This window comes from Lacerta agilis, chromosome 1 (assembly GCF_009819535.1).
Source record: "Lacerta agilis isolate rLacAgi1 chromosome 1, rLacAgi1.pri, whole genome shotgun sequence".
Classification (NCBI taxonomy): Eukaryota; Metazoa; Chordata; class Lepidosauria; order Squamata; family Lacertidae; genus Lacerta; species Lacerta agilis.
This window is the reverse complement of record NC_046312.1, coordinates 13,973,318-14,045,406: the sequence shown is the minus strand read 5'-3', so window position 1 is coordinate 14,045,406 and position 72,089 is coordinate 13,973,318. Positions and strand designations below refer to the sequence as shown.

Genomic DNA, 72,089 nt, shown 5'->3' with positions numbered 1-72,089 from the left:
GACATGGCCAAAATTTGACAGCCCTACGGCCTCTCGCCTTCTGTTCTGCTCAATTCAGTAACTACGCCATAGTTGCAATGCCCACAGCGCCCTCTTGGGTTGGCGCCCAGTGCAGTGGAACCAGTTGCACTGCCCTGAATCCGCATCTGCCTTAATAGTAATTCAGTGCCAGCTTTAAAAGAAAACTAAGGACCTTTGTAGGGACATGGGTGGCGCTGTGGTTTAAACCACTGAGCCTCTTGGGCTTGCTGATCAGAAGGTCGGTGGTTTGAATCCCCACAATGGGGTGAGCTCCCCTTGTTCGGTCCCAGCTCCTGCCAACCTAGCAGTTCGAAAGCACGCCAAAAAAAGGTGCAAGTAGATAAATAGGTACCACTCCAGTGGGAAGGTAAATGGCGTTTCTGTGTGCTGCTCTGGTTCTGTTGTTCCATTGCACCAGAAGCGTTTTAGTCATACTGGCCACATGACCTGGAAAAACTGTCTGTGGACAAACGCCGGCTCTCTCGGCCTGTAAAGCAAGATGAGCGCCGCAACCCCAGAGTCATCTGCGACTGGATTTAACTGTCAGGGGTCCTTTACCTTTTTTTAAAAAAATGACCTTTAGGAACACCACAGCTCTGACTTCCCCATCCTTGGTGACTTCTGATATTACCTTTATTTAAAACACAAAAACGAAACAGAAAGAGAGGAAAAGAGGATGCTGCCAACTTAGGTGCGCCAACTCTGTGGGGCTGAGGCCTCTACAGTCCCCACAATGTCTGCTGGGATGGGGCTCAACCTCTTCCTCCAACCTTGAGGAGGCCTGGCGGGATGCTGTCGTGTGCTGCGCAGCATCAGGAGAAGCTGTGCGGACCAGCATGGCCTGGTGCATGAATGTCGCATCAGGAGGAGGCCTGGTCAGCATCCCACCCCACCCCCCCGAAAAAAATGTTGGGTGTAACTCAACACCAGTGAGCTGCCTTACACCATATCGGATCATTGTCCACGCTAGCCTAGTAACATAGACCAGGACAGGCAGCAGTTGTGCAGGTTTCAGGCTGGGGACAATCCCAGCTCTACTGGAAGATGCCAAGAATTGAACCTGGGACGTTCTGCATGCAAGGCAGTTGCCTTTTCACCGAGCTACAGCATCATGCATTTTCTGTATCACACCTAATTGCACCCTAAGCTATTAACAGCTTCAGTCAAGCAAAGTGGCCCAGATTTTTTAAACACACATGACAGAGAGAGAGAGAGAGAGTGGGAGAGAGAGAGTGAGAGAGAGCGAGAGAGAGAGCGCGACAGAGCGAGAAACAACCCTCTGAATCCAGAGCGTTTTGTGAACATTGTTTCAGAACAGACAAGAATAGCTGCAGCAGCAACAAGAACAGGCCTTGCATGCAGATAACATCAGATGCCATCTAGATTTGTCAAAATTTGGCATCTCTTGCTGTACACATGCCTGCAAAAAGTGCATATGAGTACATGGCGGTCGGGAGGGAGAACCGGGCGGTTTAACGAGGTCGCTTCTAATTTTTCCAGGAGTTACCGCATAAACCTTGTACAGTATTCGCTGTAAAAAGGCAAGACCCTTGCCACAATAAACCAGATAAGCCCAGCCTGCACATTCAAAAGCTTGTTCTTAACTACCACCATCAGTCGGTAGAGCACAAGACAGCTAATCTCAAAGTCATGGGTCCAAACCCCACACTGGGCAAAAGATTCCTGCACTGCAGGGGGTTGGACTATATGACCCTTGTGGTCCCTTCCAACTCTACAATTATCTCAGGCTTCTATTATCTCAGGCTGCAGGCATTACGGTGCATGTTAGAATGCTCTCCGGTTTAAAGCAAGCAAGCAAACAAACTACTGCATATAAATTCTGGCATTTCAAGCAACAGGAATCAGCTTTTCCCTTCTCCCTGCCATGCTAAATTTCTGCATGTGAGGCAGAGAGTTCTTTTCCCACAGGAGTGAAAAGATGCAGTGTTTCCTTGCATCCTGTTACTCAGGGGAAACTTCACTGCTTGATCCTGCCAGCTATATAAACTGGTCCTTGAAGTCATTGGTAAGGCTTGTCATCTGATCATCACCAGTGGTCCGCAAGCTTCTATTCATGTGGTTCATGCAGAGCTGCCAATCTTCCATTTTTTATTTTTTTTGCATTGGGAAACGGCCATAGCTGTCAACTTTCCTTTCTTTTGCAATGGGAAACGGCGCTGGAGTAAGGGAATTTCCCGCAAAAAAAGGAAAAGTTGACAGCTATGGGTTCACGACGTGTCGGCGAAGAGTAATTTATAATCTGGGTTCTCTGGAATTCAAACGGCAGTACAATAGATTGCATGATAAGAATGCAAATATAATCTCAATATAAAGAAGCGATGCAAATATAATTGGAGATGGCACAGCATTTAGCACAGTGCATTGCAATTGCTATTAACGAGCAGGGGGGGGGGGAATAAAAATTAAGTGGTCCGCAAAAACCTTCAGCGATTTCCAAGTGATCCATGGGGGGGGGGGAGTTTGGGAACTGCTGATCTATATGTTCCAGTTACAGGTGGGTAGCCATGTTGGTCTGCCATAGTCGAAACAAAATAGAATATTCTTTCCAGTAGCACCTTAGAGACCAACTGAGTTTGTTCTTGGTATGAGCTTTCGTGTGCATGCACACGAAAGCTCATACCAAGAACAAACTCAGTTGGTCTCTAAGGTGCTACTGGAAAGAATTTTCTATTTTGTTTTTGATCTAGATGTGTGTGTGTTCTGGGTGTGTGCCCCCCTCCTGCCCCCCCTAGTATTTGCATGCTAGAAGAAAAGGTCAACGGGCTCTTGTGTATTTGCCAGCATTGAATTACAAGCTGTTGGGATACAGTGTGAAAGCAAGCATGTTATTCCTAGCTTTCCACCACCACCACCTACAAAGAAACGGGCTGGCAGCGAGAGCGGTACAGATTGCTTACAGAGCCATGCAGCTCTGAAAGTCACATCGATTTGCTGCGAGCTACGAGGGGACACCCACATCCGTTGCCAGAGTAAGCTCAGTTTGTGTGCCGGAAGGCCGAAACAATGCAGCCCTGCCTCCTCCTTTCCCCACTTCTCCCTTGCACAACAAACTCAGATGCAGCCTCATTGAAGGCTTTGAACCCGGAGAGGGGCCAAATCTTAAAGCGTCCTCAGAGCTGAAGCGAACAACGCCGTTTTGCTCCAGGGAGGAAAAGGAGTATGTGGGGAAACTTGCAAGCAGGACCAGCTCAAGCGGCACACCTTAGAATAGAGAGGTTGCATATGTGCCATTCCTTTAAATCTCATCTGCCTCCCGAAAGAATCTTGGGAACTGTAGTTGTTTGCCCCTCGCAGAGCTACGATTCCCGGCACCCTTAACAAACTACAAGTTGCCAGGAGTCTGGAGTGCTTTCAAGACTTGGTGTGTACGTAGCACAAGTTAAACCATTGATCTATCCATCTCAGTATTGATTACACAAGGGTTCGCTGACCTTTCAGAGCCAGTGTGGTGCAGTGGTTAAGAGCGGTAGACTCCTAATCTGGTGAACCGGGTTCGCGTCTCCGCTCCTCCACATGCAGCTGCTGGGTGGCCTTGGGCTAGTCACACCTCTTTGAAGTCTCTCAGCCCCACTCACCTCACAGAGTGTTTGTTGTGGGGGAGGAAGGGAAAGGAGAATGTTAAACACTTTGAGACTCCTTCGGGTAGTGATAAAGCGGGATATCAAAATCCAAACTCTTCTTCTCTTCTTCTTTCTGAGTCCTGGGACATATGGGCAGCTTCCGTTCTGACTTGAAATGTCCATCTTGGGCTACTCAGAAGCACACAATGGCAAGAAGCAGTTGAGGGGAGCGCCAGCCTGCAATGGTGCCCACCTGAGAGGTGTCGGAACTGTGCTCAGGTGTGCTCTGGCTGGGAAAAAGAAGAAGCCCTGCTTGGAATCCAGGTGTGGATCTGTAACATACAAAGATGTCCTAGGAGGCACACTCAAGTCTAAGGTCATACCTTGTCTTCCAGATGCACAAACAACACCATTCCTGCAACAGGCTCATTCTTAGTTGGTTTCCAGGCTTTTTTGACTTCCATTTACTTTGGCCCACAACATTTGCACTTCTAGAAAGTGACGCTTTTATACAGTGGCTAATTTGCCTGCTGGATTTCCTGTTTGTAGTTTAAGGCCTGAACTACTCGACATTTATTGTGCTCCAGTGATGGGCCAGCTTCTAGGAAAATGGAATTATTATTTGTCATGTTTGTATTTAAAATTTATCAAGTTACCTTTTTATTATTCTCTTGAGGTGTATGGTTTTTTTTCTTCTCTTTTAATGTCACTCACATAAAATGAGCAATAAAATGTTAAAGGTGTGTAGACTAGCAGCACATTAACCTATGATCTGGTGCTTAAAGCTATTTTTGTATTTATTGTTAAATGTACCGGTATGTCCTACCCTCCCCCCCCCAAGACTCTAGGGTGGCATTATAGAGCAGCACAAAATCACACAAAGAAGATTTCACAGGCAGATACACTCTAGGGATAACCGTTGTAATGTACGGTTACTGACTCACACTTGTGTGCATGAAAGTGTTAACCTGAGCCCTGCGCTCAAGTTGCCAATGTGGGTGTGGCTTAGCAGGTTCTCAGCAGCCTCTGCTGCCACCCCCTTTCTCTCTCTCTTTGTGCTTCCTGGAACAAGCAAGGAAGGAGCCATGCAGCCATAGTTCCCTGGCAAGTGAACTGAATATCTCTAAATAAGATTTTAAAGCCTGTATCTTTGCTAACTCAAAGATTGTATTATCCTTTTTGTAAGGAAAACAAGTTTTTTTTTCTTTTTAAAGTTCTTTGGAACTGTTTTCTTCTTTATTTTTCTGCCAGAGGATGGAAACTTGTTAGCTGTAACTTGTTTGCTGGAAACTTGGTGAGTAAAACATTCACTTATATGCAAGGCTAAATAAGTGTCTGTGATTTATTCTAGCCTAAGTATTTTCATGGCAGACATTTGTTTAAAGATTAGGGAATATATAAATCTAACAAAGTTTTAACGTGCTTCAATCGATCATCATTGTGCTTAACTCTGCAACTGAAGAGTAGGCTCTCTCTTCCAAATCTCTAAATCTAGCCCCTATGGACTAACGTGGCCATGTGTCCTATTTTACAGAGGACAGGCTTAAATTTTGAGAAGTTCTCTATTGACAGTCTAGGTCTGGTTTAAAGATCAATAATCCGAAAATGGGAGATCAAGTGGGTCTTGAAATCACATCAACTGTCAGCAGCTGGACAGCAGACTGGGGTGGGATTCAGTCACATTCTATTTTGGGGTGGGATTCAGTCACATTCTGGCAAATTCAGGTTGCACAGTTATAATTGCCTGGGAAGTCTTTCACAACAAACTCACTTCTCCAACAGATCAGGTTTTGTGTTTGCTTTGCAAAAAGCGAGTGAGGGGAAAATGCACCAATAACACTTGCTTTGACACAGCATCATCTAACCTCTCCACAAACAATTCAGGATGATGAATCTTCATTAAACAGTCAACATCGCCCAATCTCCCTGAGAGCAAATGATGATGAAAGCTCAATACTCAGATTGTCTGGAAATGCCCCTGGTCATGGTCTTTCCCACTTTCTAATCACACTATGGTAGTTATTTTTCAGCTGCATCTGGACATATAAATTACCATGTGCATTTTTTAATGGAAACCCGTGACCCTCTTTTTTGATTATGGGTAAGGGGCCACTTTACTATTTTAATCAGTTTCAAATGCATGGAAAAGGGGTGACTGGGTAAACTCATTAAAAGTTGCAAGAGATGGAGTCCACAATGTTATATCCAGGGCTTTTTTTTCAGCTGGAACTCGCCGAAGCTCATTTCCGTCACCTCTCAGGTGGGCACCATTGCCATTATATGAGAATGAGGGAGGTCTTCATGATGAGTTCAGGCACCTTTTATTCTGGAAAAATAGCACTGGTTATGGCTGAATGCACCCAGACCATTGTCTGGAAAACAGAGCAACCTATGATAGTGCAGAATCTATATTTACAAAGGGATAATGCCCCTATAGCTTAGCAACCACCTTGTGAAACAGGTTCAGCTGAGACACAGCTGAAGAGGAGTCATAGAATCGTAGAATCATAGAGTTTAATGGCTGAGCAGGGATTTGAACCTGCGTCCCCCCAGTCCCACATTCTCCACTCTGCCACACTGGCTGTTGCCAAAGAGGAGGCAGAATGCCCATTTCAACATACGGTTGGGCAGCTTTCTTTACAGCAGAGATTGCCGGCACACAGCAACCTGCCGGTACCTCCCGTGGCACCTGTGAAAAGTCTCAGTAAATGTCGCCCCAAATATTCACAATGCACAAGAGACTTATTGCTTTCCCTGCTCACTTCCTGTTTGCACTGGCTCAGCCTCTCTCCTTTAAATATGCCACATTTCATTGAATGCCACAACTGGACACCATAGAATCATAGAGTTGGAAGAGACCACAAGGGCCATCCAGTCCCACCTTCCCATCTGTTCTGAGCAAAGAAGAGGCACAAAGATCTTCTCTGTGTGAGCAAGTACAGCAGAGGCCGATATAGGTGCCTTTTCCCCATTGCTGTGGTGGGGGAGCAACACATGCCTGCACTGTTTTGTGCCCCTGTCATTTCTTTTGCTGTTTTAGATGTGGCAGCCATTTGTGTTATGCCACACCCCCCAAAGGCAGCCATCTTGTGACTGGCGCTTACAGCTCTTTCTCAAAATTCCAAATGTGCTCCAAAAGGTTGACAACCCCTTTCTAAAGAGTATGTTTTTAGGTACGGAGTACACCTCACATAACAGTTACCGTTTTATTTAGAATATTTATTGATTGCTTTTCAACATAGTATCCATAAACAGGTTTCCCCTTGTGGGAATGAAAATAATGTATAGATCATCCGTGTGGGATCATTAATAAAAGAACTGGCTGGATAGCTAGATCCAAAGTGCAGGCCTAAACCTACTCTCCAGTAAGAGAGCCCTAGCAGAGCTTGTAAGTCACAGAAGTGCAGTGACAGTGAAGCATTAGCAATATAAATTCTTGAATGCTTTTAATATCCTGTTTAGTTCGCTTACAGTGCTTCCCTGTTTCTACCTCTTTTGCAATGAACAGACCACACTGTTAGTAATTTTAAATGCTTTACTTACAAACTCCAAAGGTCAGGTTCATGAGTTATTCCATGCAACAGCGAAAACACAAGCAGAAAATTCCTGAGTTACAAAACACAGAATGATACTTTTGGACATGTGGTTTCTACTTGTAGTGGTCAAGTCCAAACGTGTTCCTTGGTCAGCTTCTAGGGTTGCCAGGTGTCCACTATTTGAGTGGACAGTCCACTTTTTCACATTATGTTCACTATTTTTCCCCCACAAAATAGTGGACATTTTTTTTTATTCAAAAGCTTTATGATGAAATGGTATTTTAATACGTGTTAAAATGTTTGTAAGAAAATATATAATTTAATTTAATTTTTAGCACCCCCCCCCCGATTGTCCGCTATTTTTTGGAAGCAGACCAGGCAACCCTATCAGCTTCACATGGTGGAAGAGAGTGAAGAAAGAAGCTTCACTTCCTTCTTCACTGGAAGTGAGGGGGCACGATCTAAATGAATATAGGAATACATTTCTGTGGGCTTAACCCCTTCATGCATTAACTAGTCCTAAGCTAGTTACATTTGACTACAATTTCCCACACCCCTTAGCAAGAGGTGGCTTATAAACACGTTTCAGTAAGATTGCTTACTGTTTCTTCAGGGTCAGGCTTTCACACACCAACCTCCCACCTTTGAACGAAAGGACAGGCTCTCTTTCTTCAACAGCTGGCTGTCTACGCTGTCTCTGGCTGTCTTGAAAAGCATCTCTTCCTTGGAAGCAACTGCCTTCCCACCTAAATTCAGGAACAGATCACATCACATCACGTCAGTCCTTTCCTCAGACTTGATGAAGACTGAAATCTTGATGGGATGGGTTTTGAAGGAGTTGCTGTCCTCTCGCCAGTACTCTAGGGCTGGAGTAAATGATTTGTTAAGTTCCCTTCCATACTGTGATCCTAAATAAATGACAATTAATAATATTATTTTCACAATGCTGTCAATGAACACCAGGAAACTATCCAGTTGGTAATTCCAGAGAATGTTATTGCAGTCTTGTACTTAGGACAGTGTTCTCGAAGCTACTAACATGAGTTTGGCCAAACTGCGAGAGGCAGTGAAGGATAGGCGTGCCTGGCGTGCTCTGGTCCATGGGGTCACGAAGAGTCGGACACGACTGAACGACAACAACAACAACTTAGGACCCTGCCATATACCAAGTAAGACTGTTGGCCCATCTAGCTCATGATTGTCTACATAGATTGGCAGCGTGTCCTTTGGGTTCCAAACAGTAGACATTCCCAGCCCTACCTGCAGATGGCAGGATTAGAACCCAGGACCCTCTGCACTTAAAGCAGATGCTCTATGATAGAGCCACAGCCCTTTCTGTAGGAACGGCATTGGCATTCCCACAGGAACTCCCCTTTACAACACCTGCCATTTCTGACTGTCACCTCACACTTTTCCCCATCACTTTCCTTCCTGCAGAGAGTCTGGTTGCTTTTGGAAGTGGGTTTGTTGGGCAATAGCTCCCAATCCACTTGACTTAGGTAACTTGAATTTGAGCTTCATTAATGTGTAATCTTGACATTTTTCGATCCCCTCCATACCTTGGCTCTCTAGGATTTCAGGCAAGGAACATTCCCAGTCCTTCCTGGACGTGCCAGGAACTGAACCTGGGATTTTATTTTATTTTTGCATGAAAAGCCGATATTTTACCAGCCCTTTCCTGTACCTACAAACTGAACGTTGACTGTCAGTTCTGAAGCTGACTTATTCTTCTTGCATGAAGGCAGCAGACTTGATTCGTAATACATGGGTTTGTTTGGATGTCTTTAAGTAATATCATCCTCTGTGTGATGGTGATAGGTAGTTTTATTTATTTTTTAAGAAAGAAAAATATGCAAATATCTTAGACTTGAATAAATAGGAAGGCAATCCACCAGATGTGCTGGAAATGTCATGGTATTCTAGCAAAATGTCTCCAAAATCCATCTAGTCTGTTAGAATCCTCACTCAGGTTGAGTCTTGTCCTCAGAGGTTCCTTTTTCAAATGACATCTCGGTTATTTCTAATACTGGAGGTTTAAATCTAAAGAAGTTGTTTTCAAACTTTCTCGCTTCAACTCAGGAAACCATTCCCACGTCTAATTATCTGACAAGTACCTCTGCAATAGAACTGCCACATCCTGCAGATGAGCCTGGGAAGTTTTAAAGACCAGAGTTCTTCAATCCTGGGTCCTGTGCTGTGGGATGTTGTTTACTCAGAAGCAAGCTTTGCTGGGTTGATGGGTGGCTTACTCCGAAGTAAACATACACAGGATCGGAACTCTAGACCTGCAGATCCAAATGCATATAGGAGGTACATTTAAAGAAGATTGGAAAATGTTTATTGAACATATGGGGGAAATTGTGTACATTTTAAAAAGGCGGGCAGCATTAAGATAAATTCAACAGTGTAAATAAGTTTTGATGGATGTAATAATGGAATACGGAATGGTTTAGTTTGTATAAAACATGCAGGGATTTACGTTATGCAAAATGAACAATGCAAAGAGAAGAAGGGAAGTCACTGATATTTTAAGGTTGTTTAAATGAATATTCTAAAATGTAAATCAGAAAATTTAATAAAAATTATTGAAAAACACACACAAATGCATATAGGAGGGAGGGTTGCTTTAGCTCTTTGCCCCCCCCCCCGTTGTCCTGTTGCACACCGCCAATTTGCAACGGGAGGGACGTTCCCACTGACATAAATGGGGAGGATTCTTACTGGGGTCATGATGGGACAAACAGTTACACACACACACACACACACACACACACACACTGCACCTATGAATGGTTAAACAACGATAACAAAAATGCCAAGCTGTGTGACAACCTTACAAGCACTGAGTGCTTAGGAGTGTGCTGCTTGTCCTGGAATTCAGCAAGGATCCTGGCACCCGCCCTGACTTCAATTTAGACCACTTTAGCCCCAGTCATTATTAATATTACTAATTTCTCTGCTTAGTGTGTCGCAAAGTGCTTTCAGATTAACTCTCTCCCTAATCAAAACAGTTCTGTGAAAAGAGGTCCTTAATATAGACTTTGAACAAATGCTTCTGCAGGGGGGGCGTAGTGGCGCTCACGGCAATCGCCTTGAGAACGCGGAATGGATCCCACCGAGAAGATCCGGACCGATCCCTCTTTTCTGGCCTTTTGGAGAGGGAGGAGGAAAGACTGGCTCCCTCCTGGTAGGATTCAACTGCTGAGGATTTGACTTAGAATCATAGAATCATAGAGTTGGAAGAGACCACAAGGGCCATCCAGTCCAACCCCATGCCAAGCAGGAAACACCATCAAAGCATTCCTGACAGATGGCTGTCAAGCCTCTGCTTAAAGACCTCCAAAGAAGGAGACTCCACCACACTCCTTGGTAGCAAATTCCACTGTCGAACAGCTCTCACTGTCAGGAAGTTCTTCCTAATGTTTAGGTGGAATCTTCTTTCTTGTAGTTTGAATCCATTGCCCCGTGTCCGCTTCTCTGGAGCAGCAGAAAACAACCTTTCTCCCTCCTCCATAGGACATCCTTTGATATATTTGAACATGGCTATCATATCACCCCTTAACCTTCTCTTCTCCAGGCTAAACATACCCAGCTCCCTAAGCCGTTCCTCATAAGGCATCGTTTCCAGGCCTTGGACCATTTTGGTTGCCCTCTTCTGGACACGTTCCAGCTTGTCAGTATCCTTCTTGAACTGTGGTGCCCAGAACTGGAGTCAGTATTCCAGGTGAGGTCTTGTTTTCTAATATTTGCAACAGGCAGATTTTAAAAAATGCACAAAATAACACAGCCGTTAAAAACACATATCAAATCATGAAAGAACAATTACTAATAGCAGCAGGTCTATCCTGCTCCAAACACTTGCTGATAAAGTTGTGTCTTAAAACTATAAAATGATGGTGACAAACATAGCTCAGTAGGGAGGAGCCACTACCAAAAAGGCCCGTTCCTGGGGTCGCACACCACATAACTCACAATGAGGAGGGACCACCAGCACATATTGATAGCACATGCAAGTCAACATGGACAAAGGTCTTCTTGCAGACATTTGGGTCCCAGGTATGTTTTGAATTCTTGTTGAGAGCCAACTCTGGCAGCTGGAGAGAGAGAGTAGAAATGTTTTAAATGAACAATTTCCCCAGGTTTATTTTCCTGATGAAGACATGGGCAGCTGAGATAGTTGTTTGCCCCAGCCAGAGCCAGTGCAAGAATGGCAGGGGGTGGGGTTTTTTTTTTTTGACACACTGCCACCCATGACCCACCCACCCCCCAATCTCAGCTGCCGCCACATTTCTCTGTGGTCATTGCTGCTTTGGCAGTGGCACCACCCACCACAGGGCTTCTGGGCATACTTCCGCACTGGACAGGCAATCACGTTTTTGAACGGGGGCTCGACTTGGGTCTCATTTGTGGCGGCCACCCAGAATGCAATGCCCCACCTCATAGCCCATAGATCTGTGATACCAATACATTCCATTGATCCTTGGGCAGGGGCATTAGATTCCAAGTAGCTTAAAATGACTGGTGGCCACCACGAGCGGGCACTAAATTTGGTTCCTGTTTAACAGCAGCGCTGCCTTCCAACACTGAAAAGCATGCAGGGGCTGAGTATAGAAGGGGGTTGATGGTGCTGAGGTTGGGTTGGGTTGGTGAGTGGTTCTTCCAAGACCCTGAGGCCCAAGTCCAGATCATGAATTTGCCGTCCAGATTCTAGACAAATCCATGACATAGCAGCAGCAGCAGCTGGCCAGAGCCAGAGGTGGAGCCCCCAAATGTACTAGGCCAGGCCTGCTGTGCTCAGGTGATCTCTGCTGAGCAGGACCCTGGATTCGTACCCCAAAGCTCCACAGGGCCAGCCCCACACTGCAAACAAGAGAAGAGCCCTGCTGAATCAGGCCAAGGGCCCATCAAGGCCAGCATCCTTTACAGCCCTATGAGGCCTAAGACCCTCGTACCTACAGGACCGCCTCCGGAGGTCCCGAGCCGCAAGGTGGTTAGATTGGTCTCAACTAGGGCCAGGGCCTTTTCAGTACTGGCCCCGATTTGGTGGAACACTCTGTCACAAGAAACCAGGGCCCTGCGGGATTTGACATCTTTCTGCAGGGCCTGCAAGACGGAGCTGTTCCGCCTGGCTTTTGGTTTGGACTCAGTCTGACCCTAATGTTAACCCGTATTTTAATTAACTTTTTTATTTTTATTTTATGTTTTATTTTAATTTTATTGGTGTTAGCCGTCCTGAGCCTGGTTCTGGCCGGGGAAGGATGGGTAAAAATAAAAAATTATTATTACTATTATTATTATTATTATTATTATTATTATTATTATTATCCTGGTCTCACAGCAGCCGAACAGTTGCCCATGGGAAATGAGCAAGCAGGATTCAACCACAAGCGCAGCACTCTCATCAACACTGGATTTAGGGTGGTGTGGGTCATCGGAGCCAACTCCTAGGAGCCAATAACATATTTGAGGGGGCACTGCCATTAAAATGGTATGAGTGTGCCATGTCTTTTATGCAGGGCGGGGCTTACCCGGGCCCCCCCATATATTTTATTCAAGTTGGCACCCCTGTTGTGGGTGGTCCCCTTCCCCCACGTGGCGCTGGGTCGAGGGGGTTCAAAATTAAGAAAACCCATAATTGAGAAGATCCATTTGCGGGCGCCAAATTTTGGCCATATTACCGAACTCCAGCCCTGCTCTCCCCTTCTGTGGTTTCCAGCCACTGGTATTCATAGAAACACAGACAGGGATGCCAACTTGAATAAAATATGGGGGGGGGGCACATAATCCATCACGGCACACGCACCCCATTTGAATGCCAATGCCCATCAACTTTGAGGGGGTGGACGAAGGGACCTCGGCCCCTAGGAATCGTCTATGATCACAGAAATGAACAGTTGGAAGGGACCCCCAGAGTCATCTAGTCCACCCCCGCACTACAGGCACCTGCACTAGGTCGTCCATGGCAGATGGCCACCCAACCCCTGCTTAGAAACCTCAAAGGAAGGAGAGCCCACACGGCACCTCTCCAGGGAGCCTGCTCCACGGTGAAGCGGCCGAGTCGTCGGGGCTAGCAGTATTATTATTGTAATTATAATTATTTATTGAGTTTATATCCCGCCTTATACCCGGAGGTCTCAGGACAGTAGCCGTCGAGAGCCCTCTGCTCCCGGAGAGAGAGGGTCGTGGGTGCCTCCTTCCAGTCTCCAGCGTCGGGGAACTTCTCCAACCCTCGCCACGAAGCGCCCTGCAAGAGACGGCGTCGGGTGGAGAGGGAGAGGGCGCGCCACGATCGCCAAGGAAGGAACCCAACCCCCGGCCCGACGTGGGGCTGTCGCTCGCCAGAGGGCCCGCCGCCGCGCAAAGCTCTCTCTCCCCCACCCCCCACAGCCCGAGGGGGTGGGGTTTGCTCGTCTCTCCTCCGCCCCAGCTCTCCACTCCGCCCCCTTTCCTGGAAGTCTCCGCGCTGCTTCGCGTGCCACGATCGAGGCGCAGCGGCTGCAGTTTTGCGCGGTGCCTGGTGTTCCGCGTGCTGAGTCGTCGTCTCCCGCTGGCTTCTCTGCTCCGGAAGGCTGCGCGCTCCGCGCTTGGATCGCCTCTTCGTGCCTCCTAAGCTGCCTCGCCGATTCTTTCCGCCTCAGCTGCGCGCGCGCGGAGGAGAAGCAGCAGCAGCAGCAGCAGCAGCAGCTGCGGCGGCGGCGGCGGCGCCTCGGATCTTTGCGCCGCGGACAGGTAAGCGCAAGAGCCGCGTGGATTGCGCCGGACTTGAGAGGGCAGCGGAGACGTGCTGGTTTTCCGTTTCTCCCCGCCCCAGGAAAAGGGGATCGCGGTGGCCGGGTACCAAGGCAAGCAGGATGCAGTCCCGGCTCCCGAGGGCGCAGGAAGAAGGGGGAGCGGTGGGGAGGGGCAAGGGACGGGGACAAGGGGGGACGGGAGGGAAAGGGTGCTGGGACCCGAGGCAGGGAGAGGCAGGGAGGGATCCGGAGGCACGACGAGCGGGGCAGGAAGAAGCGGGTTAGAGTTGAGGCGCTGGAAAGGATGTAGGAAAAGAGGCATTCATGGAATTCATAGAGTGGGAAGGGACCCTGAGGATCATCTAGTCCAACCCACTGCAGTGCAAGAATATGCAGCTGTCCCATATGGGGATCGAACCTGCAACCTTGGCATTATCAGCACCATGCTGTAACCAACTGAGCTATGCAGACATAGCTGGAGGGCAAAGCAGTAGCTGTGCCTGGCAGTGCTTATTTTTCCTCTAAAAAGAGGTGACGGAACTCACCATGAATACCACCCTTGTTCTGTTAGAATGGCCATGGTGCCCACCTGAGAGGTAAAACCGGCACTGAGTTCCTCCTGAAGAAAAGCCCTGGTGCTTGGTATGCAGAAGGTCCCAGGTTCATTCCTCAGCATCTCCAGGTGGGGCTTGGAGAGAAGCCTGCCTGAGACCCTGGAGAACTGCTGCCAGTCAGTGTAGGCGATATTGAGCTAGTTGTGACTCGCTACAAGGCAGGTATGGTATATTGATCCCACTGCCTGACATTTGCTCCTGGGAAGCTCCTAGGCAGGACACAGGGGCAAGAGCTGCAGCCGCCCCTCACCAGAGCCATCCTTTGTCTAGATAGGGATATTCTGGTTCATCTGTCTCTGATAATGTTACCTGCAGGTGTTTGTCTGGCCCTTTAAAAACAGCCGCAGCAACAACAACCCTGCGCTGTTGGCCCTCTCCGGCAGTGGCCTTTGGAGCAGGGGTGTGTGAAGTGTCACAGTGCAGAAGGAAAAGCAGAGGTGGGGAGCAAAAAGAGTCATGTTTACTCCAAAGTAAGCCCTGTTGATTCTACCGGGACTATCTTCCAAGAAAGCCTGCTTTGGATGGCAGCTTGAGGGGTGGAAGGAACAGAGGTGAGGTGGTGGAAAGGATGAGGTAAAAGCACAAGAATTTTAGAATTGTAGAGTTGGAAGGGACCCCTGAGGGACATCTAGTCCAACCCCCTGCAATGCAGGAATCTCAACTGTAGCGTTCAGGACCGGGGGGGGGGGGGGTCGACATCCAAACCTCTGCTTCAGAGCAAGCACGGGGGCAGGTGACTGGGGAGCAAAAGGGAGAGAGCTGAGGCTGGGCTGATGGAAGGAAAGTGTGCAGAAATTTGAAGGAACTGTGTAGAAAACTGTGCATAGGTTCAGGAGGACTAACCTGGAGGTTGCCAGGAGCTTTCTCAGCAAATGCCTTTAAACCCAAGCAAGCCTCCCCCCCCACTTCCAGTAGCCCCTACTCCAGGGATGGGTAGAAGGTAGATTGGGTTGTACTGGTAGGTCTCTGGGTGTTTTGCAGTAGATTGGCAAGGGCTTCTGACTTTCGACTGATTAACATCGGCAACAGCAGGAAAAAGAAGGTGCCCTTTTCCCCTTTAAAGAAACAAAGAGCGCTTCTGGACCGGTTGCTATTTTTGGGTGGGATTCAGCCACATGCTGGCCAATCCAGGTCTTACCATGGGCGATGATTAGGAAGTCTTGTGCAACAGACCTGCTTTCCTGAACAGATCAGGCTTCTTGCGATAAGGAAAGTGATGGGAACATTTACTGGCACGTGAGAGGGAACTTTGACGCAACGGGTCCTCTTAACTCCGCACAAACAAATCAGAATGAATGCTCCTTAAATAGCCACCCTTTGCCCGGAAGTGCTCAGAGGAGCAAACTGGAGTGGGATTGTGACTTTTGTGCAAAAGGACGAGTGAGCCCTCTTCAGTTCTTGTTCCAAAAACTTGTTCCTAGGCTCAGGAAGGTGTTCAGAGGCAGTTGGGACATCCATTCATTCATTTGTTTATTATGGTTATAAACCAGCTCAGTTGGAACATTCTTTTTCTTAATTTGGATTAGAGCTGGTTTGAAGGGCGGGGTGGGGAGTGTGTCAAAACACAATATTTCATCAGCATCAGCAGGATAGATATGGATTGAGTCATAGAATTCTAGAAGGGACCCCAAGGGTCATCTTGCCCAACCCCCTGCAATGCAGGAATCTTTTGCCCGGCGTTTGAACCCACAACCCTGGAATTATGAGTCTCATAATGACTGAGCTATGCTTCCCAAACCAGCATTGGGTTGCAGAGTAAACAGGGGGTTTGTATGCTAACCTATATATCTTTTGCACCTGGCTTGAGTTGGTGAATGGAAGAATAAGGAATAAGGGGAGGGGGAAAGGTAGATCCAAAAAGTCATGGAATTGGAAGGGACCCCGAGGATCATCTAGTCCAACCCTCCGCAATGCAGGAATATGCAGTTGTCCCACATGGGGATCAAACCTGCAACCTTGGCGTTATCAGCACCACGCTCTAACCAACCGAGCTATGCCCAGGGAAGTCAAACGCTTACCGTTTGGCACTTATTGGTGGCAGAGGGAAAAGGTGCAGCCTGAGAATGCAGAATGCCAAGACTGAGGCTGGGGGGGGGGGGAGAGAGAGAGATAAGTGGAGAGGATATGAAGGAAATTGGTAAAGAACCAAGGTTACATATCAGCAGCAGAACCAGCACCACACATGCATGATGGAATCAGAACAACAGTAGCTGTTAAACCTGTGAGTTAGGACCATTTTTGTGGTCGAGGATTTTCTTTGGGGACTTAAATCGGAGGGTCTGGTAATTTTCCTTCTCTTTTTTTCTGGTAATTTTCTCCTAGCTCTTACTTTCCCAGAAGTTAAACCAGGGCGATCCCTTCTTCTGGTCTATCGTAGGGGTTTGTGTCTTATGCAGAGCAGTGGTCAAAGGTTTTAGGAGGAGGTTAAGATTTTAGCGTCAGTTTGCTAACAAGAATTCATTGGCACATGGCATTGCCAGCCGGGAACTGGCAGTGCTGTCCAATCCATGTCTATTCAGAAGCAAATAGAATTTAGCTCAACAGGGCTTAGTCCCAGGAAAGCATGTTTAGGATTGCAGCCTGCAGCACAGAGGAGCAAACAGGGCAGTTGAAAATGGGAAATAAAGAGAGGAAGAAATGAAAACACTTGTGGCTCCCAGCTCCAGTTTTTGAGTGCAACCTTTCGTTTGTGGAAATAAGATGGGTATACGGAATCGTAGTCTAATCTACAATCTGCAGCTTTTCGCCCTCAGTCACGAAACATCCTGTGTGTTGCATGAAGCGGAAAGAGAGAAATGGTAAAGATTTGCAACAGACAACCCAAAAGGGAACAAAATGACGGTGACAGCAAACTGGCTTCTGTAAGTGCAGGAGCGAGCAACCGCTGTCTGCGTGAACGCCAGTGAAATAATTGCATGTCTCCAATTGGCCATTATTGATAGTTTGCGTAGTACTTGTAAACTGAGCACAGAGAAAGTTGTAACTATAGTTATCAGCTTGTCTTGCATGTCCCAGCTCAGGAGCAGCCCCCAGAAGGCGAACCAAGCCTCAAAGCGAAGGATTTGCCTACAGAACTATTGGGACGCATTCTGCAATTGCAAAGCTAGGCTGGCTGCTGAACATACCCAAAAGGGACCCTCCCATTCCAATTCTGATTCTCTGTATTTGTGTGAGGTATGGGTTTGTAAGCAGGTGTTTCGCTCTCAGGCACGTTCGGTTTCAGTGCAAGCACCTAAAAATGCATGTGGGTGAAATAGTCCACAGTGTGATGTGGCAGATCCTAGTATAATAATAATAATAATAATAATAATAATAATAATAATAATAATAATAATTTATTTGTACCCCGTCCATCTGGCTGGGTTTTCCCAGCCACTCTGGGCGCCTCCCGACAGAATATTAAAAACACGATAAAAAATCAAACGTTAAAAGCTTCCCTAAACAGGGCTGCCTTCAGATGTCTTCTAAAAGTCAGATAGCTGTTTATTTCCTTGACATCTGATAGGAAGGCGTTCCACAGGGTGGGCGCTGCCACCGAGAAGGCCCTCTGCCTGCTTCCCTGTAACCTCGCTTCTTGCAGGGAGGGAACCGCCAAAAGGCCCTCAGAGCTGAACCTCCGTGTCCTTAGGGAGCCTTATGGACTCCACTCCAGATTTGCGTAGCGTTTTCTCCTTAGCCTTTTCTTCTCCTGAAGATGCTCTGCAAGGCTGTGGAGATTTAGGATCAGAGTTTTCCTTCTCCTAGATGGGCTACCTTCCCAGAGCCAGTGTGTTGTAGTGGTTAAGAGCGGTAGACTTGTAATCTGGTGAACCGGGTTCGCGTCGCCGCTCCTCCACATGCATCTGCTGGGTGACCTTGGGCTAGTCACACTTCTCTGAAGTCTCTCAGCCCCACTCACCTCACAGAGTGTTTGTTGTAGGGGAGGAAGGGAAAGGAGAATGTGAGCCGCTTTGAGACTCCTTCGGGTAGTGATAAAGCGGGATATCAAATCCAAACTCTTACCACGTCTTTCAGGTTTCAAGGCCAATGCTTTGGTCACCAGGATGGTGATGGGGGAACATGTAAAACGGACTTCAGCAACCCTGTAGGGCATTTGGCTTCAACTCCAGGCTGTATAAATCTTTCAGCCCCAACCAGCACAGCCACAGCGTAGCCTAAAAAAAAATCTGGAGAACACCTGGCTTGTGAAGTCTGATGTAAAAGTTAGGGATGCTGCTAGTAACATCCTTGCAGCCACATCTTTTTTGAGCCATTGCTTAGCATTGGTACTTTGCAAATTGCACACCCGCCTCTTCCTTAGCCTTGTGAAAGCAGAAAAAGAGTGGGCGCAGATTCCTGTACATTGTATTACGGCTGCTTGGAAAAGGCATTGTGCTCCTTCCTGTAAGTGGTTGGGTACCTTGAGCACATAATATCTGAAAGAACAAATACAAGCAACATAAAACTCCCATACACCAAGCCAGACCATTCGGTCCATCTAAGCCAGGCATAGGCAAACTCGGCCCTGCAGATGTTTGTGAGACTACAATTCCCATCATCCCTGACCACTGGTCCTGTTAGCTAGGGATGATGGGAGTTGTAGTCCCAAAACATCTGGAGGGCCGAGTTTGCCTATGCCTGATCTAGGTCAGTAGTGTCCACTCTGGCTGGCAGCCATTCTCTAGGGTTTCAGAGCTCGTCTTTCCCACCTGTACCAAAGTGCCTGCAACCGCCATTCCACAAAATGAGGAGGGTTACATGCACTGTATTTGTTAGAACGTACTGCCACCAATGAATGATGTGCAAGGAGTTATTTTGGGGGGGGGGGCGGCAGTGGGAGAGAATATTAAGCAAAGTGTTTGGCAATAATGGTGGTTGCTCTGGAGGAAAAAAAAAGTCGCATCAAGAAAGTATGCTGCCCAAACATCCTTGATGAACGACATCAGTGTTTAAAAGATGGATCTTTGAATGCTAGGAATGTGAGAAACCTGAAGCTTTTACTGCTCTCGGGTTTCTTGCTTTGGCTCGCTCTGTGTTCTCAGTTCATGTCTTTGGAAATTCCACACCGTGTCTCTTGATATTTCTGCGTTTCTGAACAACCTCTGAGTTTGCAGGCGTACTTGGCCAGGAGCAGAGCTATAATTCTTGCCGCAGGTGGTAAAAGCAGCACTGCCGCCCCCATCCCTCCACCTCCATCGTGAACTCGGGGCGGGGGACAATCCTCATTTGTGGCAGTGGCACTAAATTGCCACCTGCAACATGCAGTGTGTGTGTGTGTGTGTATATATATATATATATTGCTGATTGATGTATTTGCATTGGCTCCTAAACTAGAAGCTACCAAATTATTATTATTATTATTATTATTATTATTATTATTATTATTATTATTATTATACTAGAAATCTCTCTCTCTTGATCCTCCCCCACATTCCATCCCTGTTCACTCTTTCAAAAGCCCCCACCCCAGTCTTGTTCAAGAGCCCGGGGGATGGACAGACGGATGGACAGACGAAGGGAACATGTTTTTTTGCCCAGCTTCCCACTTAGCACCCGCTTTGCCAAGACTCACTAGGCTGTGCCTCCAGGGCCCTCTAGTGGGCGGGGGGCCAAACTGAGAATCCAATTTAGTGGCACTAAGAAATGCCGCCCCAGAAGGCAGGAGGCCACTTCAGCTGCACACTTCCAGGTGGGTAACAGGGCAGCGCTTCTGCAATAAGCCTGTAATCTTGCCACACCCTAACATGCCCCCTAGCAACATGCCCATTTTCACCCTCCCAGTTCCAGCACTATTCTTGGCTTCGCTCCTTCCGAAAAGCAGCAGCTGCACAAACTGACATGCATTACAGCAGTGGACTCGCTTGCGTGTGCATCCCATTGAAAGCAGTGCCGTGCCGAGACGTGACGCATCTGGGTTTAAATGCATGATCTTGTGCAGGGGTAGGCAATCTAAGGCCCGTGGGCCAGATGCGGCCCAATCGCCTTCTGAATCCGGCCCAGGGACGGTCCGGGAATCAGCATGTTTTTACATGAGTAGAATGTGTGCTTTTATTTAAAATGCACCTCTGGGTTATTTGTGGGGCATAGGAATTCGTTCACCCCCCAAAAATATATATATATACTCCGGCCCACCACATGGTCTGAGGGACGGTGGACCGGCCCATGGCTGAAAAAGGTTGCTGACCCCTGCTCTTGTATGTACATTCTGCCTCTTATCCCTCCCACTCTTCTCCACTTTGATATGTACAAAACAAAATCAAAAATTCTTTCTAGTAGCACCTTAGAGACCAACTGAGTTTGTTCCTGGTATGAGCTTTCGTGTGCATGCACACTTCTTCAGATACTTTTCGTGTGCATGCACACGAAAGCTCATACCAGGAACAAACTCAGTTGGTCTCTAAGGTGCTACTAGAAAGAATTTTTGATTTTGTTTTGATATGTACAGGCAGTGCTTTTTTTTTTCTTTAAAAAAATGTTTAGGGGGTACTCTCATTTTCCTACTCCTATTGATACACTGCCCTTCAATGAGGCCAAGCTTAGATTCACAAAATGTTCAGGATATGCGTATCCCTGCATCCCCCCCCCCCGAAAAAGCACTGTGTACAGGAGTTTAGGCATCTAACTGTTGATCCTTCCCACAACTGAAAGTAAACTAGATCGAACTGGGTGCATGGAAGGTTTGGGGATTTATTTATTTTTTACCGCACCAGGGGCACCACCGCAACTGTGTCACAAATGGGACCTGGCAAATTACCACAGCATCTATGTTTAGCTCCATTTGTTCCACCTTTTCCCAATTCCTCAGAAACTTCAAAGGCTCCAAATTTAGTCAGCCCAGCAGTGCTCTCTTTCTCCCTTGCTGTTAACCTGGTGGTGTGGAGGGAAAAAAAGCAAGCCTCACCCCCGCCTTCTGACATTTTCCCATCAGGTTGGCAAATTTCACACCTACAATTACATTTATAGAAATAATGAATCCACTATGCCCTGTAAAACTGGCAGCAATGTTCATTTCTGGTTTAAGGTATGAACTTTCTCCCTGTTTTGACAAAGTCCCCTGTGATATTCTCGCAAGGAAGCTGGTAAGGTGTGGGTTGAACGAGGTAACTGTGAGGTGGATTTGTAGCTGGTTGACTGACCGAACCCGAAGAGTACTCATTAATGGTTCCTCGTCATCCGGGGGGGGGGGGGAGTGACAAGTGGGGTGCCACAGGGTTTTTTTTCCTGGGCCCATTGTTGTCCAATGCCTTTATAAATGACTTGGATGAAGGAATTGAGGGAATGCTCATCAAATTTGCAGATGACACCGAACCGGGAGGAGTAGCTAATGCTGCAGAAGACAGAATCAGAATTCAAAATGACCTTAACAGATTGGAGAACTGGGAGCAAGCTAACAAAATGAATTTAAATAGGGACAAATGTAAGGTTCTGGGCTTAGACAGGAAGAACCAGATGCACAAATATACAGGTGAAACTCGAAAAATTAGAATATCGTGGAAAGGTTCATTTCTTTCAGTAATTCAACTTAAAAGGTGAAACTAATATATGAAATGGACTCATGACATGCAAAGCGAGATATGTCAAGGCTTTATTTGTTATAATTGTGATGATTATGGCGTACAGCTGATGAGAACCCCGAATTAACAATTTCAACTTTGGGGTTTTCATCAGCTGTGCACCATAATCATCACAATTATAGCAAGCAAAGGCTTGGCATATCTCGCTTAGCATGTCATGAGTCTATCTCATATATTAAACTCCAGTAGCTAATGAAAACAGTTGCTTACATAATGGACTTTTCCATGATATTCTAATTTTTCGAGTTTCACCTGTAGGATGGGGGACACGTAGCTTACTAGCAGTACAGGTGAAAAGGATCTAGGGGTCTTGGTGGACCACAAGCTGAACAAGAGTCAACAGTGTGATGCAGCAGCAAAAAAAAGCTAATGCTATTCTAGGCTGCATCAACAGAAGTATAGTGTCCAGATCAAGGGAAGTAATAGTACCACTCTATTCAGCCTTAGTCAGACCACACATGGAATATTGTGTCCAGTTCTGGGCACCACAATTTAAGGATGTTGACAAGCTGGAAGGTATGCAGAGGAGGGCAACCAAGGTGATCAAGGGTCTGGAAACTAAGCCTTATGAAGAGCAGTTGAAAGAGCTGGGTATGTTTAGCCTGGAGAAGAGGAGACAGAGAGTTGATGTGATGTTGTTGTTGTTCAGTCGTTCAGTCGTGTCCGACTCTTCGTGACCCCATGGACCAGAGCACGCCAGGCACGCCTATCCTTCACTGCCTCTCGCAGTTTGGCCAAACTCATGTTAGTAGCTTCGAGAACACTGTCCAACCATCTCATCCTCTGTCGTCCCCTTCTCCTTGTGCCCTCCATCTTTCCCAACATCAGGGTCTTTTCTAGGGAGTCTTCTCTTCTCATGAGGTGGCCAAAGTACTGGAGCCTCAACTTCAGGATCTGTCCTTCTAGTGAGCACTCAGAGCTGATTTCTTTAAGAATGGATAGGTTTGATCTTCTTGCAGTCCATGGGACTCTCAAGAGTCTCCTCCAGCACCATAATTCAAAACATCAATTCTTCAGCGATCAACCTTCTTGATGGTCCAGCTCTCACTTCCATACATCACTACTGGGAAAACCATAGCTTTAACTATACGGACCTTTGTCAGCAAGGTGATGTCTTTGCTTTTTAAGATGTGATAGCCATCTTCAAATATCTTAAGGGCTGTCATATGAAGGAGGGAGCATGCTTGCTTTCTCCTGCTCTGGAGGGTCAGACTCGAACCAATGGCTTCAAGTTGCAAGAAAGGAGATTCCAACCTAAACATTCGGAAGAACTTTCTGACAGTAAGTACTGTTCAGCAGTGGAACAGTCTCCCTCGGACGGTGGTGGAATCTCCTTCCTTGGAGGTTTTTAAGCAGAGGTTAGATGGCCATCCGTCATGGGTGCTTTAGCCGAGATTCCTGCATTGCAGGGGGTTGGGCTAGATGACCCTTGGATCCCTTCCAACTCTAAGATTCTATGATTCTTTGAATCCTGGAGACTGACTTCCAAGCAGTGAAAGCACCGTAAGAATGTTCCTGTTAATTTGCACATATAGTTGCTTGCATTTTCACCTCCTCATGTTAGGGAAAAAGCTAGCATTTCCCCTGTATGTTCACAGACTTAGGGGAGTTGGGTGGGTGGAGGATTTAGACCCAATCCGTTAAATTGCAATACAGTGTTACCTTGGTTTATAAACTTAATCCGTTCCGGAAGTCCATTCTTATACTGAAACCATTCTTAAACCGAGGTGCGCTTTCCCTAATGAGGCCTCCCACCGCTGGTGCCCTTCCACCATTCGGATTCCATTCTTAGACCGAGGCAACGTTCACAAACCGGGACACTACTTCCGGTTTTGCGAAGTTCGTAAACCGAATCGTTCACAAACAGGGCTGTTCTTAAACCGAGGTACCACTGTAGTTTTGATTCTGCTGGACATAAAGAGTGAGAACCCATTTTCTATTTTTTTAGGGTGGTTTTAGGAACTGTTATTTTCATGCCATTGAAGGGAGTATGATTGAGCTATTGCTGGCTGTAATGAGCACACACACTTCTTTTGTGGTGTGTGTCCCACTGTTATCTCCGTTGATCGTTTATACCACTGTTCTTGAGATGAGAGAGTTGAGGTTGGTATCACACAACCACAGTTAGGACATAGGAAGACACCTTACACTGGCTGCATTTGCATGTAATGCTGAGCCAAGGTGGGTGGTTTGCTTAAACCACAATGTGCAAGAGTTGCATGTTGGTGCATGCAGTTCAAGGGCTCCTCTTTGCACGTCTCTCTGGAAACAAACAAACAAACAAACAAACAAACAACCCACCGGCTGTCTGATGTCTGAACCAGCATTTGTGCTTTGCTTCTCTCAGAAAGCCACAACCAGTGGGAAGCCAAGAACGAACCTTGGCTTCACATTGCGGTTTGGAGAGTAACAAACCATGGACGTTGGTTTGGGTGTCATGCTAAGTCCGGACTTACTCCTGGATGGGCTAAGGGAAAAGTGAAATGGGAGCACCCGAGAGCTCAAATCATGCAACATCATGGTTTAAACCATTGTTCAGATATATTCAGATATATAATCTAGGCGCCGAATGGCTCCTTAAAACAGAGTTGCAGTCGCCAAAATGGAATGCCTAGTTGCCATTTTTCAGCCAGACTGCTCAAAAGTCAATACGACTTCAACACTTTTGGTTCCTGAATTTCATTCTGATTGTGCAGCTAAAATATAACGGATGGAATTATACAGGATGTGTTGCTAGTGTGTGAAAACAGTCAAGATCCAAGGATCCCCAGGCATGCACCTCCAGATGGTGAACTCAGACACCATCATGGTGCCTGGGCATTTTCACTTGGTGTGAAGTGCGCCATGTGCCCTGGAGAATTTTGAACCCTGGTTTAAATCAGTGTTAGTCAATGTGCAACTCTCCAGATGTTGCTGGACTCCAGGTCTCATCAGCATGGCGAATGAATCATAGAATCGTAGTTGGAAGGGACCATGAGGGCAATTGAGCCCAGCCCCCTGGAGTCTTTCACCCAACATGGGACTTGAACCCACAACCCTGAGATTAAGAGCCTCATGCTCTACCAACGGAGCTATCCCCAATGGTCAGGGATGACTGGAGTTGGAGCCCCACAAAAGATTCCCGTTTTGTTGATTTTAATCAGTAACCCTTTATTTTGATGTTTAGCTAGAGGATATTTTGTCTAGCTGGTAATGATGTTTCAAAACGTGGGGTTTTCATTGTATCTTTGTAGCTGTTTTCCATGCGCAGTGTTTGCTCTGAGTCTTAAGAAGATGTCCTAATTCGTAAGGTGTTTTACAATGTGGGATTTTGTTGTACTGTACTTGGTCTTTATTTATGACGTGTTAAGATATATTGTAGGCCACTTAGAGATCCTCCCCTCCCTTAAAATGCAAGGAGCAAATAAATTCCTAAATTATATATACCGGTATATAATATCTGGAAGGTACCACGTTGGCTGCCCCTGGTTTAAACAAACCACACGCCATGACTCAGCATTATGTCTGAACGCAGCCACTGATTTACACCATTGGTGCATCTAGCTCAGTATTGTCTGACCAGAGTCTCCCCCAGCCTGACCTGAAGATGTTGGGGATTAAATCTGGGACCTGCTTTATGCCATGCATGGGCTCTTCTCGTCTTGTTGACTTGTGTGTCCAGCCTTGCAGCTTAGTGGCTGCCACACCTGGGGTGTGGAGGGCCCCTACTCTTAAGTCCCTATTTACCTGCACTACAAAGCCATCCCTTGATTTGCCGCCATTGAGTGATAAGTTGTTTGACAGAAGCCAGGGATTGAAAGAAGAGTTTTCTCAACTGAAGTGCCTTGCGGGGGTGGAGGAAGGGAGGAAGGAAACTTGTGCGTTGCCCGCCTACACACGTAACCTGGACAAAGGCAGGGTTTTTATGTCCCCTAGCTTGGCGAGCAAGACATTCAGTGCTTGGTGGAAAGAAAGGGGGGAAAGTGTCACACAGCACAGCCTTTTGAGAACCGATTCCTGCCCCTGAAACACACCTCCGAAAGCAAAACAGAGCCTAGACGGCTGGTTTTGGAGTCAATATTATGGGTACAGAGGACGCTGCCTGTGGGTTCTGTTAAGCAACAGTCGTTTTGCATGCACACACCCCACCATGCAGCTAAACTATTTAACACATGTTGTTGTTGTTGTTCAGTTGTGTCCGACTCTTCGTGACCCCATGGACCAGAGCACGCCAGGCACCCCTATCCTCCACTGCCTCCCGCAGTTTGGCCAAACTCAAGCCAGTCGCTTCGAGAACACTGTGTCCAACCATCTCATCCTCTGTCGTCCCCTTCTCCATTTAACACACGCACGGATTCAAATGAATTAACATGTGCAACTGATGAGCTCACTTTTCGTTGTTTTTTTTTTTACATGAATGTATGACGGTGCCTTACATAAATGTATGAGTCAGGCCATGCTGGAAGCAGATTATATAGACCTTGATTCCCTCCAGCTCAGCATGGCCTCCTTGGACTCTCTTAAACTCTGCTAATGGAGATATTTTAATTGGGCATGCTGGGAATTTTGCTGAAGATCTTGGAGTTCGTTTGCTCTGCCTCTGAGCTCGTGGACCCATCTCCTTTTCAGCTAGGACAGATAGTTTGTTAGATGCAATCTCTAATACCAAGGCTCCAACCATAGGACTTATTTCAGGGCTGTGTGTGTGCTCACTGCTCACCTTGAAATTGAACAAGTTCAGGCCCCAATACATGGAAGGCTATGGATTCTGTGAACTGCCCTGAGATCTTATTATGAAGGGCAGTATATAAATCTTTTTTCTTTTTTTAATGCATGGCTGCCAGTGTTTCCCCCCACCCAGCCATTCCAACTTTTGTTGCAGGTTGGAGTTGAATATCTGAAGAGGGTTTGCATTCGCTATCTTACCTTCTGTTCCTTATTCCCAGCTTAAGCCCTACAGGAAACTGGCACCGAACGATGCCTAGAGTGGAGGAATCGGAAAATAAGCGATACTGCCAATTTTGCCTAATCATGCGTTATCTGTCTCTCTCACCTTTTAGCTCCTTTCTACTGAGAGCCGGCACAGTTTGTTTTTTTCAAACTTCGCCTGGGATTCAAGAATCATAGGTCCAATTCTGGGCATACCAAGCTGCCTTGTGGATATAAGTTGCCACATGCCCTAGATGAAATGGACGGGGGTGGGGGGGGAGGAGAAGAGAAACGCACACACCCCTCAGGCGTACATGCTCATTTGCATGTGTTAATTGATTTATGCAAGGAAACAGACTTAAAAGAAACTGTTGTGCGAGATGTAGGGGCAGGGAGGGGAGCTGTCAGAATAAGTACAAAACAAGCCAGGTGGCAAATCAATGGTGTCTGGTTCTTCAAACGCTGTTTGTTGAGGATGATTTCTAGTCTCCTTTCTGATGTTTAAAGCCTTAGCATGGCTAGGGATTCAGGTCCCTTGAGGAACGTCCTACATCAAACGCCCTGGCTATTTAGATCTTCTGTGGAGGTCCTTCTCCGGTGCCCCTGTCATCTGAAACCTGTTTTGGGTGTTCTCGAAATTCAGGAATCCCTGGTCCCCATTACTTCTGTGAGTTGCAGGGAGTCAGCTTTTACTCGTGGAGGATTCCTGCACTATGCAGAACTCTTATTTCCCAGAGTTCTCCATTGCACAGAGAACATCTACAAGTCCTGAAGGATCGGTGCTTCCAACAGGTGGCCTTCAGCTCATGGAGGGCAAAGGCAATGGAATGGGGAGAGGACCAAGTTGGCATGCTCATTGCTGAGATCCTCCCCAACGAGCCTCTCCTGGATTAGAAGAAGGCTAGAGATAAAGCAAGTGGGGACCAGAGTAAGGGCCTTTTCAGCTGCCGAGTCTGGCTGGATCAGGCGAAAGACCCAAGTCCGTCTGGCATCCTGTTCTCACAGTGACCGGCTAAGAAGGTTTTTTTTTGCCTAGAGGATATCCCATTGCAAGTCCAGCTTGCGGGTTTCTCCTATGTATCCAGCCTCCCAGACTTTGGAATTATTTTTCACGTACTTCTTAAACACAGACAGTTTTTGTTTGTGACGGCGATGTGACTGCGTTGTATTTATAGGCACTTTTCGTGCTTTCGCCGTTTACCGTATTTTATTGCTTATGAACCTGCACAGGGCAATATATAAATTCTCCCAGTAAATAAGGATAAAGATAAGCAAACAAATAACTCCTGATAATTTTCGAGGGGAAGATAGGAGCACGAGTGCCAGTCTCCTGTGTGGCAGTACTTTGTCCTGTTACCATAGCAACTGCTGAGCCTCCTTTGCCTAGGGCACCCAAGTTCTGCGCTGCTCGGTAGGCCTCATACTTCCGGCAGGCCACTAAGCAAATCAAGCCTGGTGTGCTTTGTCGTATTTCACATGTGCTCATGGACTGGTTTGAATTTGGAGAAGTTGTGCGTCTTCTTGTCACAGCATCTGTCTTTGCCCACAGCCTGTAAACAGAAGTCTTCAATGGAAAGGCACCTTTCTTACTACGAGGAAAGCTTGAGAATAATTTGGGGTTGGCTGGGTGAGGAAGTGTTAAGTTGTGGGTGGACACAGCAGACGACACAGTGATTTCCAAGCAGCTCTTGTTTATTCTTAGGCTGGAACAGAAGTGAGGTGAAGGCCTCAGCAGCCTGCTTATATAGAACTCAGCTACAAAGCAACAGTAACAACTTTCTGTAGTTACCCAATCCCTGAACATCAGTTTTCAATCCCTCATTTGCATATGCTGACCTGAGTGAAAACTGCAGCAGGATGAACTATATACACACACCCCTAGTGGCCTAGGGTGGGAACTTCAATACATAACAGGAAGGGCATTCTTTTCATGCTCAGAGGCGCTTCTCTGTCTGTCCATCCGTCTCCCTGGCATGGGGTGTGTGTAAGCCCAACCAACTTAATCAAGTGAATTTATACTTCACATTTATTTTATATACTGCTTATAGTTGGTCCCAGCTCCTGCCAACCTAGCAGTTCGAAAGCACGTCAAAAAGTGCAAGTAGATAAATAGGTACCACTCCAGCGGGAAGGTAAACGGCGTTTCCGTGCGCTGCTCTAGTTTGCCAGAAGCAGCTTAGTCATGCTGGCCACATGACCTGGAAGCTGTATGCCGGCTCCCTCGGCCAGTAAAGCGAGATGAGCGCTGCAACCCCAGAGTCGTCTGCGATTGGACCTAATGGTCAGGGGTCCCTTTACCTTTACCTTTATAGTGTAGTCTGGTAGAAAACAGCTTCCTATGTCTTCCAGGACAGTGCTTTCTTGAAGGCATTCTCTAACTACTTTTGAAACTTTAAAAAAGAATTCTACCAAAGAAGGGGGTGGGGGAGAATAAGGCATGGATCCTTGTTTCGTGATAAAGCTGCACCAAAAAGCAAAAGCTAAAACCGCTTGCATTTCCCTAGGACTCCCAGTGCCAAATGAGGCACAGGATCATGACCTTAAAACCACACATCAAGTTGCAATAATCTAATGGTGGCAGGTCTTTCATTTTCAGTTCATTCTCTTGCTTTTACATTTACCTTCGGCACATCGGCTACAGTTTCTTGCTTTGGAACCCACAGGGCTGGTTTTTTGTTTTGTTGTTGTTGTTCATTAACAATTTCCTTTCTTTTTCACCCCGTGGTCGAGTGCAGCTTTTTCTGTGCAACTGAACTGACTTCCGAGGCACTACATTACATTGCTCTGTGGCAATCCTTAGTACATTGGAAACTCAGTTTAAATTGATTTTAGCTTTTTGTAAAAAAGAGAGAGAGAGAGAGAAAAGAAGAGAAAAGAAATCACAACAAGATTTCCACCAGTTCCTTAGAATGGTACAAACCTAACCATACATACATTTACAGGTAGGTAGCCGTGTTGGTCTGCCATAGTCAAAACAAAATAAAATAAAAAAATTCCTTCCAGTAGCACCTTAGAGACCAACTAAGTTAGTTTTTGGTATGAGCTTTCGTGTGCATGCACACTGCTTCAGATATGAAAGCTCATACCAAGAACATACTTAGTTGGTCTCTAAGGTGCTACTGGAAGGTATTTTTCTTCTTTTTTTGTTTTCATACATACATTGTTCGAAATAAACTCCCATAGAACAGAGAGTACCTATTAAAACTGTAATCTGTGGGTTCAGTCTGTAGTTAATTGCAATGATTGACAGATGTCCCATTAAATTTTAGTGAATTGCACTCTAACCCATCTGTCTCTTTGCCTGTGTTCCTGCTAGAGCTGAGTGAATATTGCCTACCCATATTCAATATTATTTTTGTCGGTGCCAAAAAATGCTCTCTGCTTTTGGCGTTTGTTTATTAGGTGACTCACAATATTTGTCCAAGTTGGTCTGCGTTCCAAATTGCACACGGTCAACAACGATGTGACCACACCCACCGTTGTCGGTGCGGCATGCCGTATGCTGTCTTGACCTATGTGACTTATTTTCTGGTTCTCGCTGACTTAATAAAGTTCTGCATTTTCGTGCAACCATATGGTGCTTCTTCAGAAGGACAGATCCTGAAGTTGAGGCTCCAGTACTTTGGCCACCTCATGAGAAGAGAAGACTCCCTAGAAAAGACCCTGATGTTGGGAAAGATGGAGGGCACAAGGAGAAGGGGACGACAGAGGATGAGATGGTTGGACAGTGTTCTCGAAGCTACTAACATGAGTTTGGCCAAACTGCGAGAGGCAGTGAAGGATAGGCGTGCCTGGCATGCTGTGGTCCATGGGGTCACGAAGAGTCGGACATGACTGAACGACTGAACAACAACATGGTGCTTCTTATGGTCTGTGCAGGTGGAAGTAAATGGAGTCAGGGGGTGCTGCGCCCCAGTTGATGGAGTGGGCTGCTCTGCGGCTTTCAGGCCATCTGACAAAGCAATAAGTGTTTTGGTTGAGTGTGGGGAATGAGCATTGCGTGCATCTAAGGCCAAGTTGTGGTCCATCCAAGCAAGCACAATACAGTGGTACCTCTACTTACGAGCACCTCTGGTTACGTATCCTTCGGGATACGCACATGGCAAACCCGGAAGTATTTTTCTGGGTTTCGCCACACGTACATGCGCAGAAGCACTCTTACCACGCCAGGCGCATGCCCAGAACAGGCACCTCCAGTTGCGAAAACCTCAGGATCCGACTGGAACTCCGGAACGAATCCCGTCCGCAACCGGAGGTACCACGGTATGCATGTTTCTTGGGTAGCAGGAATGGCTGGTGGAGAGGGGTGCTGCTGTGGACCTCTCCTCCCAGCAGTGGTGTTGCTTCTTCATATTTGGATGGTGAGGCAGAATCATAGAATCATAGAGTTGGAAGAGACCACAAGGGCCATCCAGTCCAACCCCCTGCCAAGCAGGAAACACCATCAAAGCATTCCTGACAGATGGCTGTCAAGCCTCCGCTTAAAGACCTCCAAAGAAGGAGACTCCACCACACTCCTCGGCAGCAAATTCCACTGTCGAACAGCTCTCACTGTCAGGAAGTTCTTCCGAATGTTTAGGTGGAATCTTCTTTCTTGTAGTTTGAATCCATTGCCCTGTGTCCGCTTCTCTGGAGCAGCAGAAAACAACCTTTCACCCTCCTTTATATGACATCCTTTTATATATTTGAACATGGCTATCATATCACCCCTTAACCTTCTCTTCTCCAGGCTAAACATACCCAGCTCCCTAAGCCATTCCTCATAAGGCATTGTTTCCAGGCCTTTGACCATTTTGGTTGCCCTCTTCTGGACACGTTCCAGCTTGTCAGTATCCTTCTTGAACTGTGGTGCCCAGAACTGGACACAGTATTCCAGGTGAGGTCTGACCAGAGCAGAATATAGAGGTACTATTACCTCCCTTGATCTAGACGCTATATGCCTATTGATGCAGCCCAGAATCGCATTGGCTTTTTTAGCTGCTGCATCACACTGTTGATTCGTGTCAAGTTTGTGGTCTACCAAGACTCCTAGATCCTTTTCACATGTACTGCTCTCAAGCCAGGTGTCACCCAACCTGTATTTGTGCCTTTCAGAAGGCAGTGAGGTCATGGTGGCTCAGTCGCACCAGTGGAACCAATCTTTGTGACCAAACTGTCCTAAGTTTGCTACCACCCCGCCCCACTCCCTGACGTCCCAGTTAACAGCAGGCGGCCAGGTGGCCATATATGTACCACCCATCCCCTCCAACCGTTTCATTGCATTGCATGAGGCTTATTCCACAGTAATTGTGCACATAGGATTACAGCCTTACAGTGCAATCGTATACAGTGTTTGATACGGAAGCGGTCTTTTCGCAAGTGACACCAGTATCCTGGAAATTTTCCAGTAGTCTAGAAAATTTCAGCACTCCCTGCTGAAATACGAGGCGTCATCTCTATTGGCATTCTGCCGGCTTTTGAAAACACACCTGTTTACACAGGGATTCCACAGGTCTCTCGACCCGAGTCTCTCGTTCTACTCACTGTATTGTCTTAATGGGATTGTTTTATTGTAAGCTATATTTACTCGAGTCTAACGCGCTGTTGAATCTAATGTGCGCCTCAATTTTCAGAACCTTGAAACAAAAAAAAGGTATTTGCTGGTGAATGTAAATGTGCCATCGAATCTAATGCACACCTTAATTTTCGCAGCGTAATTTGGCCCCAAAAGGTAGGCATTAGATTTGAGTAAATATGGTATTTTGGATATGGGTGTTTATATTTTAATGCTTGTTTATTTGGCCTTTCTACTTCATAAACCACTTAGAAGTCTGATTATATTTCATTGCCCATTGTTGTAGATACCAAGGACACAACGCTGTCAAAGATTTCAGGACTTCAGTGGGGGATGGAAGTACTGAACTTCAGCCAGTTTGTGCCCCAAGCTTTTAGGAGTATTATCACCAGTGAACATACCGTATATTTCCGTGGATAAGACGGCGCCATGTATAAGACGACCCCTATTTTTTTAAACCCAAAATTAAGAAATTAAGTTACCATATTTTCCCTCCATAGGGCGCACCTCGTTTTTAGAGGAAACAAGGGGAAAAAATATTTTTCTGGTTTTCCTCCTCTAAAAGCCCTGTTTTTTTGAGGATCAGCTAAAAGTTTTGCAGCTTTTTTTGCAAAGGGAAAAGCCCTGTTTTTTTGAGGATCAGCTAAAAGTTTTGCAGCTTTTTTTGCAAAGGGGGAAAAGAAAGGAGGAAAAGCCCCGTTTTTATGGGGTTCAACTTACATTTCTGCAGCTTCTAAAGGAAAGGGAGCCTTTTCTACAGTTTCCAGACAGATAATCTAATCAGCTAGTCACATGTTGCTGGGGAAACAACCAACCTCCCCCTGCAGCACATTCAACAATGGATGCCTGGGCAAGGGGGCGGGGCTGAAAGGGAGCCGGGGACTCTTATCTTTCTCCCGATCTCTTGCTGATCAGCGGGCTCCTTTCAACACCCCCTTTTCTCTTTGTAAAATAAAAAGCATGATCCTCTTTTGGCCCCTGGGCAATTCAGCTCCAGGGACCACCACTCACTCCATAAGACACACAGATATTTCTCCTTACTTTTTAGGAGGAAAAAAGTGCGTCTTGTGGAGTGAAAAATACGGTATTTAGCTTTTGGGGTGGGTGGGTAGGGAAGGTCACTTCCGCCAATCGCTCACCTGCCTGCCCGCCACTGCCGATCGCACATCTCGCCGCAGCCGCCAATTGTCTATCCGTTCACCGCCACCAACAGCCCACCCGCCCACTTGCCACAGCCACCAATCGCCTGCCCAATTGCTGCAGCCGCAGCCAATCGCCAGCAGCCTTGCCGCAGCCACCAATTGCCGCTGCCGATCTCCTGCTTGCTGCTGCCATTAATCACACATCTCCCCTCTGCATCCACTATCCATGTATAAGACGACACCCAACTTTTGCCTAATTTTTTTAAAGCAAAAAGCATCATCTTATACACAGAAAAATACTGTAATTTGCTCTTTTCTTGCCATAAATAATTTGCCTCTGTAGCTTAACTGTGTGGATGAACAAACTGGAACATTATTTGCTGATCAGGGGTCAGGGACTGGAGGAGAGAGAGAGAGGGAAGCAGACATTTTGGAATCTCTTGTGCTTCTTTTTCTTTCCCCTTCCCACATTTCATTTCCCTCCACTGTCTTGACAATTGTCTGGTCTTTGCTTATGTTCCGAAAGACTTGCCCACACAGCCTTCTGCTCTGGGGAAACCATGTACAGACATTTGGTCGTTGCACTTCAAGCTCAGTAAAGAACAGCGAGCAGCATGCGTCTCTGTTTGACGGATTGGGAACATTCGCGTTTCTAAAACCCTGTCCAAAATTAAAATGAAACGAAGTGGAGATGTTGGTGGAGGGACTGGGATCGTGTCTGCCGTCAGCTCCTTGTAGGTACTGAAAAATGCGGCACAGTCATAGAATAATAAAATTGTAGCATTGGAAATTAACCCAAGGGCCATCTAGCCCAAACCTTTGCAATGCAGGAATCACAGCTATAAAGAATCTCTGGCAGATGGCCATCCAACTTCTGTTAAAAAAATCTCCAGTGAAGGAGAAAATGATGTTGATGATTCTTCTTCCATGGTATGTTAGAAACATGGGAAACAGGAAATAAAATATATGTATGAGTCGTTCGCAACTGGACTTAACTGTCAGGGGTCCTTTACCTTTTTATGTTTCAGTGCAAAAGGCTTGTTCAACCACTTCTCCTCCTGCACTTAAAATGTTTCTTCACCCTTGAATGTTGAGAGAAATCCTAAGTTACTCGAGATATAACTTAGTCCAGTAATGGTAGCGAAAGGCACGTGCAAACTATAAAATAATTGCAGAAGAGATAGGTTTTCGGGGCAACACTCAGGTTAGCATAAGAAACAATATCCTAGAAGTTGTCGTGTTGAGCTCAATGGGGTTTTTCATCCCCTGTTGTCAGGCTGCCCTTATTACAGACAAAGAAAATCCGCTGTGTTACGAAATGAAACAACCTGGTCAACAAAAGGCAACACGTGGGCTAATAATGTATTGGCAATATTTATGAAACACTATCAGTTGTTTCTTACAAAATAGAAAATTCTTTCCAGTAGCACCTTAGAGACCAACTGAGTTTGTTCTTGATATGAGCTTTCGTGTGCATGCACACTTCTTCAGATACACTGAAACAGAAGTCACCAGATCCTTAAATATAGTGAGGGAGTGGGGAGGGGTATTACTCAGAAGGGTGGTGGGAATGGGTGATCAGCTGATAGGTGTGGAAAACCTGTTGAGGACTCTTAACGGCTGCAATTAGTCTTGCAGGGAAAGGCAAGGGGTGAGATGGCTAAAGATAGCTTTGTTATGTATAATGAGATAAGAATCCAATGTCTTTGTTCAGACCAGGTTTCTCCATGGTTTTAAGTTTGGTGATTAGTTGCAATTCAGCCACTTCTCTTTCCAGTCTATTTCTGAAATTTCTTTGTTGTTTCTTAATTCATAAACAAAAGCCATATAATACGAGCAAGGAGTCACGAACTAATAGAAGTCAAATTCCATCAACAGGAATGCTTAGAATGGTGTGTAACTACAAAGAAGCACTGAAGTTGAGGCAGAAAGCCTTTCCATGGTTCACATCTATATCAAAGTTTGGTTGAGAATGAACTGGAGCCGGGTGGTGCTGTAAGCACAGTAGCAACAAACAGCAAACAGAACAGTTCTTCCGGGATAATGAACTGCTTCAACGGTATTTCTTCATCAGCAAGTTAATAGTCCCCAAAGGTACATAAAGTGACTGTGGATACGTACTTAATTCATTCTGGAGGTCCGTCCTTAACCTGAAACTGTTCTTAACCTGAAGCACCACTTTAGCTAATGGGAAACTCCCGCTGCCGCTGCACCGCAAGAGCACGATTTCTGTTCTTATCCCGAAGCAAAGTTCTTAACCTGAAGCGTTATTACTGGGTTAGCGGAGTCTGTAACCTGAAGCGTCTGTAACCTGACGCGTATGTAACCCGGGGTACCACTGTAGTACAGTTCATTATCCCAGCAACTTCAATTGTTTCTTTGTGGTTACACACCATTCTAAGCATTTGTGACTTCTTTCACGAATAATAATAATAATAATAATAATGTATTTATCAGGGTGGATTTGATTTAAATCAAACTGATTTAAATCACGATATAAATCACTAGTCAGTAAGGCTCAGGGTGGATTTAAATATAAAAAAAATCCGATTTATTTATTTATTTAAATCCACCCTGAGCCTTACTGACTAGTGATTTAAATCGTGATTTAAATCAGTTTGATTTAAATCAAATCCACCCTGTTATTTATACCCCGCCCATCTGGCTGGATTTCCCCAGCCACTCTGGGCGGCTTCCAACAGAATATTAAAATGCAATAGTCTATTAAACATTAAAAGCTTCCCTAAACAGGGCTGCCTTCAGATGTCTTAATAATAATAATTTATTATATGGCTTTTGTTTATGAATTAAGAAACAATTGATAGTGTTTCGTAAATATTGCCAATACATTATTAGCTCACGTGTTGCCTTTTGTTGATCAGGCTGCCCTTATCACAGGGCTGATGGGGCAAAGCCTTGACTCCACGAGAGTGTTCTCAATGATACAGCTTAAAATTGCATCCGGTCCTTTGTTTTGTTTTGAGCGCAAGACATTGCACTGGTTCAGGTGGCACAGTAAGGCAAACTATGGCTCAGCGTGAATGCTACGGTTCCAAAAGGGGAGGTCGCAGTTGCTGCACTCTCTCATACACACCCCAGATGCTGTGCTGTAGTGAGCTAGGCCACAATTCATTGTAGCGTGTTTGAACCTGGGCTCATGGTTTATCTCCTCCGGACAAAGAGTATGAACTGTGGATGCCTGAGCAAAACTTGGCTGCAGCTCATGGTTCGTCAGGAGCAAGGCAAATCGCGTGCCCAGGTTTTGGCAACGCGCTTGGCTGCGAGCTCTTAAGTCAAGCTGCAACTTAGCTCTCAGCAAGTGTAGCAGCAGCATAATTGGAGTAGGAGCAACGCCACTGTGATCTCAAGGAGTCTCTTGGAATATGCGTGCAGGTTTAAACACGCAGCCTGAAAGCTGAACCAATTACTCTGTCCCTGGCGGCAGGAGCATGCTTCACCCTTGGTTATGACCACACTGGAACTCTTAAGTTTGGGAAAATAAAAAGTGAACTGTATTAAAGAAAATACATACTTGATAAGAAATATCCTAGTTCTAGCTAACTAAGGTGACAATGCAAAGAGCTGTGCCTTGTCTTTGTTCACAGATGCTTCCTCTCCAAAGGTACCCTGTCCATCTGGCTGGGTTTCCCCAGCCACTCTGGGTGGCTTACAACATATCTTTCCTTAAAAACTTCACTAAACAGGAGTGCCTTCAGATGTCTTCTAAAAGTCAGATAGTTGTTTATTTCCTAGACATCTGAACGGAGGGTGTTCCACAGGGAGGGTGCCACTACCAAGAAGGCCCTCTGCCTGGTTCCCTGTGATCTTGCATGGATCCCCGCCCCCGAAAAAGAACATTTTTGAGTTTGCGATCTTGTGTGGCACCCCAAATTGCATGTTTCTGGCTGCTGTGCCCTTGAAATGTGTTTTTGTTTGTTTGTGGGGGGTGAACTGCAGTGTGCAGTCAAAATGGCCACAATCCTCATGCGATAAAAAAAAATGGGAAGATGGCATCTGGGAAAATGGCATCCTGGAATTTGGCTTCAAAGTGTTGGAGGGCATGGGTGAAAGGACAGTCTAGGAAGCTTGGAGGTTCGTCTCTCTCTGCTTTCTCCCCATGCGGACTCGGCAGCCTCCAGTACAAGCTGAGTTGCATTCCAACGCTTGCAACACACCGCGTGTTCATTCACACGAAGCCATAGTCTGACTTAACATTATGTTCTTTTTCTATTTTAATTTTTTATTAAGATATATAAACAGGCATTTACAAATATACATTCATACATCTGCATACATTGTCTCATACATTAAATAGAAAAACATTCATATACAACCACAATCGCTCTCCTATGTGTTTTCTTACCCCTCCACCACCTTTCACCTCCATCACCCCTTCACCACCACCCACCTCACCCAGTGCTCTGCTTCCAATCCTCTCAGCTATAATGTCTTCTGTTTTCCATTATTCCTTTTTGTATACTGTTTTTCCTAATATTCTTATTCTACTTTTTTTTCATTCCTTCTTTTCTCCTTCTTACTTATATCTATCACGGTACTTGTTTCATTCTGATAGAAGTTCAGGCTTTTCGGTGTAATTTTGTATATATATCCCTTGAAGGCCCTCCATTCCTTCTCTACCTTGTCTTTTGGTACCCCTCCAATATTCCCCATTGTCTTGGTCACATTTTGGTATTCTGTTAGTTTGGTAAGCCATTCTGTTTTTGTCGGAGTCGCAACACTTTTCCAGTTTTTAGCAACGAGCAGCCTCACAGCCACTGTTCTTAATTTGGGGTGCGAACAAGAACACCAGAAGATGCCCAGCTGGATCAGACCAAAGGTCTCTCTCATCTAGTATCCTGTTCTTACAGTGGCCAACCCAATGCCTATGGGATGCCTTCAGGTTCCTTGTTCATCTGTTTATGGGCATGATCCAGGTTTTTAAGGGCACGAAGGGTCCTTGCGCCAACGTGTCTTGTGCTCAGACAAAGTCTTGAGCCGGATGAGACTCTAGGCAAGAAGATTATGACAGTGGCGGTTAACATAAACAGCAGTTAAGGCTGATGCAGCAAAGGAAAATTACAAGATTAGTTTCAAACACGTTGGGTTTTTTTTAATTGTTGTTGTACCGATAAGAAAGAGAGACAGATTGCCTTTGCTGACATGTTTAAACCTTCGAAAAACTAATTTAGAAAGAAAAGGAGGTACTCGCCCCAAAATATGGAGATTATGGGTTGTATTCAACTAAGTGTTACTCAGAGTAAAGGTAAAGGTAAAGGGACCCCTGACTGTTAGGTCCAGTTGCGGACGATTCTGGGGTTACGGCGCTCATCTTGCGTTATGGGCCAAGGGAACTGGAGTACAGCTTTCGGGTCATGTGGCCAGCATGACCAAGCCGCTTGTGGCGAACCAGAGCAGTGCACGGAAACGCCGTTTACCTTCCCGCCGGAGTGGTACCTATTAATCTACTTGCACTTTGATGTGCTTTCAAACTGCTAGGTTGGCAGGAGCAGGGACTGAGCAACAGGAGCTCACCCCGTTGCGGGGATTCGAACCGCTGACCTTCTGATTGACAAGCCCTCGGCTCTGTGGTTTAACCCACAGTGCCACCCGCGTCCGAGTATTAGATGACCTAAGTTATTCATGCCCATTAATATCTATACCATGAGTATTATTAGTATTAGTATGTAATTGCTTTATACTTCACACTTTCCTGCAAAGGAGCCCAGGGTGGAAACCATATCAATACGAATGCAATTAAAACCACTAAAAAAAACACCAAGTTTAAACCTAAAATTAATGACTTGCTCTCAAGCTAATAATTTCAGGGTTTCCATGCATAGAACTTTCATCCATCAAATGCCTGGGTAACAGGAATGGTCCTGTGCTGGGAGACTGAGGCACCTCACTAGGGAGGGCATTTCACAAATGTGGTGGGTACCACCAAGAAGACCCTTTCACAGCTCACAGCCAACCAGGCAACCCCCAGTGGAGCCACCACCAACAGGGCCTCTTTATGGCCAACATTGACCACAACCCATTGCACTGTCAAGGGGTGGCTACTTTTCAGCCGTTTTCAGTAACAGTCATTGATGAAAAAAGCTGATTCCGCTTTACAACTTTCAGTAAGTATGCCAGTTCAGGTGTGGGCAGGCGGTTGGTTGGGATCTACTGTTAGATCCCCGGGCAATTTGTGGTATATCTGCAAGTTGTTTCACTCCAGTGACCCTGCAAACTAGGCTACTGAAATGGAGAAAGTTTGTGAGGAGGAGCAAAAAGTGAGGAGTGCGTTTTTCAGAAACAGATTTGAGCCACATGTTCAAAAGCACTTTACTGTATTTATTTATTTATATTTAGAAAAATGCGTAGAGCACTTAATCAACCCCCTCTTAAGCTGTCTAAATAATAAAATAATTGCCAGTTAAAATTCTAGGGATGTGTCTTTCCTCCTGAGCTCCAGGTTCTAGTAGACCCCGTAAGTCTGACTTGTGGACTAGTCTGATTTCCCCCCACAGAAAATAATTTCAGCCTTATTTTGTGGTGACCTAGTTTTACCTCACAAATATATGCAGCTTTCCATTGTGGCTCCTGCAGTCTAGGATTTGCTTGCAATCCTGTAATGCCCCCAAATTCTTTCCCCACGTATCGCTTGTTGTCTCAGAATAAGGACGATGAGATAAAAACCTCTTCGCTTAAGTTCTTAGGTAGCCCTTCATTTTAAAGAAGTTAAGAGTGCTACACCCAGTTTTTTGCAGCATGAATGGAGATAAGCATGAATGATGGATGAGTGGTTTTTTTATTTTTTGGATGTCTAGTTAGAATTGCCTCAGAGTGTTCTGTTTATATAGGCTGAACAGGCACCATACATTTAGAACAAAATACTATTGTGAATGGTCCTCCTTGCAACCCATGGTGTACATGTTTAGAAAATTGTGGCGATTTTCTTGAGCTGCTATTGCGAATCTGGCCACTTTGTATTGTAACCTGAAGGAGCATCTCCACCCCCATCATTCATCCCGGACACTGAGGTCCAGCTCTGGCAATTCCTTCACTGCGAGAACTGAGGTTACAGGGAACCAGGCAGAGGGCCTTCTCGGTAGTGGCGCCTGCCCTGTTTTGTTTATTTCCTTGACATCAGATGTCAAGGAAATAAACAACTATCTGACTTTTAGAAGATATGTGAGGGCAGCCCTGTATGTTGTTGTTTAGTCGTGTCCGACTCTTCGTGACCCCATGGACCTGAGCACGCCAGGCACACCTATCCTCCACTACCTCCCGCAGTTTGGTCAAACTCATGTTAGTAGCTTCAAGAACACTGCCCAACCATCTCGTCCTCTGTCGTCCCCTTCTCCTTGTGCACTCAATCTTTCCCAGCATCAGGGTCTTTTTCAGGGAGTCTTGTCTTCTCATGAGGTGGCCAACGTATTGGAGCCTCAGCTTCAGGATCTGTCCTTCCAGTGAGCACTCAGGGCTGATTTCCTTAAGAATGGATAGGTTTGATCTTCTTGCAGTCCATGGGGCTCTCAAGAGTCTTCTCCAGCACCATAATTCAAAAGCATCAAAGCCCTGTATAGGGAAGTTTTTAACATTTGATGTCTTAATTTGTTGGAGGCCCAGTCAGATGAGTGAGGTACGAAGAATAAAATTATTATTATAATTATTGTGGTCTGCCAGTAGATCACAAGTAATATCAGTCAGCCTCCAATCTTCTGTAGATCTCAAAAAGTATCTCAAAAGGCAAGCTCTGAGATCTCTATACAAGGGACAATGCAGAAGGTATTTTCTACTGTATCTTCCACCTCCTCTGTGCCACAAACATGTATCTGCTGCATGTTGGAGAATCCTTTCATTCTTTCCCTCCAAAGAAGATAAAGGCATTGTTTGGAAACCGGGGGCAGTAAAAGCTTTTTCTGAAGCAAACGAAAGTAAGTAAGAGCTGTTGAAAATATGGATCCCTCTTCAATAAACTAAACCGAAGGGGGAAAACATTTTGAGTTGGCTGCCAAGAACATCTTCTTGAGAATCTACCTCAGAAATTCTGCTTCTAATTTGTCCGTATGGACTTGGAGAATCTGAGCACCCCCAACGCAAGATGGCGACAACCGTAACCAATGAGGGACCCATCCACCTGTGGCAAGTTATTCAGTGAATTGGTGTGTTGATATACTGATAAATAGTATATACTGAATTGGTGTGTCAATATACTGATAAACAGAGGGTACCTATTGGTATACAGAGGAGGCTAAGTTGCTGAATTGCTTCATATTATGTCCATTTCATTCTTTGGCAAGTTAAGTATGGTTCGCCTTGCAATGTCAGTAGGCCTGGCCCCAAAAGAGGTGACCTGAAAGTGGTCGCTCTGCATATACAGGTAGCTAGCAAGTGCTTGGGAAGTGCAGGTAAAGGTAAAGGACTCCTGGACGGTTAAGTCCAGTCAAAGGCGACTATGGGATTATGCCGCTCATCTTGCTTTCAGGCTGAGAGACCTGGTGTTTGTCCGTAGACAGCTTTCCAGGTCATGTGGCCAGCATGACTAAACCGCTTCTGGCGCAACTGAACACCGTGACAGAAACCAGAGTGCATGGAAACACTGTTTACCTTCCTACCACAACGGTACCTGTTTATCTACTTGCACTGGCATGCTTTTGAACTGCTAGGTTGGCAGGAGCTGGGACCGAGCAACGGGAGCTCACTCCATCGCGGGGATTCGAACCGCCAACCTTCCGATCGGCAAGCCCAAGAGGCTCAGTGGTTTATTCTTGGCTCAACCCCCTGCAATGCAGGAATCCTTTTGATCCACGTGGGGCTCAAACCCACAACCTTGAGATTTAGAGTCTCATGCTCTGCCGACTGAGATAACCCAGAGATGGATTTTGTAACCCTTCCAGCAGAATTCACTTCAGATCAACAAATAGTTGGGGACGGGAGGGGTGGGAACATGGAGATGTACAGCACCCCAAAAAGGTGCCTTGCATCCAGCACTTGAATGCACATCACCCAGTGTGTACATGCCCTTGGATATACATGTGGCATTTACCGTATTTTTCCGTGTATAAGACGCCCCCCATGTATAATTGAGAAATAAATAACTGCAACATTCTGTATATAAAACAACCCCCAATTTTAAACTAAAAAAAATTGGGGGAAAATATAGTCTTATACATGGAAAAATATGTTATATTTGTATTTGCAAAATGTGCTGTAGAAAGCCTCTTCTGTTTTCTCTACTGCGGAAAGAGATGGCTTTGCCTATTAAAGGCATTTTCCAACCCCCAGAGGATTTGTAGGATCCCCCCCCCACTATATTATCCAGAAAGAGCAGCCTCCCACTCCCTTTCGCTCTCTAGAACAGCATGCTGTGTGCTCCATTCGGAGACGTCTGAATCTTCACATCAATAAGTTGCTTGATCTCCTTGGCTTTTGGAGATAAAACCAACATCATTAGAGCTAATCTGCACATCTGTGTGGAGGAAGGCAGCTCCGGCCATATAGAAACCAGGGGGAACTCAAGCACAGCGTGGGTGGGAAGAGACAAGAGCTGCTTCTGGAAACAGAGAATAGAAAACAGCTCTCTAATTTGTAGTCCCTGACATTCCTCGCTTTCCCCAGTTGCTTAGGAGAGAGAAGGGAGGAAGAGAGAAGAGATTTGAATCCAAAAAGGAGTGGGAGGTTTTAAACAGGACAAGGGAGAATTTATCTCTGCTGGGTCGTGTTCGGAGAAGTAATTCTACACATTTTATATCATTGCCACCATTGGTTTCAGGAACCTTCCGAAGTGCTAAATGTTCATATCTGCCCACCCATCCCTCCTGAGAGAGTAACCACAGAGAAGCACACAGCACACAGCAGATAAGGATCGCCACACTGGATCAGAGTGAGCCAGAGAACAGACTAATTCAGCACTTGTACTGCAAGAGCCTCTGTGGGGGTTAGAGAGGCCTGAATTCGTATCCACACTCGGCTATGAAACTGATGGGGAGACCTATTCAGTCTTTCCTACCATACGAAACTGGCGTAAGGGTGAAATGAGGTAACACATGAATGCTGCTTTCAGATCCTTGACAGTAGAAACAAATGGGCTGAATGGCTGCGTTAAAACAATTAAGACTTGGCTTAATGAGCCAAGATATGCATAAGCCTTTCCCCCATGCTTGCAGCCTTTTCTCCTCGCTTAACCATAGTTTCCCATTTCAACTTAGGAAACTATGGTTTGGTTCAAACCAGGATCTTAAACCAACTTCCTATGAAACCAAAGCACTCACGAATATTCACCAGCATTGCCGTGTGAATTTCTCCTAGTGTGCACACGTTTGTGGATTTTAATCAATATGCACATTTTTTTTGCAAAGCAATCTCCTCTAATGTAATGCATTTTTATGCTGTTTTGATGAATATATGCATTTGTATGCACAATTTGCTGCAGTGTATACATTTTTACGCACATTACTTGGCTGGAGAACCGCATTGCAACTTTCGGAGAAGTGAAGGTTTCAGAGGATGTCTGTGTTTCGGTTCTCGTATTGTTTTTGAGAGGTGCAAATTAGGTAGGTTCCCTTTCATTGAGAACTGAATTGGACTTCTCCCTGATCCCTAACCAAAACCTTCTTCGTGAATAGCATGTGCTCTTAACCATTGAGCTACGGCTCTTTCACCAGCGATAGGTAGCAGAAAACAATGGACAACTGAAGCATAACTAAATCCTATATACAAAGTGACCCTGGACAGTATAAAGTGCTATTTGTCTGGGAGAGAAAAGTGTGGCCTGTTTTGGTCCTCTGGTGACAGACCATCTTTTAAAATTCACAAATGCCTGTTTGCAAATTTGAAATACTGCTCTGAGGCAATGGGCTTTCTGAAGATATTTGCAACGAGGCAAATTCCCTTTTGTTGAAATGATTGCTAGGCTGCTATGCTAATATTTCCTCGTGATATCATGGAGGAATGATTTGCCAGAGTCATTTGAGCTGTTGGTCAAGTTGGTTGGTGTTTTTATTACTGAATTTGCTGGAAGATCGAACAACAACAACAACAACAACAACAACAACAACAACAACAACAACAACTATTTATTATACCTCGCCCATCTGGCTGGGTTTCGTTTCCCCAGCCACTCTGGGTGGCTCCCAACAGAATATTAAAAACACAATAAAACATCAAACATTAACAATTTCCCGATACAGGGTTGCCTTCAGATGTCTTCTGAAAGTCAGATAGATGTTTATTTCCTTGACATCTGATGGGAGGGCATTCCACAGGGCAGGCACCACTACCAAAAATGTTCCCTGTAACCTCACTTCTTGCAGGAAGGGAACCACCAGAAGGCCCTCAGATGTGGACCTCAGTGTCTCTGGGCTGAACGATGGGGGTGTATACACCTTCAGGTATACTGGGCCGAGGCCGTTTAGGGCTTTAAAGGTCAGCTCCAACACGTTGAACACCAAAACGCTTGGTTTATGGAATTCACTCCCACCAGAGGTAGTGGTAGTCACCAACTTGGATGGCAATAATAATAATAATAATAATAATAATAATAATTTTATGCCACCCATCTGACTGGGCAGCTTCCAACAAATGAAAACATCAAGCACAGCAAAATATCAAACATCAAAACCTTCCCTATAAAGGACTGCCTTCTAAAAGTCACATAGTTACGGTATTTATCTGTTTGACATCTGATGGGAGGGTGTTGCACAGGGTGTGTGATACTATCAAGAAGGCCCTCTGCCTGGTTCCATGTTTCCTCACTTCTCACAATGAAGGAACCGCCAGAAGGCCCTCGGTGCTGGACCTCAGTGTCCGGGCTGAACAATGGGGGTGGAGACATCATCCTTTAAAAGATGATTATTTAAATTAATGGGGGATAAGGATATCAGTGGCTGCTAGTAACAATAACAATGTTCTACCGTGGCTGAATGCCAGTCTCTGGGAAGCACAAATCAGGTCCTGCTTGTGGAATTCCCATAGACCTCTGGTTGGCCACTGGGAAAACAGGAAGTTGGACTGCATGGACTACTGGCTTCATGGAGAAGGTTCTTATGGAGAAGAGAGCCAGTGTGGTGTAGTGATTGAGAGCGGTAGTCCCGTAATCTGGGGAACCGGGTTCGTGTCTCCGCTCCTCCACATGCAGCTGCTGGGTGACCTTGGGCTAGTCACACTTCTCTGAAGTCTCTCAGCCCCACTCACCTCACAGAGTGTTTGTTGTGGGGGAGGAAGGGAAAGGAGAATGTTAGCCGCTTTGAGACTCCTTCAGGTAGTGAAAAGCGGGATATCAAATCCAAACTCTTCTTCTTTTTCTTCTTATGTTCTTACGTGTTCTCACCCTGATAGATTGTTCCATGCACAATAGCAGCTTTTGTAACTGCTTGCCTTTTGAAAGAGCAACATGGGGTCAACTGGTCCCTGCAGAATTTTAGCGGGTGCTGGTATCATGAGCAGAGAGCTTTCTCCCAGGGCTACTATCTCTGGTCCTATGTTCAAAACAGATGTAGGCAACTTGAACTGGGTGATGAATTTCACAAGGAGGAAAGATGTCATCGTCTTTGATTTGATAATTGGGTGAAATTGCCTGGAGCTTTCAGCCGAATTCTGGAAGGGAGTTGGGGGCGGTGGCGGGGAGGGGGTTGTGTTGGGAGGAACAGGATTATTAATATTAGCTTGGAAACACAGAGGTAATTGCTGTGCACTCGCACAACCCGAACGCTGCCTGTGTGTGCTCTCTCTCTCATTGTAACGGGCCCGGGGCTTGGTCAAGCAATAGGCATTAGAAGACAAGGGACAATTTTGCCTAATCACCCTCTTTGAATGAAATCAGTGTGTCGTTAATCTGCTATTATGAGTCCTGGCAAAAAAAGGGGTTCCTAAACAAGAAGGTTTGTTTAATCGCTTGGGCTGGGATCCAAGTCACCGGAGGACATGCAGCGCGCAAACTGCTGCTATTCACTTTGGCGAAAACGCCTTTTCTGCGTCTGAGGAAATAGCTGTGGCTGGCATAAAAATACTTTTGGCAAAGGCTTCCTTGGGGGTGAGGAGAAGCAAAGCGTGTGTGCTGAGCAGCTTTCATGACTGCGACTTTCATGACTGAGAATGCAGGAACTTCGAAGAAGCAAGGCCCTGCTGTAATTCTACCGGGGGGGTGGGGGGTGGTCTGGGCTGATTCAGTACCCATGTGGCAGCGATAACCCGTTCAGTGGCCGTCATGTGTGTGGGAACCTGGGCTGGAAATGCTATGAGGGGAAGCAGCAGCGGGGGTGATTTGGAGGGGAGACACAGCCGGTGGGAGGAGGGATGCCAAATCCATCTTCACCTGCCGTCCACTTCCATCTGTAACTCCCACCCTGCTGGGGTTAGAGAATCACATTTCCATCCACGGGCTGGGAGATCGATGTGGAATACTGGAAAATAAAAGGCAGGAGTATCTACCAAATAAACAAGGTTTAATGCTTGAGAACTACCCACCCGCCGAAAGGGTAATCTCACACCGTCTTTGTTACCTTTTAGGCTCCAGGCAAAGTCTGTCTTGCTTACTCAAAGTTTTTTTCGGGGGGGGGGGTTAGTTTAATTTACTGCATTGCCTGGTTTTGTTTTGTTTTTAAATCATTCTGTTCTTTGCATGCTTTGGCTTATTGGTTCAGTTTCCTAGCTGCCGGTGTTATTTCATTTTGTGCTTTTTTGGTGGTGGTGGGGTCTATCCTTGTCCATTTTAATAATTGTTTGGATCAGGGGTGGGAAGAGTTTAGGCCTTGTGAGATGGACTTCATTTTCTTTGAACTAGAATCCCCAAATCCACCAACTCAAGTCTGTTGGAAAAGCCATATACTTAAGAACTTAAAAAGTTCTGAGCCCAGGAAACGGATTAACAGAATTGAATGGAGTCTTGGACCTCTTGTACATACACCAACCAGCACCCTATTCCTTGTTACCCCAAACTTTCTTCATTTTAGCAGTGTCCCAGGTTTGATCCATGACATCTCCTGGTAAGTCTGGGAGAGACCCCCATCTCAGACCCAGTGTAGTCAGTGTAGACAATACTGAGCTGGATGGACCAAAAGTATAAAATAATAATAATAATAATAATAATAATAATAATAATAATAATAATTTGTACCCCGTCCATCTGGCTGGGTTTCCCTAGCCACTCTCTGCAGCTTCCAACAAAATATTAAAAATACAATAAAACATCAAACATTAAAAGCTTCCCTAAACAGGGCTGCTTCAGATGTCTTCTAAAAGTCAGGTGGTTGTTTATTTCCTTGACATCTGATGGGAGGGTGTTCCACTGGGCAGGTGCCACCACCAAGAAGGCCCTCTGCCTGGTTCCCTGTAACCTCACTTCTCGCAGGGAGGGAACCACCAGAGACCCTCAGCACTGGACCTCAGTGTCCAGGCTGAACGATGGGGGTGGAGATGCTCCTTCAGGTATACAGGACCGAGGCTGCTTCTTCACCATAGGCAGCTTCTTACCTCCCTATGATGATTCAGCTTTTGGGTGGAGATGCCCCAGGTATTGCACACTACCCAACATCACCCAAAATAGCTTTGCCGGGTAAGCCTAAGCAAAGTTAAGGTGACAATATCATTTCTACTCATGAAAAGAGAGTTGGTTGGTCCCAGCAAATTTATACACAGGAACTGGCATTTGGTTTTCTTCTTGGCTTTGGAATTGTATGAAACTTCCAACGCAGGAATTTCTTCTCTCCCTGTCCGTAACGTTCGTCACACTCATCCTTCCCTGCCATTTCTACAAGGTTCCTCACTTTCGCTACATCCTCTGACTCACTCCAAGGTTGTCATTTTCAGATACGTCGAGTGTTTGACGCAGTTTGCACAAACACTTCCTCCCCAAAGCGAACATTGGCAGCAGGCATAGGTTTTTCTGGAGACAGCATCCATTCATGTGCTTGGAAGGTAAATGTGATATTCATGCTCAGATGCTGTGGCTATTATCATGCGCTCAACCTCCTCTTCCTGTTTTTTTGTCAAAAAATAATATTATTTTTTTTTAAAAAAAACAACTGCCTCATGTGTGGTTCAAATTCTCAAAATTAGATCATGTGTCCTCCTGGCAGACTGTAGTCTTGAGAGCATTTGTTCCAAGTTGCAAACTTAGTTCCTTCTCCTAGAAAATAAATAATGCCTTTGTGGGGTCGTAGAATCATAGAATCGTAGAGTTGGAAGGGATTGCCAAGGTTCACCTAGTCCAACTTCCTGCAATGCAGGAATCTCACTTAAGGCATCCATGACAGAGGACCATGGATGGCCATAGATGGTTCACTGGCAGAACAGGAAAATTGCATCTGTCTATGTTATTGTGCAAACACTTGGTGGCTTCAACAAACTACCAAGGATGAGACAGATTCATGGAAGAAAGGGCTATGGATGGCTACTAGCTAAGATCACCAAACTCTACCTGTGGCGCTGTGGTCTAAACCACTGAGCCTCTTGGGCTCGCTGATCAGAAGGTCAGTGGTTCGAATCCCCACAATGGGGTGAGCTCCCATTGCTCTGTCCCAGCTCCTGCCAACCTAGTAATAATAATAATAATAGTAATAATAATAATAATAATAATAATAATAATAGTTTATTTATACCCTGCCCATCTGGCTGAGTTTCCCCAGCCACTCTGGGTGGCTAGCAGTTCGAAAGCACACCAGTGCAAGTAGATAAATAGGTACCACTGCGGTGGGAAGGTAAACGGCATTTCCGTGCACTCAGGCACCCGCCACGGTCCTCTGTGTGCCAGAAGCGGTTTAGTCATGCTGGCCACATGACCCGGAAAACTCTCTGTGGACAAACGCCGGCTCCCTCGGCCTGAAAGCAAGATGAGCACCGCAAACCTCATAGTTGCCTTTGACTGGACTTAACCGTCCAGAGGTCCTTTACCTTTTTTTACCTTTTACTCGTACCTCCACTGTTGGAGGCACCAATGCTTCTGAATATTGGTTGCTGGAATTCACAGGAGGGGAGAGTGTTGCTCTTGTGCTCAAGTTCTGCTCGCTTGTTTCCCGCAGGCATCTGGTTGACCACTGTGAAAACCGGATTCTGGACTTGATGGGCTATTGGCCTGACCCAGCAGGCTGTTCTTAGGTTCTTACACTATGTTCTTATGTAAATATATGTGATAGTTTCATTTCCCAAGTGAGAGCTGTCTACCAAGCACATATTCTGAACAAGACCACAGGTCCGTGCTAGAGGACTTTGAAAATACCTGCTTTCATTGAATAGTATAGTAACCATTTTTCCTTTCCGGACAATGCGCAATGGCAGCAGATCCATGGTTTAAGTCCAGGTCTGTGCCATGGAGGGAGGTGTCCTGTTTTAACATCTGAAGCTACACATGGCTAAGGAGTGCAGAGCCCTCGCCGGGCCCACTGCTGACTTTTGCAAATCTCCTCTTCCAAAGTGATCTCCCCCTCACCAAAAGAAAAAAACCAAATCAGTTATTCCAGTTTAACTAGGCCTGCAGGTAAGTAAAAATGTCCCAAAAGTTCACTGCTAGAAGACAATAAAGGCTGCGTATCAGCAGCTCATCCATCAAAGGAGAACTACCATAATTCCTTTGCTTCATTAGGCACTATTTATTGTTTTCATTTCCATTGCTATGGCTACTATTTATTAATGGCAATATTAGCATTTAATAGTAAAGTGAGAGACCGTAAAAAGTGCCATTAAAATGGGAAATGTTTTATTGTGCACGAGCAATTAGTGTTTTAAATTTTAGACAAAGACTGGAAGAAATTTGCACAATATTGGACAATGAAATAGGGCCTGGGTGAAAGGTTAATTTTACATCTAGCGAACCATCTCATATTGACTGAGTTCATTATGGATGTAGTTCAGTGGCCTTCTGATAGCACTTAATGATGATTTCAGAATATCTTTTTAAATTTTCTCTAATCCGTAGGTTTCTGTCTCTTTGTTGCCAGTTTGTTGTTGTTGTTCAGTCGTTCAGTCATGTCCGACTCTTCGTGACCCCATGGACCAGAGCACGCCAGGCACCCCTATCCTCCACTGCCTCCCACAGTTTTGCCAAACTCCTGCCAGTCGCTTCGAGAACACTGTCCAACCATCTCATCCTCTGTCGTCCCCTTCTCCTTGTGCTCTCAATCTTTCCCAGCATCAGTGTCTTTTCCAGGAAGTCTTCTCTTCTCATGAGGTGGCCAGAGTGTTGGAGCCTCAGCTTCAGGATCTGTCCTTCCAGTGAGCACTCAGGGCTAATTTCCTTAGGTTTGATCTTCTTGCTGTTCATGGGACTCTCAAGAGTCTCCTCCAGCACCATAATTCAAAAGCATCAATTCTTCGGTGATATTGCCAGTTACAGGAAGCTTAATAAAGAGATTTCAGAACCAGAATTGAGTTCCATTTCCCTGTGCCTTAGTCCAGAAACATTAATTAAGGTTGGATAAGCCATACACAGAACCATACACAAAACTACCTCTTCACTCTCTTCTCGTGCAAATAGGCAAAGTAAGCAGAAGAGGCCTGTGGGGCTGTGCTTTTTGCCTTGGTCCTATGGTTGACACCTCAGCTCTTCCTCTGCCATCCATGAATTGGCATGACTATCTGAGGTAGCACATTTCCTTCATCCTTTGCAGGCTTCCCCGGATCCTGGAACCCTCACTGAGGTAGGCCCTTGACTGAGGTAAGCCTCACTACTCCCTTTCATAGTGCGAGCTGATGGTTTGTTTTTAGAAACTATGGTTTGGCATGCAGTCAGAACACAGCCTCCTCCTCAGCTTCACCTGCCTTATGCAATTTGTTGTGAGAATAAAAAATAATATGAACCCTGAAATCTGCCCCCCCCCCTCAGAATTGTCTTCTAACTGCACTGCCAATATGCTAACTTTTCACATGCACTGTTTTATTGTGGGGAGCTGAACCCATCACTTCCCGTCCCGCAGTGGTACAGTCCAGAAAGGACTAGGGCTGCCACACATCTGGGATTTCCCGGATATAGCTGGGATTCGTCTGTTGAAAATGGCTTCTGGGCGGAAATTTCGAAAAGTGGCAAAAATGTATGGGGAAAACCAGACCCATATTGGAAGTGTTGATTTGTGTGTGTGTGTGTGTGTGAAATTTGTAAAAACTATATTTGGGGATGGGAGAGATTTTGTAGGGGGGAAAGCTCAACGACTTTTGTGTCTGGATTTTCACTTTTTAAAATATGACAACCCTAGAAAGGACAGGCTATTTCTGCATGATGCCATCAACCTTCAAACCAAGTGGTGCTAGCATGTGCATTTATTATTATTATTATTATTATTATTATTATTATTATTATTACAAATATGAAACATCAGAAAATGAAAACATCATCAGCTGACATTAACAATATAAATAATTTGCCATTCCTGACTTCGTATAAGTGGTCCATACATCCGAATAGAAATCCAGATATTGGCTATTACAAGATGTAGAAAGGGCAGTGAGATTTTCAGACTACTGAGAAATGGATGGTGAGTGTTTATCCTTCCAGCCTTGAAGTATAAGTCTCTTTGAAGCCATAAGGGCTCTCAGGATTCACTTCTGTTGCCCATCTGTTAGTCCTCACATCACAGGAATATAATTTAAAAGTGTGGGAACATCTGCAAAGATTTCTCCTAAACCAAAGTTTACAAGAAGAGTAAGCTCTGGAGCCGACTGCTGCTTCGCAGGTAAGATTCACCTTCTGTTGTGTGGGCAGGGCGGTCCCTCCCCTTACCTGGGCAATCCCCTGGCAACGCCTCCCCAGGTGGGATAGGGTGATTGGCTGAAGTAGGCAGAGACCTCCAGGAATCCAGCCTGGGGAGGATGAAGCCAGCCTGAACTACCAGGAGGCTCATTGGGATCTGGGGGGCTGCGTGCGACCACGCAAAAGGTGTCCCCCATTTGATGTGGGGAGCGGTCATTATTGACCTGAAAGAAGGCACCACAGGACACAGCAGCACCATATGCCTGAAAGAGGTATGGTCAACATTATGTTGCCCGCTTCTATATGAGCAACCAGATTTCCCCCCCTATAAATAGAATAGAATATAATAAATCTTTATTGTCATTGTCCCCTTACGGGAAACAATGGAATTCAACTCAAATAAGGCACTCCACATAATTTAAAAATACTAATAAACACAGTACAGTACAGGACAACATAACAAATAAAATAAAATGACTTCAGAGTCCAGAGTTTCCATTTAAGGCCAAAATTGCTCTAGGAAAGAAACTGTTCTTGAGGCGGCTCGTTCTCGCCTTCATTGTTCTGTATCTCCGTCCCGATGGCACTGTGGGCTGTTTTATTATTATCATTATTTGTGTGCATGAGTGTAAAGGTAAGGTAAAAGTGAAGGACCCCTGGACGGTTAAGTCCAGTCGAATTTGATGATGGAGTGCAGCACTCATCTCCACTTTCAGGCCGAGGGAGCTGGCGTTTGTCCGCAGACTTTTCCGGATCATGTGGCCAGTATGACTAAACCGCTTCTGGCACACGGAACACTGTGACAAATAGCAGAGCACACGGAAATGGCATTTACCTTCCCGCCACTGTGGTACCTATTTATCTACTTGTGCTGGTATGCTTTCGAAGTTCTAGGTTAGCAGGAGCTGGGACAAAGCAACGGGAGCACACCTCGTTGTGCGGATTCAAACTGCCGACCTTATGATCGGCAAGCCCAAGAGGCTTGGTGGTTTAGACCACAGTGCTACCAGCATCCCTCTGTGCCGTGTACACACACACATACAGGTAGTGCTTTTTTCTAAAAAAAATGTTTAGGGGTACTCTCATTTTAACTCAAGAAAATCACCATTTTATAGTTCAAATCAGGAAAAATAAATACAGTAAATGGACAAAAGCACAAAGATTCACAAAATGTTTAGGGGTATGCATACCCCTGTGTACCCCCAGGAAAAAAGCACTGCATACAGGCAACCTCTGGTTTGCATGGGGGTTGCATTCTGGGTCATTGTGTGTGTCAGCAGAGTGTGCTTAAGTCTGCCCCATTATGCCCATGCCCTGCCCCTGTTCCACCCCCATTCCTCCCTCTTTCAGGTCCGAAAATGGCCCATGGCCCACTTGTGTATGGCTGCACATTCTTTGAATGGGCACAAAATAGGGGTTGCCTGTATATATTCACGATTTTCTCTGTAGTCCCCCCAAAGGCAGACTATTAGAATCAGCCAGGTTTGTTACAACTCATGGTTGATGTGGAGAGAGCTTCACCACAAGCCTCAGTTGGGATGGCACACTAAAGCAAACCTTGGTTTAGTGTGGCATGGCAGAAAAAGACCACAGAGGAGCTTGAACAGTCTTGCTAAGCTGATGTTTGGCTTAGTCTGCTGTGCAAACCAAACCACTGACAGAGTGGCTCTTCAGGACTGACCCTGTGACCTTGTGCAGGCAAAGTTGCTTCCAGAAATGCCATCATATTTTAAATCTTTGCTTTCCATGTGCAGGTGGGGCTCTTGCTTGCCAGAATTCAATCCTGGGCCCTGATTTTGAAAGCCATCCTTGCAACATGTTACCGGTAAAAAGATGACAAAGGAAAGACGTCTGTTGCACATCTGTGGAGTGGCATTTGTCACTGTGGAGTCGCTACAGGTCCACCCCTGACATTGGGTGGCGCTGTGGTCTAATCCACTGAGCTTCTTGGGCTTGCCAATCGGAAGGTCAGCGGTTTGAATCCGCACGACGGAGCACCCGTTGCTCTGTCCCAGCTCCTGCCAACCTAGCAGTTCGAAAGCACACCAGTGCAAGTTGATAAATAGGTACCGCTGTGGTGGGAAGGTAAATGGCATTTCCGTGCGCTCTTTTTTCTGACACGGTTGCACCACATGCAATTTAGTCATGCTGGCCACATGACCCGGAAAGCTGTCTGTGGACAAACGCCGGCTCCCTCGGCCTGAAAGTGAGATGAGCGGTGCAATCCCATAGTTACCTTTCACTGGACTTAACCATCCAGGGGTCCTTTACCTTACCTTACCTTTACCCCTGACATCAGTGTTCAGGAACACCAGCACCTTACATATTTAAATCATTTATTTATTTATTTATTTATTTATTTATTTTAAAATCTTTGGTTTTAGAAATTCAGCCCTCTCATTACTACAGTCTGGTATGCACACCACATTTCTCTGCTCCTGAAGCAATTAAATTATCCCTGCCAATGTTTCCCACCAAGCCGCAGTGCCAAGTTGCAACAATCTGTATTTCCTGGAGACCACACTAGCCAGAAACCGCCAGCTCCTAAGCATCCTGTGCTCCTCATTTTTTATTCTGCCAGTTGCCCGAGAGCTTTCACCCCATCGCTTCCTTGTGGACTATAAGGGAGGCGTCCTATGGTTTGACCTCAGTCTAGGACAGTGGCTTCAGGCCCTGCATGCCTCCCCATCCTCAGGGATTTTGAACCTCCTGGTGACTGACAGTCAACTATAAAGAATTCTTAGCATGCCCGGAGCCCATTTGTTATCTTGCAACTGCATGGATGGGCAGCTGCAATTCCTCCCCATTAGCCGTATTTCTGCAGAGTATTTTTCAGGAGATACCTCGATATTTAAGCCTCACTGCTCCTGCAGACGGCATTATCTGCTCCCCTGCTCCTTGCCCACCTCACCTCTTCCCTTGGGCAAGCACTTCTGTGTGGAGTTCGTGAGCCGTTTTTAATTCCTCCTAGCTCAAACCTGATCCTCTGCCATGTATCTGGTTTTCTGTTCCTTTTTTTCTGGAACAGCATAAAGTATAACCCGTCCTGCCATCTTGCGCCACAAAATTCCCCCTTTACGTGCAATGGAAGCAGGGGAGAGAGACGAGAACGGTCTAATTTCATCAGCATAGAAGCTGATTCATTCAGGCATCTGTTGTGGCTGTGGCATGCAACATTCTCCGCTTTCCCCCTCCCAGACAGAGCCATTTGTCTTTCCTAAATCTGGGTATGTCTGCAGCAGCTGTTTCTTAAGGGATGGGTCCCGTGGTGAGCAGCTGGGATGCCAGTAGCATTTCATTACAGGTTGTGGCCCCGATCTGATCTGCTTGTGAGGTTTTTTGCCCTTGGAAAGGTAGTGCCTCCTCCTTAAAGCAGTACTAACTTACTCCCAGTGCCATTGCCCCTTGTCACAGTGTCCCAGACAACTGAACGCAGTTCACCAGCGATGTATTTCTGCCACCCCTTCCTCCTCCTCCTCCTTCTCTTTTTTTTTGGGGGGGGCAGGGTGCGGGCCCTTTCATTTCTGCTGTCTCTTGATACTTGGCAACACAGGAGACTTTTCAAGACACGAGATCATACATTGCAGATAGGCTGCATCTGGCTTAGAGGTTCGTGGATGTTTTTAGGCCTGTGTTAAACATGGTACAGGCGATTCTCCACTTACGCTTGCTAGACTCACACGACATAGCACATATGCACGGCAATGGGAAATAATTAAACCCGGAAATGGTGGGAGAGAGCTGGACGGTCCTCGTGGCTTGCAAGGAGACCATCCTAAGGGCCGGAAGAGGACATCAATGAGGCTGGAGACTGGAGGTGCAGCAAGTTTTGTTTCAGCTGCTCAGCCTCCCCGCCTAACAGCTGACATGTGTGGTAGTGCAGTGGCAGCAGCAGCTTTCCTGCCTGTCCTCCAGCCTCCTGCCAGCCCCAGAGCTTTAATTCTAGTTATGAATATTTTTGGACACAGTATTTTTGGTCTGGATTGGAGAGTGTGTGGCAGGGAGGGTCTTTAGAGCAGTGTTTCTCAAGCAGGAGTCATATGGCCCCCTGGGAGCTCCCAGGTTATTCTAAGGGGGCACAGGTGAAAATTGTGTAAATGGGGGCCCATGGCATGTGATTAGGGGGCCACAGACTAGAGGAAAGTGAGAAGTGAAGAAAAGAGAGAAGTGACCAAGAAAAGAAAACATTCATGGCATTTCATATTTCATATTTGGGAGAATGTGAATTTTCAGTCATGTGAATTTATTTATTCAACCTAATATGGAATCGCCTTAACATAATGAACAGAGGTGATCTCAGCAATAGAACCAGATATAAAAAAGTTTGTTTCTGGTCATCAAGCAGAAGGGTCACATTGATTGAGAAATACTTAAAGTATAAATTTTTATGTCTTTTGTATAAATTATAAAATAAATAAATAAAACATGTTCTATTTACAAACAAAACATTTAAATAGATACCTTTCTGCTGGTAGGATGAGGGGGGCCACAGGAAGGAAACAAGGTCAGAAAAAGTTTGAGAAACACTTGTTTAGAGGGTGCTCCACACTGTGTGTTATTTCACTTATACGCACGGCCCCCCGAAACGTAACCCCTGTGCTCCAATTGGGGGTACTACCATTGCTCAGTGGCAGGACACTTGCTTTAGATGTAGACGGTCCCAGGTTCAGATTCAGCCTTGGGCATCTTCAACTAAAAGAGCTGAGTTATAGGAGATCTGGAAAAGCCCTCTTGTCCGTGTACATTACAGTAGTCTTAACTGTGAAGCTACCAATGGGTGACCATCTGTCATGGATGCTTTAGCTGAGATGCCTGCATTGCAAGTGGTTGTACTAGATGGCCCTTGGGGGTCCCTTCCAACTCTACAATTCTATGATTCTATAATACATGGCCCTCTCCCTGCCCAGAAATCATTGTAGTTGGTTGAAGTTGGCAATTGGTGCTCTGAGGTCACCTGGGCTTGTAATGACGGTTAAGGATCTCGGATCACACCAAATGATACACCTGCTCCTTTACAGGCAGCTCAGCCCCATCCAGAACTAGTGTACAATCCAGTTCCCAGACCTGGGAATTGAATATCCATAGCAGGCATAGGCAAAAAATCTGGGCCCTCCAGATTTTTGGGGACTACAATTCCCATCATCCCTGACCACTGGTCCTGTTAGCTAGGGATGATGGGAGTTGTAGTCCCCAAACATCTGGAGGGCCCAGTTTGCCTATGCCTGATCCATAGGGTCTCTCTCGTATGATCAGGATTTCGGCCCAGTTTATTAGCCCGTATCAGACCTATGATTGCATCCAGGCACCAGCTTAGGACATGCACACAGCATCTCTTGATTCAGATGTTACAGAGAAGTGGAGCTGGGTATCATTAGCATCCTGCTGACACCTTGCCCCAAATCTCCTAATGATATTCTTCACAGAGTCCATGGCAATGAACTGGATGCATATCAACATGGTGAGCAGCCCGCGAGGCTTGACAGTAATTATTATTTGTCCTGAAAACATTTACCTTCGGAATCAAAATTATTTTTCCCCCCACACTAGAATCTCACCAGTGCAGAGTATTGCTCAGGAGAGTGGGCGGAGGGTGGGAGTAAAAATCCTGGGGCTTGGTAACTCTATGATTACAGATACACATGAACGCCTGCTCTTTTGGTGCTGAATGAGGGACAACTTGAGGGTTTTGGTAGGGCAGGGCAGGAGGGGGAATGAATCTGGCCAAAGGGCCAGGTAGCTATCTCCCCCACACACCTTGTGGGCCGCATTTGACAGGCGGGTGGAGTCAGACACCTGTCATAGTGTGATTTATTTTAATTTTTATTGTTTGCCCACACGTGTCTTCAGAAGGCCCTTTCAAAGCTCTTCTCCTGCCCAGCATTTTGCTTAGGCCTTTTCAGGCACCACCAACCAGCTGTTCACCAGTGCCGGCAAAATGCCTTTCAGCTGAGTCAGATTTTTACCTGCCCTACACTGGAGGCCATGCAGCAGCAGCTCCTGGCCACAATGACTGTGTTCTACCTCTGCCGCCAGAGACATTATGCCTCTGAATACCAGTTGTTGGAAACAAGAGGCGGATTTAGGACAGGGCACAGGGCACCAAGCAGAGAGGGCACCTTCCTGCCTGCCTGCTTCCCAAAGCCTAGTAAGTGCTTGCTTTGGGAAGGAGTCGTGAGGGCTCTGGCGGGGTCCTGACTGCGTGCTCAGCTTTGGAAAGAAGACTAGAGGGCTCTTGGACCCTCCCAGAGCCTTGTGCCTCCTTCCCCAAGCCTGGCACCTTGCTTACCCGGCTTTGGGAGACTTAGGCGGTGTCAAATTTTGGCCTTGCACAGGGTGCCATATTACCAAGGTACACCGCTGCTGGAAATCACAGGAGGGGAGAATCGCTCTTGTGCTCAAGTCCTGCTAGTGGGTTTCCCACAGGCATCTGGTAGGCCACCGTGAGAACAGGATGCTGGGTGGGCCATTGGCCTGATCCAGCGGGCTCTTCTTAAGTTCTTATGGTGTAGGGCAGGTGGGTGTTTGAATTGGCCAAAGTGGCCTGGCAGGCCAAATGGAGAGCCCACAGAGCAGAGGTTCTCCACCTCTGGCGTAGGGGGAATGGTTGTCCTGCCATCTGGTTGTCCTCTGCTCCTGAGGTTCAGCTACAGCAAGGGAACTTCTGATTTATTTATTTTTATTTTAATATTTTTATTAATATTTTGTTAAGAGAATTTCATTTGTGAGAAGACAGAGTGAGAAAAAGAAGGGGGGGAAGTGAGTGATAATGAAAAAAGAAACAATAGTGTTACATTACCATACGTTAATATACAGATATGTACGGGTGAAACTCGAAAAATTAGAATATTGTGGGAAAGTCCATTTATGTAAGCAATTGTTTTCATTAGCTACTGGAGTTTAATATATGAGATAGACTCATGACATGCAAAGCGAGATATGTCAAGCCTTTGCTTGTCATAATTGTGATGATTATGGCGTACAGCTGATGAAAACCTCAAAGTTGAAATTGTTAATATGGGGTTCTCATCAGCTGTACGCCATAAACATCACAATTACAACAAATAAAGGCTTGACATGTCTCGCTTTGCATGTCATGAGTCTATCTCATATGTTAGTTTCACCCTTTAAGTTGAATTACTGAAAGAAATGAACCTTTCCACGATATCCATCATTCAGCCCGGACACTGAGATCCAGCACCGAGGGCCTTCTGTCAGTTCCCTCACTGCGAGAAGCAAAACTACAGGGAACCAGGCAGAGGGCCTTCTCGGTAGTGGCGCCCACCCTGTGGAACGCCCTCCCATCAGAGGTCAAGGGAATAAACAACTACCTGACATTCAGAAAATACCTGAAGGCAGCCCTGTTTAGGGAAGTTTTTAAACTGTGATATTTTAAATATATTTTAATATTTGATGGAAGCCGCCCAGAGTGGCTGGGGAGACCCGGCCAGATGGGCGGGGTACAAATAATAAATTATTATTATTATTATTATTATTATTATTATTATTATTATTATTATTAGAGTTTCACCTGTATGTTCTTATTATACCAATACACAAATACTTTTCAATAACCTAATATATTCTGTGTCAACTCATTCCAAATAGCATTGTATTTATCCAAAGAAAGTCTGCATCTATAAGGTGTCTGCTGATTTGTTGCCAGTGTTGTTATGTCACCCCGTTAGGGTGCGTAAAACCCATTTTCGCTGTCCTGTTGTCAATTTCCATACAATGGGTATATAGTTCAAGAGCGAATTCACCTCTGAAAATCTTACAAGTGTCTGGCACTTTCTCCCAAAACTTACGGTAGTAGGTATGGGGCAGAGTAAAAGCACGTGTTTCAAAGAAGCATTGTCCATGTAACTTCAATCTGTTTCCTAGCGTAAGAGTTGACAGCTGCTTTCCCCTGGGGGGTCATCTGTCGGGGCCATGTATTGGTGGTGGATAGGGCTGAAGCCAAATGTCGGTGGAGGAGTTGAAAAAGGCTGGTGAGGAAAAAGGGCCCTAATAATGTGGGTGAAGATAACAATATGTTTGGCGTGGTAAGGCAGAACATTGCCTATCAGCAACACTACTAAAATATTTTTTTATAGACTTGACCTTGACTCAGATTAAGTCCACACCGACTGTGTACAATTGTCCTTAGCGTAGAATTCACGTCTCGCTGAGGTCATTACCGCTTTCTGGAAGGGTGCCAGAGCAGGTGGGGAAGGAGACAGGTGTTGGCAAACATAACCCCAAATAAATGTGTTCCCTTGTAATGAAGTGGATGAGGCCGAGGGGGGAGAACTGACAGTTCACCTGTTTCATAAAACGATTGCTCCAGGCTGTTCCGTTGGGCAGAACCTCAAAACACCCTAGAATAGCATCAGCGTGCCTGTGAATTCCAAGCATACCTCATAAGGGTAGGATTCTTAAAGAGCTTTGCATAACAGAACCCAGACAGAGGAGCACTCATCTGGCAGAGCTGTGAGCAGGGCGGTTCAATTGCATTTCTGCGAGGTATTCTGTGCTGAGCAGTTCCCCCACAGTTCCATTAAATGGATCTACAGTTATTATTATTATGTTGTTGTTGTTGTTGCTGATTGATTGATTGATTGATTGCCCACTCTTTGCCCCGAGATCTACGGGTGGGACACAACCATTGAACGTACAACATTACAAACAGTTTAAAACAAATTATAGCCTCAAGAATAGAGTAGCGTCTAAAAATATGCACCTCAAGTGTCAAAGGTTACTTCACTTGTGTAGTGTAAATATAGATATATAAATTCTAAAGGGGCACAGAGATTTATAATGTATGTGTATATCGGGGTAGGAAATTCAGCTCAGTTCTTATTTTAATGCGAACCTATCAGTTTCACAGTTCCTGAAATATTCACCTCGCCGAATTTTGCAAAAATAAAATAAAATAAGGCAGACAAAAAACGTTTACAAAAAAGTATATACATGGGGAAATTTTGCATATAGCATTACGATGCATTAGGTGCAAGTACTTGTAAATATGTGTAAAATTGGGGAGAGCTAGATAACAAAATGTGCAAAAGCAATTATTTTTTGTGAGTTGTTGGGGTTTTTTTATAATGGAAAATGATGTAGAAATGTGGCAAACGGAACTTGAGACTGGAAAAATGAGAGGAGGAAAGAAACCAGCGTTGACACATTTGGCTATCCCTCGATGTAGATTTTTAAATTGTGTATGGAATTCATCCAAACCTCTCCTAATTGCAGCATGACGGAGGTGATGAACACACGCGAACCTGTTATGGAGGAATTTACCTTGAGCCAGCCTGAGGAAGAAGGAGGCACCTCCAGCCAGGTAAATGTAGGCAAATTACACACCATGCTGCTACAGCCAACTAATTTTATCTATTTAATGTTTGTCAAAAGTATTTAGCTTCCTGGAGCCACTGAGAAGGACACGCTACAGGTACACCGTATATATAAATAGAATTTTTTTTTTTAAAAAAAAACATTTTGTAAGGAGTAGGAGCCTGGCTTTCTTCTTTCTTTCTTTCTCTTGGTGTTCCTTTGAAGCCTGGGGTGAAATTCATGTCGGCTTCAATGGCAGCTAACAATGTTTCATCATAGCCCAGGCAGAGCAGTCAGGTGTGCAGCCACTTGAACGTCAGTTCATCATCAGTTAAGTGCATAAAACCGAAAAGGTATATCCAGGATCTACAGCAGGGATGGGGAACCTGTGGCCTTTCAGATGTTGGACTCCAACTCCCATCAACCTCTTTCAGTGCGGTCAATGGTCAGGGATGATGGGAATCATAGTCCAGAACATCTGGAGGGCCGCAGGTTACCCAGTCCTGATTTATGCATTGGAACGGTCAACACTTGGAATGGGTACCCGGTTCTGGCTGCAGCGATTTTGGACAGCTGTTTTTGGACCTCTGCTTTAGAGACTGGAGAGCTGCTCTCTGTCCTGGCTGGCGTCCATTTACAGGGGATTAACATGCAAGAGAATAAGGTGAGAATGATGCCGTCAGGAGCAATCCATAGGCACCCCAAGGTGTTCCCCAAATGGACTTTTTTCAGACTGAGTTAATAACCACAGAGGTTTAGTAGGCCAGGCTTTTACCTGAGTTGAGACCTCAAGTTTTCCCCAGGACCTAACAGTAGTAATTCAATCAACTTTTGCAGCTTGGTTTTAAAGCATCCACGGTTAAGTCAAATCCTACTCAGGGGTAAGCTGCATTGTGTTCAGTAGGACATACCTTTAGGCAAGTGTGGATAGGATTGCAATCTTAATGTCTTTAAAATGACATACAGTTCTTTAGAATAATTTGCACCTTTATGGCACCCTTCATCAACCTGTTGTTCTCTAGATGTTTTGGACTACATCAGCCACAGCCAGTGCATGTTCAATAAACAAATGAATAAATAAGGATCCTCGTTTGGAACTCATCCTTGTCCCCAGTGTAAATCCTATTATACACAGAGGAACTTACACCAAAGTAAATGCATGTAGAATTGCACTGTTACCATGCTAAGCATGTCTCCTCAGAAGCTAAGACCAACTGAGTGTAGAGCATTGCAGTTCTTAGAGATTTAAGTTTTTAATTAATTTGGGGTTTGGAACAAGGTATGAGCGCTTCTTACTCAGATGTTGCCACAGATCTGGATAGCATATTTTGGGGGAATTATGTCTGATGCTAGAATATCACATGTTTCTTCATGCCTCTGATATTACTGGTAACAATTCCTATGCCTACTGTGTGAATTCTTCTCAGTATGTGTTAGTTATAGTAAATGTCAGAACTTGGATTGTGGTTTATATTTACTGGTAATTCTTAAGAGTTTAGGCGGCCTACTGGGAATTGTCATGAATGTATTGAGGTTTAACATTTACGCCCATGGTGCGTGGCAAATTTCTTCTGCCGGCAAATGATGAGAATGGAGATGGCATTTTGCTGAGAGCTGTCAGGAGGACTTGAAATTTACTGATAGACCTTCAAATATTTCTGACCAGTTCCTCCAGACCTCGGAAGAAACTCAAGAACTACAAGTAAATGTCACAATCCACCGAGTTTCTGGAACTTAGTGCAACAGAACATGTACACCCACACAGACATATTAACTTACTAAGTGTTTTTCTTCTTCTCACGGTACTCTCCTTCAGTGGTACTTGGGCATAGAGGACTCATGCTGCAGTCCTTCACAACAGAATGAGCTTTTATCATTTTGAGTGTTACACTTAAAAAAAGGAGGGGGGATTCGTGCTAACTGCATAGGCAGCTCTGAGATTGAGAATAGCTACCACTGCCACTCAACAGGTGGTCAGGCAGGCAACACACAAGGCCAGAAATGTGCTCAAATGAATGAGGCATCTTTTCCCTCGCAGAGCTGCATTCATTCTCCTGAATAATAGGATCCCACAAGTGGCATTGACAGCACCAAGATGAATGAGAAAGTATATAATGGTGGTGGCCTGGGACAGAGTGTTGTCCTACTCGGGGTAGACCCCTCCTTGAGATCCGTGGACTTACATTAGTCATCAGATCGAATCAATGGATTCAACCATCCCTATTGATATTGATGGATCCATTCCAAGTATTTGCTACCTCCGCTGTCGGAATGCTGGCTTACAAGAGTCTTCTAGTTGGCCACTGTGAGAACTGGAATTGATGTTCCAGCAGGCTCTTCTTAAATTTCCAGTTATTTATTTATTTGGCTCACTGGCGATCCTCTCTGCACCTACCAAAATGTATTTGTTAATTGAGCATACACCGTGCTTTGGGTCGGGGGATTGTCACGCATTTTCACAGCGGGTTATTAAACACCAGTTGTTGTCGTTGTTTGCATTGCACCGTATTCTTCCCCAGAATGATGAGGCGTCGATAGCAACGCATCACAGCAAAGGGCTGTTGCCCCAAGAAACCATGAATAAATCATAACGCAGCACTGCTAGTAAAGCACAAAGGGTTGAAGATGAAGGTCTCGATTTAGTAGTGCAAACGTTGCCTTTTGTTACCAGAGACCGAGTGTGAATGTTAAACCTTTTTTTTCCTTTTCAATTGCCTCCATGGCAACCATGTCTGGTCGGCAACTACTTTAGCCAGCAGGCAACATGGAGGCTGTGGGCGGAGCGACCCCTGGCTCTCGTTCCAATAAGAATGGCTCCAAATCATTAATTTGCAGAGAGGCAGCCACAAGTGTGCAAGGAAGGTTTTCTTTAAAACTCGTTTTCTCAATGTTTCAAGCCGGCGTGTTCGTCCTTGAGTGAAAAGGACTCCACGTCCAAATTGAGAAAATAAACCTTTAGTAGTTAAATCCACCCTCCTCCAGATTACTCCCCAGTAAAATAACTTTCTCAACAAGGCATACAGCCACAGGAAGGCATTGCATTCAAACCTACTGGTCACGAAGAAGCTGCTCCTTCCACAAACATAATAGGTATTTATTTATTTTAAAAGTAGGTGTTGTTAGGGGACGTGGGTGGCGCTGTGGTCTAAACCACTGAGCCTAGGGCTTGCCAATCGGAAGGTCGGCGGTTCGAATCCCCGCAATAGGGTGAGCTCCCGTTGCTTGGTCCCAGCTCCTGCCCACCTAGCAGTTCGAAAGCACGTCAAAGTGCAAGTAGATAAATAGGTACCGCTCCGGCGGGAAGGTAAACGGCATTTCCATGCGCTGCTCTGGTTCGCCAGAAGCGGCTTAGTCATGCTGGCCACATGACTCGGAAGCTGTCTGCGGACAAACGCCGGCTCCCTTGGCCTATAGAGTGAGATGAGCACCGCAACCCCAGAGTCATTCACGACTGGACTTAACTGTCAGGAGTCCTTGACCTTTACCTTTAGGTGTTGTTAAGACCTTTCTTCTTTTTTTGAAATTTGGAAAATCAGCTTGTTAATGAATCTTTGCTTTTGTCTTTGAACATTCAAAATCTTTTTGGTGTGTGAAGCAGAAAGTGCAAATGGCTCTCAACTTCCACTAATTAATATGGAGCATGGTCCACAGAAAATTCTCCTCCATGCGTCTCCTTGAGCTGAACAGGAGCTGCACAAGAACAACCCCCTTGCTTTTGTGTAGCTCACGTTCATTTTCGTAGGGCATGTCCTGATGAATTCCCCAGCGGGTCGATGCACCCGAGAGCCAGACTTGTCTTCCCCTTGCTCTCTGTTGAGAAATGTCAAAAAATAATAAATAATGTAAAAAAATGAAATGAAATATCGCCTTAGGCTTTTCCAGAGGCACACGAGAAGTACCCCAAGCTGTCGAAAAGATTACCCTCCATTGTGGTAGAGCCATCCGAGACGGGGGATGTTGAAAGCGGAGAGCTTCGTTGGCCACCGGACGATCTGAAATCCATGGAGGACAAGAAGGCTCTCGCTGCACAGAGGGCTCAGCAGCAGAAAATGGATCTTGAAAGTATGGGTCATTTTCATTTAACCTCTACCAGGGGGTGGGAGAGGAGCCTGAAACGGCACTTTCAAAATGGCGGAAGGGTATGCCAGGCCTGTACAGTCATACCTCGTGTTGCGTATGCTCTGTGTTGCGTACGTTCGAGTTACGGACCTCCGCAACCCAGAAGTCCTCCTCGGAGCACTTCACGCATGCGCAGAAGCACAAAAACTCACGAACTTCCGGGTTGTTGTTTTTTTGTTCATTCACATTACATACAACCGGGTTACCTGGCGCAACCCGGAACAGATCGCGTACGTAACACGGAGTACCACTGTATACCAGCTCACGGTTGTGCAACATCTCCTGGAAAAGAATATGACAAGCTGGTGCCTCCTCATTGACTGTCCCAAAATACTGTCCCTAGTTGCTGCATTGATTAGTTGGCTGGTTGACTGTATTCATAGGTCACCTTTTATAGGGCAAAGCTTCTTTTTTCACCCTTCAGAGTACTGAAGTAATAAAGTAACATAGAGTCAGAGAGGATCACAAGGGTGATCTAGTCCAACCCTTTGCAATGTAGGAATCTTTTTGCCCAATGTGGGGCTCAAACCCACAACCCTGAGATTAAGAGTACCATGCTCTTGCTGACTGAGCTATCCCACTGTCCCGGGGCTGGTTCTTTCTTTGCCCCTCAGAGACACGAAGTGCCATGGAACTTGCTTTGCACCTCTGAGTCACGAAATGTTACGGAACCTCTTTTACTTCACCCTCAGAGGGCGACTGGAATTCATTCTTGCTCTTTCCTCGGGCGCGAGAGGCCCTGCTCCTCACCGGGGAGGAAGAAGAGCAACCCTCCTAGCTCCCCTCAGAATCCCACATGCCCCTTTGCCTCCGAAGCCACAGGGACTGTGTGTACAATTAGCCAATTTCCTAACATCCCTTCCCAGCTCTTTGAGAGCTGTGAGGCCTCCTGTCTTCCTTTCTGTGTCACCCTCCAAGCTGCTTATCTGAAGACCGTGGGCATGCAGAAGTGGTCTTCTCCAAGTTTCCCTACCTTCTTTTAGAGGCCCCCCTGCAGGGGCACCATCAGGGGGGGGGCAGGCCCCCCAATATTTCTAAGGAGAGGCCTGCCCCTCTGAAAAGGATACAGCAGGGTGAAGCATCTCTACCCTAGTGTGTTCCTTTGGCAATCGCCAGAGTGCTTTCCCATAAGGTTTTGTCGACTTCTGGCAACCATGCTGAGGTAGATTAACTGGTGCTCTGATGAAGGCCCCATCTGCACTCTATATCGTAAGGCGGTGTCACGCCACTTTAAACAGCCATGGCTTCCCACAGAGCTACAGTTTCCTGGGAAGAGGAATTCATCGTTGTGTTACAGCATGAGCAGAGTGCAGAAAGCTCCACACAGGACATTGCTTGTAGAAGAAAATATGCCAAATAGTTGAGTAAGGTCAGCAACAGTATATTTTACTGACAGGTAGTAGAAGAACAGGGATGCGGGTGAAGTTGTGGGTTAAACCACAGAGCCTAGGGCTCGCCGATCAGAAGGTCGGCGGTTCGAATCCCCGCGATGGGGAGAGCGCCTGTTGCTCGGACCCAGCTCCTGCCAACCTAGCAGTTCGAAAGCACGTCAAAGTGCAAGTAGATAAATAGGTACCGCTCCAGCGGGAAGGTAAACGGCGTTTCCATGTGCTGCTCTGGTTTGCCAGAAGCGGCTTAGTCATGCTTGCCACATGACCCAGAAGCTGTATGCCGGCTCCCACGGCCAATAAAGCAAGATGAGCACCGCAACCCCAGAGTCGTCCGTGACTGGACCTAATGGTCAGGGTTCCTTTTACCTTTACCTAGTAGAAGAACAGTTCTTTAGCATTCCTAGGGTCCTCAGAGGTTTCGATCGCTTGTGTAGTTAAACACATTCAGGACTGTAGTAGAAAGGGATCATACCTTGGTCTTCCTCTCCTTCCAGACTGGCAGCTTGCAGAATAAAGCAATGAAGTGTTTCCACCCTCCCAGCAACGATCCAACACAGGAAGGTTAGGTTCCAGCCTGCAGATTGTTGATAACACAAGACCACTTATACTCTCCTTAGCGCAGTTATTTGCCTCTGACACACCTCACAAGTTCCTTGAGCTTGTGACCTTGAGCTACAGGGGCAAGACAATAACTCTCATTTAACCATTTCTTGTCTTTTCTCTCTGCAAGGATGCGCTTATGCACCACACTGGCACATCAAGCCATTTTGGGAATTGCAATTCCACAAGGGGATTAGGGAGGTCTCCTAACAATGCTCAGTGCCGCTGACAAACGACACTTCCCAGGATTCCTTGGGGGAAGCCATGACTGTTTTAGAGTACTATGATGTTGATTTAAGTGTGTAGTGTGAATGAGGTCTCCTTATAAGACAGCTTTCTGTGTTCCTATGAAGAGGCTGAGAAAGGGGTAGATGGCATGAGTATTATTGTCCCTTTGGAGCTGTATCTTTGCAATTTTTTGTGGGAATGTTAAGGATAGTAGGAAAGAATATATTGAATAAGTATTATCCTTCCTTCACTCAAGCTAGTAAGTGATGTAGCAGAGCAGATTCCCCTCAATATAGCTGGAAGCCAGTTTGCAGATTCGTTTGAATCTCTTAGTTAAGATTATTTCCTGGTGTCCCCTTAATCCCTCTTAAAAGAATAAAGACACAAGCGTCTTTCTGAGTTAGGTAACAAAAAGTTTACTCACATTTCAGTTCACGATTTGATCCCTGAAAGGCAGGCTTTACTTAGTAGTTACACAATGAAACTGTGAGTTCATGTCATAGTGAGACTGAACTCATGTGCTGCTGGCTAAGAGCCAGCAGACAGCAAAATTGCATTCAGACAACAAAATGGCTGCAGGAGAGCAGCATGGCAGCAAAAGATAAGAACAAGAAAACAGCAGTATCAAGATGAACAAGAGACAAAACTGCAAGTGAGAAAATGGCTCTTTTATGGAGTCAGCCAGAGTCATGCCCATCTCCCAGATCATATGCAAGGGGAAGAAGCTCCAGACCAACAGAAAAGGAAGTTACACTGACTGGAGGTTCCCCTGTCTGTCCCCACTCTAGGGAGATAATGAATGTTGCATTTGACTGTACCAATGGATTACATCCCATACTTTTGTCCTTCCTGGGGGTGACACTTTATAGTTTACATTTTTTATACCCCCCCCCCTTTTTGTTGTTCATTGGCACTTTAAAAAAAATAAATTGATTAATTGCTTTAAAAAGAGAAAGGGGTAGATAAAGTCAAGGACTGGTATCTTGACAGTGCTTCAAGAGTGTTGATCTTAGCATGAAATAGGGACTGCTTCAAGCGGCTGAATGTTGCAGACGAGTGAAAGTTCATCTGAAACTAAACAGCCAGTAAATGTTTTCTCTTCCAGGTGCTTTGCCACATCAGGACATAGGAGGCAGTACAGAACCCGCTGAAACCAGAACTGAGGATGATGACTGAGCAACTTCATTCAGCGGGCCAGAAGTCGGAGATTTGGTGTGAACTTAATCGGAAAGCTAGCATATTCTAAAGACATGTCAGAGTGATCTCTTTAAAAAATTGCAAAAGGGTTTTGTTTTCCTTTTTTTTAAAAAAAAAATTAAGTTAGTATGTGACCAGGAATTGTTAGGCTTTAGAACTGTTCCTTTCAAAAAGTTTACCTTTTCAGGCTGGCGTTCATATCATTTAAATCTCCTTTTTGGAGGAAGCGGGTCGCATTGCGGAAATACATTCCAGTGATTATTAAAGTAAACATGAAACATGTAAGCTAAACATGAGCAAGCTGAATTTGTTGCAGTTAGCACTTTTAAATGAATTTGCCTTGTTCAAGTAAGGCTACGATCAGCAATCCGTGGCGACACAAAAAGGGTTTGCATGGCTACAGAACTCTTTAAATCTATTAAGCCTCTCTTCTCTTAGCCATTTAAAAACTAGCACTGTGATATTATGGATAATTGATGTAATATAATGGCAGCATTTGACTTTGTACCTTTTTTTTTGTATAGAGACATGAGCTTAACTTTTGAATCTGGGCTATATAGAATATTTAGGACTGCCTTTTAAGTGGCGCAGAACAGGGAAATATACTTAATCCCATTGCCCAATCTCTCTTTTTGTGTGCAAATCGAAATGAACCAGCCTTTTACTGACGCAGTGTATTTTAAAGAAAACGAAACAAAAGTTTAAGGAGTTATTTATCGATGTACGTTTACTAGGTGTTCACCAGTGCTTGTGAAATCGAATCAGTTCTGTGTTAGTTTGGTTGGCTGGGCTTTGCTTACAACTTGTGCAAACGATGCTCTCGTGGTCCAAATTCTGCCGTGGTGTAACTGAGCACCCCCCCCTGCAAAACAGGGGGAACAATTGCTGATATTTACATCAAGGTCGAATTTACTCCAGGGTGTTGATAGGAAATATTATTGCTATTTTTATGACATTTTAAATACACAAATACACACACACACACACACACACACACACACACACACACATTTATATAGTTATAGATATATACACCCTGCTGACTTTTTTACATACATTTTTGGGGTCTCAAGACTGGCTGGAACAGGTAAGGCGTGCATCTTTTGCCTAATTAGTACTGTCCCTCACACCATAATGTCTTATTTTGACTATTTAGTCTGCTGAGGGTTTTGTGCGTGTGTGTGGCCAGGTCTGAGGCGTTAGTACAGGGGTGGAAAACCTCAGGCCCCTGTCTCTGCTGCCCTCGGGAATCTCACTAGGCCACGCCCCTAACTCTACAGGCCACACCCCTCCCTGGCCTTGATCCGTGGCCTCCTCAAGTGCTTTTGCCTGGCTCGAACTGTGACAATGCCTCTTGCCTGCCTGCATGGAAGACAGAGAGCTGTGGCTGCAGGAACCTCTGACTTTTGTGTGTGGCTGGAATGTATTATTATTATTATTATTATCATTATTATTATTATTATTAATTCAATTTATACGCTGCCAAAGATCCCAGGGCGGTGTACAACATTAAGAAGACATTTTACAGAGCACAATAATGAAAACATAATAAAAAGCATAACAACAGACAGAATAATACTAAAACAGTCATAATTACAGTCCCCCCCTACCCCACAGCTTTAACAGCCCATAGATTATTCAGTGGGTAGAAAAGAATGTTTTTCCTGGCGCCTAAAGACATGTGATGATGGTGCCAGGCAGGCCTCTCTGGGGAGAGCATTCCACAAATGGAGAGACATCACCGAAAAGGCCCGCTCTCATGTTGCTTTCTATTTGAAAGTAAGAGTCACATATCCACTAGATTTTTGCCTCTGGTACCATCCAGCACCCCCATGTGAATGTTCCCCATGAGGATATGCAGCCACCAGGTTGAAAAAGGTTCCCTAAATTGGCAGATGCCATGAACAGAGCCACTGATACAAGCAGCTTTGTCTGCACCGTAAGCTTAAGCTGACACAAGAGTTCTGTGTAGTTTCATGAGTGACGCCTAGTAATCTCCGAATTGTCAGTACACTCTCATCAAACCACAGACCCCAGGATTCTTTGGGAGGGAAGCCATGGCAGTTTGACCGGGCTGAAGCTGATAGAGGTTTGTATGGCGTGTGCTTCAACAGAGGAGCCCGGTTGCAACTCATTCTTGCCCTTGTTTTGATGTCGCAAGCAAGGTGATGACGCTCCCCACAATCTGTTTCGGCACGACGGACCTTTCATTCTGAATGTACTGTTGATCCCTAATATTTTGAAAACCTTTGATGGCCAAAGTTCTCCAGGACATGGTGGAAACCAAAGTTCGCTCTTTTGTGTGCTTGGGTACGGGGGAATCAAACTCTAAAAGAAAATGTTACAGGTAGGTAGCCGTGTTGGTCTGCCATAGTCAAAACAAAATAAAATAAAAAATTCCTTCCAGTAGCGCCTTAGAGACCAACTAAGTTTGTTCTTGGTATGAGCTTTCATGTGCATGCACACTTCTTCAGTTGTGTCTCTAAGGTGCTACTGGAAGGAATTTTCTAAAGAAAATGTAATCCTCTGCAAATGATGGGCCTAAGTCAGTCATGTCTATTCCTTTCAATAGATCTATGTATGACTTAACATTGCACACAACCCAAAGTCTTTTCCTCAGTCATCCTTTCATGCCCCCCCCCCCATTTTTGCATCACTTGCTTCCTTGCCTCCCCACTTTCAATTGCAGGCCCTGAAAAATAAGGCTGAAGAAATACCTGACATTGTAAGAGTAGCAGGCGATTTAATAACATCTCCAGTACTCTGTGTAAACAGCATTTTCCTCCCACCAGAGGCGGTTTAATAACAATCCTCTGTATGAAGATTTTTTCCTCCCACCTCTCTTGAAAACCCACATATGAAGGTTTTTTTTAATAGTGCTTTAGCTGGAATTGATGAAGGCTGGCGTGGAAGGGTACCTATTGGCTAGTTCCTGTAA

General features: G+C 45.6%; 1 protein-coding gene across 1 annotated transcript; it reads left to right on the top strand.

Moving 5' to 3' along the window:
- The first annotated feature begins 13,802 nt into the window (after positions 1-13,802).
- On the top strand, positions 13,803-69,436 carry LBHD2 (LBH domain containing 2). Its single transcript, XM_033139183.1, has 4 exons — positions 13,803-13,867; positions 61,536-61,623; positions 65,489-65,678; positions 69,060-69,436. The coding sequence occupies exons 2-4, from the start codon at positions 61,537-61,539 to the stop codon at positions 69,128-69,130; spliced, it is 348 nt and encodes a 115-aa protein (XP_032995074.1). The 5' UTR covers positions 13,803-13,867; position 61,536; the 3' UTR covers positions 69,131-69,436.
- The last annotated feature ends 2,653 nt before the right edge of the window (positions 69,437-72,089 follow it).

Excerpts from the sequence above, each read along its gene's own strand:
- LBHD2 (XM_033139183.1), top strand. The coding sequence starts at position 61,537 with ATGACGGAGGTGATGAACACACGCGAACCTGTTATGGAGGAATTTACC. Across the intron at positions 61,624-65,488 it reads AAGGAGGCACCTCCAGCCAG|GCTTTTCCAGAGGCACACGA; the intron begins GTAAATGTAGGC and ends ATATCGCCTTAG. Across the intron at positions 65,679-69,059 it reads GCAGAAAATGGATCTTGAAA|GTGCTTTGCCACATCAGGAC; the intron begins GTATGGGTCATT and ends TTTCTCTTCCAG.